Genomic DNA, 60948 nt, shown 5'->3' on the forward strand with positions numbered 1-60948 from the left:
ACTTCCAGATCCAAGATGATCCCCTCCCAGTGTGCACATGGCCAAGTACCAACCTTTATCATTTTCCCATCTTTACATTTGTTGGGGGTAATCAGACATCTCAGAAAAGATGACACATAAGGATAAAAGGACATAGCAGATCCAATGCTTCCTAACCAGTCCCCCTGCTCCCAGTGGGGTCCCCCCAGGCTCCTTTCCTGTCTGCAGCCTTTTTAATCTTTCTAAAAAGCACAAATCAAAAATCCTCCCAGTGTTCTCCAGGAACCAAAGACTCTAGCATTCTCTCTCACCATATTCCTTCTAGAAATCTGCTTTCTGGTCTCCAAAAGGCCCTTGATCTTGGATGGTGCTGGACCTTTGCACAAACCCTTCCACTCCCTAGGATGTGTTTTCCCTTGTCTTTCTGTCTGTGTAACTCCTACTGGTTCTTAAATCTGTGTGTAGACATCATTTCTTCCAGGAAAGCTTTCTTCACATCCATTACCATATCCCCTAAGACTGGATTAGAGGCTGTCCCACTGCCTTACTGCTGCACCCGGAACTCCCCCCATCTCAGCACTTATTCCTCTATATCATAATTGCTTGTTTACTTGTCTGCATATCTCTCATTAAGGGGGTTACATGTTGTATGTATCTGGCAAAGGCCTGGCATGGATATCAAATAAATATTTTCTGAATGATCAACTCACTAATGAAAAGAATGAATGACTCCACTAGAGTCAGGTATTTAAAATTAGGCCACGTCCAATCACTAATACCCTAAAAGAGAAAGGTCTTACAAGGTGAGTGGGGACTTGCCAAGAGGACATGACAGGTAGGGCACTCCAGAAAGAGGGAACAATACAGCCAAAGCCACAGAGATGTGAACATGCTTTTCATTCTGTGTTTCACCAAAGTATAGGCAAGTTGGTCAACACATGAAGACTTGTTCTGAGAATTATTAATCTGTATTGATCAGGATGCTTTCGCTTGCAGGAACATAAAGCTCTAATTCAAACTGGCATAAACCATGGGGAACTGTATTCGTTCACATGATTGGGAAGCCCAGGGGTAGGGAAGCTTCAGGTTTGGTTGATCTAACAACTTAATGACCTTTTCAAGAGCCACTTCTTTTCTGTTCCTGTGCTCTCTTGTCTATGGTGCCTAATGGTTTCATACCAAGGCAAGCTCCTGTCCCAGTTGAAGAAGGGCCACTTACCGCAACTGGGGCCATGCAGACCTTCTCTTTCACATCCAGTAAGAGACACAAAGTGCATCTTCCTCCCCATCTTCCCAAACAAAATCTCTGAGGTTCACTCTGATTGGCCAGTGGCCTGAGAAATGGAATGTGCCGATTGGCTTATACCAGTCAGGGTGCACTCCTGGACAAGATGTGAAGCCAGCCTCTGCCACACACGTGGACCGTGTGGGCGGGGAATGAATATCTGAGTGGAAGGAAAGATTCTTGGGGCTTTGACAAGAGCACCTGGAAGGATGGAGATGCCATTGACTGAAATGGGGAATGCACTGGGAGGAACAGATTTGAGGAGGGAGGACAGGGTTTAGCCATGTCAGATTTCAGATGCTCATCAGACATCCAACTTGGATGTCAGGTGAGCTGCTAAATATATGAGCACAGAGTTGAGGGTGGATGTCATGGTTACAATGTAAACTTTGGTGTCTTCATTGTATGCATGGATTTTTTTTAAACCCTGCATTTCCAGTAAAGAGATTAACACCCTGCTTAAATTGTGTTGAATGCTTAATAAGTGTTTTTAATTATAATTACTATGGATGCCTCCTGGACTTTTTCTATAACACACTGATAATGATGAATAATGAATAATAAAAGAAATGAATGAAAACATTGTCTGCAAATTTGCTCAAGTAACAAGATGGAACAAAGGATTTTAAAAGAATTTAATCTTAAAAAATACATCTGTTAAAAACCCTCTTATTAAGAAGGATATCCATTTTCATCATAATGAAACAGTTTGCAAGTCACTTTAATTGTTTTAAAAGAAACGTTTACTCAAATCATTTACCTATTTCTGGTCTCAGTAAATTTTTAGGAAATATTCCTATTTCTAGAGCCCCAAATCAAATTTTTTTTCTTCCCTTTAGGTAAGAGTTCTATATCCATTTGAAAGGATGAGCCAGCCATGTATAAATGGTTCACTTTGAGCATGTGATTTTTAGCCTGTTTCTTGCTGGACTTTATTTCTTGGATGTTAAGAGCTAACTGCATCAACTCTGGTTCCGCTTGCTCCTCTGAAATGTTCTTTCAGAAGGCAATGGACTGCCCTTTCCATTTCTTTTTTGTTTTTCCTAACACATGCATTATGCTTGCAGTGTGTCAGGCACTATTCCAAGTGCTTTATGCATATTTACTCATTTAATTCTGACAATACACTATAAGTTGGGTGCTTTTATCCCCATTTTCAGGAGAAGCAGCTGAAGCACAGAGAGTTTATCATACAACTCGCCTGAGGTAGCAAGCTATTTACTAGTGGATTTAGGTTTTCCCAAGGTCATTGTGATGTGAAATTTTTCATGCGTCTCTTTTGGTCTGCTGGACTATTGGTGGCCTTTGGCCAGCTCATTATTCCTGCTCCAGGATGCCAGGATTTGTCGCTGTTTTGTGTAACAGCTGCTGAGATTCAAGACTCTGCAAAGGTATTTCTTCTTGTCCCAAATCCCTCTAGCACTCTTGTGTACATATGCACGTGTATGCATGCACACACACACACACACACACACACACACACACAAACACACTACAGCCAAAGGAAAGGTGGGAGAAATATAAAAAGTAGATTCCCTAAATCTAGCAAGTAAAAAATTAACATGTTTTTGCCTACTATCTATGTGGCTGTAAGTATCCACTGCCTTGAACTTCCCAAATACCTTGAAGCTAATATATGGTACCATGATAAGGGTTTATAGGAACATTCAGTGCAAATAATAGGATGAATGTTTGCCTAAATGGCGACAGACTATGGGAGGGTGCTGCATGGTGAGGAAAATACCTGGTACTTCCTGAACGGGTATAGTCACCCCAAATAAAAATTTATTTTCTAACCCTTGGGCAGATCCAACTCGTCCCCCTGTCCATAGTGGTGCTATCTCAAGAGCTCTGAGAATTCAGTTTCTGACTTCATGGCGACTGCAGATTTGACCTCTCGCTCCTCTGGGACCCTCACGGGGGCTCATCTCCTAGGGCTGTTACATGGTCTCTGCTCTCACCTTGATTTTTCTCTCCCCTAATTTATACAAGCCACTTGTATAAATGGTGGTAAGTTCTGGAAGTTTGGGGGAGATACAGGAGTGTTGCTTTTGAAGCAACGTGAGCAACCTGCCCCTGGGAACCCCTCACTAGTCACATTTCCTCAGGCTCCACAACCACTGTGCCACCTAAAAATACCCCCTCAACTTCTCTAGACCCGTCTTTGACTTTTATCCCTCTCCCAAACTCCTGATCCTACCTTGTGCAGAGGGACTTACCAGCGTTTTCAAGTATTGGAGACCATGCCTTTGGAAACTCATCTTCTCCAGCCAAAGTGGATCATGGAATATTTTCTAAATAAAGGCCATCCTGCCCTAAAAGGAACTTGGACTCCCAACTGTTAAAATAATTATTTCCTGCCTCTACTATTTAGACATCATTTGAATCCAAGCGAATTCATGCATCCCTCTTCAAAGACTCAAAATGATTCTTTTTATCTTGAGCCACAAAGATAGCAGCAATAAAAATTAGCTGAGAAGAAGGGAATCCACATTAATTACATAAATTTACACCCAACAAACAGTTTGCTTCAGCACATATGCACATACATACGTGCACACACATGTGTCACATACACAACTCTAAGTAATAAATCATATTCAAGCCTCATGTAGGTTACATATAAGGTTTATTACCAACTTCTCTGCTCTAAGGTACAGATGAGACTTTAGCCAGAGGTGGATGAACATTGTCTCTGGTTCTAGCTTGAACTTTTCTCTTTCAACTGCTTTTCCTGATCTGTTTCTATGCTTATGTCAGTGGGGTCCTCTTCTCTTTTTAATGTTTTTATTTATTTTTGAGAGAGAGAGAGAATGAGTGGGGAAGAGGAAGAGAGAGGAAAAGAGAGGATCTAAAGTAGGCTTTGCACTGACCGCAGTGAGCCCAACGTGGGGCCTGAACTCACAAATCATAAGATCAGGACCTAAGCTGAAGTCAGACGCTTAACCAACTGAGTCACCCAGGTGACCCCCCCATCCGTGGGGTCTTCTGAGAAGCAGACCCCAAGATGGGATCAGAGATACAAAAGATTTATTCAGGGAAATGTCTATGAAGAAGAAAAAAAAGACAAAATGAGAGCAGGCAGGGAGAACCATCATATTGCAATGCAGGTCTGACACCCATGAGAGGAGAGAGGGAAGGAAAGATTGGGTTGAAAGAGTCTCAGTCCTCAGCAAAGTTCTGAGAAAATCTTGGCCAGGTTCATGAAGAGTCCCCGAATGAAGGCGGCCCTTTGCAGGAATTGTACTTCAGGTAGGAGTGGATGGTCTCTGGTACCTGTGTCATACTCAGTCATTGGCTGGGGACAGTTGGCAGAGCGTAGCCTCTGTTTCTGTGCCACGGTGGGTCCAATGGGTGGCATCTGGGCTCCTGCAGCAGATTCTCCTAAAAGGATCTGAGTGGCACACTCTGTGGCTACCACAGCATCCCACCTTGTTCCTGTTCAGGTTTCTCTGGAAGTGATGCCAGCTTGGTCATTTCCTCATTAGAACTAAAATTAAGTACATTATTTAATTTAACAAACAGTCATGGAATCTCCATTACCATATTTCAGACATTGGTCTTGGCACTAAGGATGTGAAATAAATAACACATTCCTCACCTTGCCAGGAGCTTATAGTCTGGTGAGGGAACTGGACAGGGAAAGAGTTATAAAGCAGTGTCAGAAAGTATGAGGTGCTTTGGGAAGACAGAGAAGTTGGAGAGAGAGGCTGAGGGAAGGGGTAGGAAGGAGAAAGCCTTCATAAAGTAGGTAAGACAGGGGGTTCAGACTTTGGGGCATAATGCTCTCCAAGGGACACCAGGATCTGTGTGGCCACAGACTTTTTCTTGTTAGCCCACATGAACTGATGGGACCTACCGATGGGTTTGGGAAGGACTGGGGAAGTCTGGGCTACACTCAGCAGCTGAGTTCACATCCCACAGACAAGGCATCTCTGATTTAAAAAAATAAAAAGAAGTCAAGAGTTGACTGATGATAAGGCAAAACCTTACATCCAGTTCCATTACAACAACACACAAGGACAAATTCTTCCAGTACAAGGAATGTTTAGCAATGTGGTTCAGTTGATGTGTGTGAGTGTCCAGACTATAGAAAAGACTTAGAAAACAGCTTTCTCAGGACCAAAACCTCTTTGGACTTAAAGGGTTCTGAAAACCCAGTTTGACCCAACCCTTCTCTTCAGAAGATTATTCCCTTACAAGATGACAAGGTATCAGTACATTCTGAATTTGAGATTGAAGGAGAAAATAAGGACAGAGCTTAGTGGCTGGAGAAAAACAGCTATTTGGCTCCACTTGGACATGTGGACATGGCAGATGATAGCTGGCAACTTCAGTCTTTACTTTGTGACCTTCAAAGACCATACACAATGAAGACAAGAAAACTGTCTGGTAAAAATGAAGTCATAGTTTCCAAAGGTATCTCTAGATTTGTGCACATATGAACCCTGCCTAATTCCCTCAAGATCTAAGTTCATTCGGTATACATGATTTCAGTTGTCAATGTTGTTTAAAGAAATCTTTCTATCGGCTTCAGAATGGATTAATTAGTCAAAGAGACTTTAAAGGCTTAGACCTTCATCTTGCCAGGGGATTAGTCCAATTTAATCCACCAGGGCATTTAATAGGAGCCAGTGCATTAGGGCACAGTGTCTATTGATGATGTGGGAGTTTCCTCACTGTATTAAGAAAGAGTACACCCTCATGTGATGCTGTGTACCCAAGAATGGAGATGGTCAGGCAATGAGAACTGCTCTCTCTCTGAATCATTGGCCTGACTGGGCTGGGTTGCTGTACTGGTTAGCTACTGGCTTGTTAAACAGGAGGCATATATTTAAACCCAAATCTCCAGGTTAGCTGGGTACTTCTTCTGTTCTTGGCTGGAATCACTCGTGTGTCTTTGGTCAAAGTAGGTTGAGTCATCAGTGCTGCTAATCTTGGCTAGATCTCTCCCATACTTGGGGTTGGGTGGCTTTGAGCTATTCCAAGATGTTGCTGCCATGACATTTAATGACAAATCAAGTCACACATCTTGCCCAGATACGAATGTGGGGAAATAGACTCCAGATGTTGATGGAAAGAGCTGTAAGGTCACCTGCAAAAGGCATGAGTGCGGGAGGGGGAGGGGCCGAAGAATTGTGACCATTCACAATCCATCTATCGCCATCTCCAACCTGTTTGTCAACCTTGCAGAAGTCTGGAGGCAGGTCAGGTGTCAGAAGGGTTTTCCTAACAATGGGTCAGGCTGACCTTGTCTCTGGACTTCTTATACTGCCTTGTCCTCACTGCTGTTGTCAGAATTGAGGGCGCCTTTTTAGTTCACGCGCTTTGACTTTTGCAGAAAGCAAAGTGCTCCGATGCAGTACGCCTCATCTTAACCAATGCTGATGAACACAGGGTTGCTTCTCCTTATCCCTAAAACCAAGACAACAGCCCTGATACGATTTTCTGCTCAGCCCTGATACGATGATGACTCCACAGTCATCACTCACTCTCGGTAGTTCATAAAGATCATGACTTTAAGGTTGGACAAATACAAAAAATACTTTTAAAGAAATCTCCCAGCTACCTTCACTGAGCCACGGACTGCACTTTTGTACGCACTGAGTAGAGTCAGCTGATTCAGGATGGTTATTTTACTACTGTGGGACCACACACCTCTTGCAGCGGCTGCCCAGCTCACAACCACGCCTCCACGTCTGGGAGCACAGGGATGGGTCCCCTTGGCCGGGAACACCCAACAGGATCCAGTTCCCATTGCTAATTAATCGAGAGACAGCGTCTGACCTAACCAGGCCAATTGTCTGGTAAATAGAAATTCTTGGCTGAGAAGCACACAGCCTGAAGCTCTATCAGGTCCAAAGCAGAAGGGATCTGAGAACAACCGGCTGAGGTCTCTAGGGTGGTCCCATTTGGGGGACTTCCCTAGGTCTCATGGTTTAACAACTTCATGGATTCCATGAGATGCCCCCAATATTTTTCCAATAAATCCCTCCTTTAAAAAAATTTTTAGGGGCGCCTGGGTGGCATAGTCGGTTAAGCGTCCGACTTCAGCCAGGTCACGATCTCGCGGTCTGTGAGTTCGAGCCCCGCGTCGGGCTCTGGGCTGATGGCTCAGAGCCTGGAGCCTGTTTCGGATTCTGTGTCTCCTTCTCTCTGCCCCTCCCCGTTCATGCTCTGTCTCTGTCCCAAAAATAAATAAACGTTAAAAAAAAAAATTTTTTTTAAGAAAAAAGAAAAAAGAAAAAAAAATTTTTTTTAGCTAGCCAGAATTGATTTCTGTTGCTTGCAACCAAAAGAATAATTAGCATACCCCTAAAAGTTGCCTGTTGAAATAGCTCATGGTCTGTACTTCACTATTGTTTCAGGATTGGGGTGGGGAGTGTAGCCAAGACACACAGGGATTCCGGATAACAGGGCTATCAGAGCATAGAAACCTGGGGCAGCAACCTCTAGCAACATGTGAAATGCATGTATCTTTTAACCCTTAAATTCCACCTGTAGGAATTTATCCCACAGCTACACCATCCATCCAGGTGACTAATGTATAAGAATACTCACTGAGGCATTGTGCTCAGTAAAGACTGAAAACAACCAAATGTTCATCAGAAGAGGACTGATTAAGGACATATCCAAATATTAGAATAGTGTGCAGCTGGAAAAAAGATTGGAGTACATCTAGATGCACTGATAAGGAATGATTTTTAAGACTACAGAAAATTTTTCAGAATCAGGTTGCAAAATAGTGTGTAGTATTATATTAACCATTTATATATATTTTTTAAATTTTTTAATGTTTATTTTTGAGGAAGAGAGAGAGACAGACAGAGCATGAGCAGGGTAGGGGCAGAGGGAGAGAGGGAGGCACAGAATCCAAAGCAGGCTCCAGGCTCCGAGCTGTCAGCACAGAGCCCGACACGGGGCTCGAACTCACAAACCGTGAGATCACATCCTGAGCTGAAGTCGGGCACTCAACTGACTGAACCACCCAGGTGCCCCTCATTTTATCATTTTTTTAAATGTTTCTATTTATTTTTGAGACAGAGAGAGACAGATCGTGAGCAGGGGAGGGGCAAAGAGAGAGGGAGACACAGAATCCAAAGCAGGCTCCAGGCTCCGAGCTGTCAGCACTGAGCCCGATGCAGGGCTCAAACCCACAAACCGCGAGATCGTGACCTGAGCCAAAGTCAGACGCTTAACCGACTCAGCCACCCAGGTGCCCCATTCATTTATATTTTTAAAAATATATATAATATGTATATACATAATACATGGAATATCTCTGGAATGACACAAAGATCTGGTAAAGGAAACATTTTTAACTTTGTGCCATATCAGATGTGTAGAAGCATATATTACCTGTATACAAACAGGAGTGAAATAAAGTTTTTTTAAGAAGGAAACCCCCCTGCCCCCGAATGCCCGTGCCCCTATCGTCCAGTGCTGGAGAGTCCGCACTCACTGCCACCACCAGACTCACGTGGCTGCCGCAGACGAAACCCTCCAGTCCTGCCTGGAAGACTCCTAAGTCAACCCTGATCACCCTGAGGCGGTCTCAACCCTCGAACTCTGAAGCAGGGGCCTTTCCCTTGGGGTGAGCATGGCACCCACAGGGGAACTTCCAGTGAGGTAAGCTCAGGTGGGAATGGGCTTGGGGGCCCGACCCCCAGGGAAATCGTGGCAGATCATGTGATGGCTGTTGTTCCTAAATCTAAGCAGATACATCTTTTCTCCCTGCTTCTCTGAAGAGCAACATGTCTGTCTTTCCGCCTCCTTTAAGCAGGGCCCTATCACCTTTCTCCAGCCCTGAAATTCACTCTCAGAATAAGGTAAAATGCCAACCAAGTCCATTCATATGTATATTGGTTCTTTCGTTAATGCATAACCACTTCAGTGGCAGGCATGGTTCTAGAGGCTAGAGGGATAGCAGTGGCCAAAACCGATGAGGTCTCTGTCCTCACAGAATTGCATTCCAAGGTGGGAAAAGTATGATTGCAAAAATAAATAAATAGATAGATAAATAAACAAACAGATAAATAAGATGATTATAACTTGTGATAAGTGATCTAAAGGAAAACACATAAGGTGCTAGGGAACTGGGGTCTGGGGTTGGGTAGGAGGCTGGCAGTGGAGGGGCTCAGGGCTGTTCAACAGTGGCCTCACTGATGAGGTGACATTTAAACTAATTGTTGGTTGACAAGAAGAAGCCAGCCCAGTGGAGGTCTAGGGAGGAGAGTTTCAGGGCATGGGAAAAGTAAGTGTGAAGACCTTAAGGTAGGAGAGGCTTTGGCATGTTCAATGGAGGCCAGTGTGGCCACGTGTGGAGGTTAAAGTGAACAGCTGCAAGAGAAGAGGTCCAGGAAGCAGACAAGGTCACCTGACATCCACCAACTAATGTACCTATTCATCCACCTTTAGATTCTCACAAATCTTTTCACCGCAGTGTCAAAGAAAAGCATAAATGCCTTTGACTTCACCACAGTCTGTAAATTGCATCTTTCCAGACCATATGAGCAGACTTCCAAAGTTTAAACATCTCATCACTTAGGCCAGTCGTACAACTCAAGTCTGACATTTTGGGGGACAGTTTATTTTCTATTTCAACTTATTCTCTGTAAGTGTTTCCCTTAGTCTATGTGAATGATGCTCAACAGATTGACAGACAACTTGCTCAGATTCACCAAATATTCAACAACTCCTTATTTTGCTTTGTATGGTCTGAATCCGAATTCCATCTCATCACTCATTTCCTGTGTGGCTTTATCAGAATGAAGCAATTCATTTATCGCTCCATGCCTCAGTTTCCACACTCATAAAGGCGGGGCGGGGGGTGGGCAAATAATGGTTCCCACTTCATGAGGTTGTTGTAAGGCTTAAATGAGGTAATACACGTAAAAGGCTCTGACTACACGTAGCAAGCCTCAGTAACTATTGGCTCCTATTCTTTATGACCCCAGAGAAAGTCTTTTACATTTCACGTTTATTTATTTTTGGGACAGAGAGAGACAGAGCATGAATGGGGGAGGGGCAGAGAGAGAGGGAGACACAGAATCGGAAACAGGCTCCAGGCTCTGAGCCATCAGCCCAGAGCCTGACGCGGGGCTCGAACTCACGGACCGTGAGATCGTGACCTGGCTGAAGTCGGACGCTTAACCGACTGCGCCACCCAGGCGCCCCAAAAGTCTTTTACATTTCAACAGGAAGGCCCTTCAACCTGTCTTCCAGCATTTTGGCTATTCACAAAGAGCATGAATTTTGACATTGAGGCATATTCGACTTGGGAGTAGAGTAGGGCACCAGTGGTGTTTGCGCTGTGAAGGCTTATCTGCCTGTTGTGTGAACTGGCGGGGCTGTTCACAGATGCACGGGTCTGTGGGTCATTCATGATGGCCTCACAGGGGCCTAGTCTCATAGGACAGGTGTGCAAACTTCGGAGAGTCTGGGGAAACTCTGTAGACATGACACGGTCTGATGACGTGGGCTTTTAGAGGCTCCTGAACCTAGCTCTTCAAAATTTTGTAATAAACTTCTGTTGTTTGAAACCATTATATTTTGCGTTGATTCATTACCTAGGACTTGATAACTGGAACAGGCAGTTAATGCGGGACTGCGTTCATAGGCTACTGTGGAGGGTGCTGAATCCGTCTCCAAAACTCATGCACTCGGGTATTAGACTGCCAGAGACAGAGAGATCAGTAGAGAGAGACAAAGAGACAGGGAGACAGAAAGGGAGTTCTTGATCAGAATTTCCCTTTATTTCAGCTATATGAGGGCGGGAGCGGGGGGAGCATTTCCATTTATTCTAATTGACGAATACTACCCTCCATTATTAGAGTTTGCTGCTGTGTCCTTCCTGGGACTTGTAAACTACTTGGTGATAAAATAGAAAATTGGAAAGTGGGGCCCACTAGGCTCATAATTACATGCACAGGTACGCGGGTACAAAGTGAGGGGAATTTTCACCCCCTTGTAATCAAGCATTCCTTCATCTTCCCAGACTTGTAGGAAGGTTGGACTACTATAATTAATCTTGTTTTGTGTATTTGTGCAGATTAAAATATTAAGTGCACACAGCATGTTCTATTATCACCTGCCGTTTCCTTGAAGCAGGGTCCAAATGATAAGGCTCCGGTATAAAAAAAAAAAACCAGCCTGGGTACTAGATGAAGAGGGAGGGACGCCTGGAACATCCCACAGGGTAAGTTACCTTGGCCTTCCTCCCGCCGGCTGTTGAAGCAGCCAGACCTGACTTCCTCCAAGTCTGTGCTCGTTGCTCTGGTTAGGTTTGATGAGGCTGAGAATGTCTGGATTTATTGTAGATGGTGAACATGTGGACAGTCGCACTTTTGCTGCTGGGAGCAGTCACAGGTAGGAAACCATCACACCTGCCCCACGGGAAGGGCTTAAATGCAGCATCTCAGCACCGGCCAGAGAAAGCCTTACCCACGGCAGTGAGTGGTTCCAGACAACTCTGAGGGTCCAGAGAGCTGTGGGGTCGGGGGTGGGGGCGGGGTGGGGGTGGAGGTGGTCAACACTCTGCCTGGGAGACAAGGCAGTTTGAGGGGACCCCACTTCAGAGCATCTCTCCACCGGCCTGTCTTCACATCCAGGTACTTTAGACTAGACTCTCGTAGGTAAAGCATTAAACACCTGCCTGGGTTAACAGATTGACTTATCAGTGCGTGTTATCACGTTAGTCGAATAAGTGTATCTGAAGAGCTGGGGATGGGACACAGAACTTCTAAGTTTTGATGGTGGTTCTAAGCGGCGGCATAGCTGGTGACTCTATGGCTGACCAGAAGGTGGCACTGGGGGTAAGGAGAGAGTGGGTGGGGAGAGGCAGGGTGTCTCCATTCTTCAGACTGTCTCCGGGCAGAGCAGTGAGGACCTGAGAAGCTGAAACACCACACCCCCCACCCTCCCACCCCGGAGCCCAGCCTGGGGAGCTAAGCCGTGAGCACATTCGTCCTTTCTCTACAGCAAAGGAAATTTGCTATGAACATATCGGGTGCTTCTCCGACTCGGAGCCCTGGGCCGGGACTGCAGCCAGGCCCCTGAAAGTTCTCCCCTGGAGCCCCGAGAAAATCGGCACCCGCTTCCTGCTCTACACCAATGAGAACCCAAACAGCTTTCAGGTGAGACTTTGTCGTTTCAACATCATTGTGACTGGGAGAGGGGTTGTGCCCACCCCGCAGACTAGAAGGTTCTTGTGTCTGTCCCCTCCCCCTCCACCATGCTCTGTCCCACTTTATCCCTCCAGCTGCCCCCGCCCTCCAGGCCTAGCCAGACCCACACAGAGTAGGTTTTCTGTAAAATGTTGGCTCCAATGAATGAATGGTTCACATTTGCCGGAACCTCTAACTGGTTATGTGATTCTGGTCTGGGGCAAAGCTTCCCATCTACCAAGAACCCTGTGGAGGTAAGATTGTGGGCTACGATTCAGCCCCAGTGGAGACAGTAATTCCTGACTGGCCGGGGTCGGAGTGATCAGTGCAGGCAGGAAAATGAGAGTCAGGGTGGGCTTCCTGGAAGAGGTGGCTTTTGTGCTAAGGTTTGAAAGATTAAGGCATCAGAACAAGCAGAAATGGAGAAGGAGAGGCAGGCCTGAATGGCCAGGCTACAAAAACATGCAACCCCTTTCTGCTTTTGTCACAGACTCTCCTTCCCTCTGACCCGTCAACAATTGAAGCATCAAATTTTCAAACAAACAGGAAGACCCGGTTCATCATCCACGGCTTCATAGACAAGGGAGAAGAGAACTGGCTTCTGGAGATGTGCAAGGTAGGGCCGGCTCCCAGCCCCATGGTCTGCCCTGTCCCCGGCAGCAAGCCTTCCAGAAAGCACAGTAGATAAGCTTGGAGACAGGAAATCCCTACACACAAGTTAACTTCAGGCAAGTAAAATGATTCTGTTTACGATAGTAAGAATTCACGTCCACATTTCCGGACGACATCTGTAGCCTGGAGCAGTGGCCTTGGCTATGTGGGCAAACACCTGCACCATCTTATTTCTGGCTAAATCAAAGCCAAAGGTCTGCTTCCGTTTTGAGTGAGGGCACTTTGTGTTCCTGCGCATGAGGGATTGTGTTCTTTTTGTCCAAGTCTCTCCCACGTCCCTGCGATGATGTGTTGCTACAACCATTTATTTGGGAAATGGAGAACTAAGGTGCACCAGGAGACCGAATTACAGAATAGAAAGTGTCAAAACTATATGTAACATAGCGTCTATTGGCTAGAAGGACAGACAACAGAAGAACACGCACGTGCACACACACGCACACACACGTGCACAGGCATACACACACAAACACATAATAATACACCGTCACCCTTTCTTTTTACATAGACACTGATTCCATCCATTTTTCTGATGCCTAAGAGTTTACCCGAGCAGCCTGTCCTCCACACACACATTAATAATTCTGACTTATCTTGTCAACGGGAGAAGTTACAAACCTAGAAAATTAAAGTCATTCTGCATTTGGCCTTGATTTGCCAGGCATTTAACTCTTCTGTCCCATCAGAACAACTATAAACTGTATCTTACAGTGTAAGATACAGTTTATACTCCAAATTCCTCAGGGCTGTAAGAGATTCCTCAGGGTTGTTTTAAAAATAAAGGTCCTGAGAAAAAACTCTTGGTATCTCTGTGTGCGTGATCACACATATTAGTATCATAGATGTGACAAATTTGAAGTGGGCTTTAAATTTATAGAACCGTTTTCAACTCAAGCTGGCCTATGTACTACCTGGCAGAATGTCTAAGGCGCCATCCATTTCCTTGACCTCCTAGAAGTTTTCAGAATTCTTCAATCTCTTTTTAAGTCAGCTGCAGTTTTATTTTTCAAATATCTGCGGTGTGTGTTTCCTCCATGAAATACTGTGCTGTCCTGACTGTAGACGCTTAGTAAATACCCAGCAGGCAGGGGTGAAGGCAAGTCCGGTTATTGGCAGGGATGTCAAGAGGCCAAGAGGAGGGCTGGAGGTCAAATCCACAAGGTCATTTGGACACTGGCCATCAGAGAGGGCACTGGAGACCTTTCCTCTTCAAAACAGGGCTCTTCTAAGGATGCAGTTGCTCCCCCACATACCTAATCAACTTTACCGAATTTGGTCAAAGAAAACCAGAGAGTGGCCAGCTTTGAATTAACCTGCAAGCTAGAGAGGGAATAGGTTTGCCTTGCCCATCGCCTTTACCCTGAGGGATGACTCCTAATCGACAACAAGGTTCCTAACAAAGCCCAGTTTGTCTCAGCGCCCCAGCGAGGAAAACACAGAACGACCAGTAGTAACTGTGAGTGACCATTGCGGAGCCCTGGCTAGACGGGGTTTTGCGCGCCCCGATGATAACATCCTGGTGTCTTTCCAACACCAGAACATGTTCGCGGTGGAGGAGGTGAACTGCATCTGCGTGGACTGGAAGAAAGGCTCCCAGACCACGTACACACAGGCCGCCAACAACGTGCGGGTGGTGGGTGCCCAGGTGGCCCAGATGATCAACATGCTCTCGGTGAGTCCGCCGGCCGGGCTGCTGGGGAGGCAGGCGGCGCCCCCGGGTCTCTGTCGGCTAAAGATGCAGCTGAGAGTTATAGCTTTTGACAAGAAATAGAATTGTATTTGTCTCGGAATCTCACTTCTAAAACGCTGAAATTTGCCTTAATAAGGACACGGCAGTGGAAGAAAAATCAGTAAGAGCTAACACTTAGGAGGCATCTTCCGTTGACAGATGTGAAAACTAAGGATGTTTATGAACATCTTCCATTGACAGATGTGAAAACTAAGGCCCAGAGAGGTCAAGGAGTTTGTCCCCCAGAATCATAGCACAGGGGAATACAAGAGCTGTCTAGTGCCAGGGGCCCCCCACTACACCGGGTGGTCTCTGTGTGGGGCAAACAAGGCATTCGCAAGGAGCACCAAATGGAACCCGAGGGCAGCAGGTGCGATTGGCAGGTACCAACGCCACGGCCCTGTTGGTGGCCCTGTTGATGGCAGAGAATTTCGTTTGCCACCGTCAATTCAGCTGTTTCTTCCTACCCGGGTCTTTCATTCTGGCTAACTTGGAGTCTTGAATTCTTTCGGTGAAGTCGCTAACTCTTCATGACCCTATATTCTATCCCAGATAAAGGCCCGAGCTGTTTCTGTCTTATAGTGAAAGGGTCCACAAAAGAACCGATCGGTTCTAACTACTTCTGCACCCCTGCAGAAATTAAAACCTGTGATGTTTGTCCTAGAGGTTCTGAAGATCAACGAGTATACATGGGCGAACGTCTCTGAGACCTACACGTGCAAACACTCATAGCTGTATGCCATTTATTCATCCAATATTTGGGGGGCACAGTGTCAGGAACTCTGCTAAGAGGTCAAGAGGACGGTGAGGTCCCAGGCCCTGGAGGAGCTCATGGTGAACACTTGAAACGAGAGTAGAGGATGGTCAGGGTTCTAATGGGGGGACTATAGGGCTTAATTGGGAGCACATGCGGGGGCACCGTTTAATCCGGGCTGGGGGACTGGGGGCGTGATGAAGGATGTCTCCCGGGGAGAGACATCTAAGTTGAGAGCTGGTGGCTAGGCTGTGTCATGTGAGCTGGACAAGTGGTTGGGGAGTGGACAGCAACATCATCAGACCCACAGATGAGGGAATATGATGTATCCGAGGGCCCGGAAATCCTGCATAGGGTTTGGCTAGAGAAGAATCTAGAAAAATGGGTGTTGAGTCAGGAAAGTTCTGAAACCCTCGTAATGAATTTGGGCTTGATCCTGAGGGCAGTGGGAGCCACAGAAGGTTTTCAACAGAGGGGTAACGACATTAGGTTTACGTGTTACAAAAACCACACATGTAAAACAAAACAAAACAAAACAAAACACCACCGCACAAAAATGTCCTGAAAATGCACTCTTCCCTCTCCAGACAAACTATAGCTACTCTCCTTCCCAAGTCCACCTCATCGGCCACAGCCTGGGAGCCCACGTGGCGGGAGAGGCTGGGAGCAGGACTCCAGGCCTGGGCAGAATTACAGGTAAGGCCCAAGGGGCAGGGCCCCGGGTTTTGTCCCCAGAGACCCCAGAACGTGGTGCAAGCCTGCCGACCAGCCAGAAGCTGGCCCGAAGTAGTCTGTCCCCAAAATGCTCTGCACAGAACATTTTAGGAAGCCCCCAGGAAGCCCCTAGGAAGCCCCCAGGAACCCCATCTTTCTGGAAGGGGAGGTGATGCTTTTGTTCACCCCCCTTTGCTTCCCCTTGCTTCTCCTGTCTGTCTCCATTCCTCCTCCTTAGATCCATGTTTCTTGGCAGTGTGGGTCGTTCAGCAGGACTGGGCAGCCAGGAAAATGGAGACGAAGGCCCATGTGAGCGTGTGCAAATGTAATTAAGAATGCACACTGTTATTCCCTTCCCCCTTCTCTTTGAACTCAAAGGCAGAGTGGAACATGAAAATCATGCTTCCAGAGCCTCTATTGGTAGGAGAAACCCAGCCACCAGTGGTGCAGATCACTCTTGCAAGCCAAGCAAAGCCTTCACTTTGTAACAACAACAACGACAACAACATACATTATATAACAGAATCATAATAATGTAATGCTATGATTATTATTATAGTAAGCATAGATTAAGTGCTTGCTTAGCCCAAATACTATGTAAAGTGCCTTACATTTCTTCACTGAATCCCCAGAACTGAAGAAACAGGCTCAGGAAACTGGATAACTTGCCCTAAATCACGCAATAAATGAGTGGTGGGGCTGAGATTCTAACCCAGTTCGACTGCCGCGTGGCTCGAGAAGGCCTCTGTTGTCTAAGAGCTCTCCCTTTCATTTTCAACAGACAGTTATGCCCGGGGCTTTTCTGGCCAGCTGCTCTGCCCAAACCTTCAAAGAACTATTGACAAATTCAGGAGCCCTGCCAGGAAGGAAGTATAGTCAGGAGGAAATAATAGTAATCAATATTTTACTGATACACTCATGATGGTATGCCAGCCACTGTGCTAAAAGCTATATCTCATTTCATCTTATTGTAACCATATCATTACCCAGATTTTATAAACGGGGGAACTGAGGCACAAGAAATAGGTTGAGCAACTCGCCCAAGGTCATGCAACTTGCCCAAGAAATAGCTGAGTAGGAATTTAGAGTCAGGCTGCCTAGTTCCAGAATCTGTGTTCATAAATATGATATCATGCTACTCTATCCCTTTTTTCTTCAAACTTGAGAAGAGGAAAAAGAATGTTAAAGAAGAAAGATCTGCCAAGTACATAGGAGAAAATAATGTGAAAAAGAATCCTTGGTCAGACAAATTTAAATCTCTTAGCTTACCTACCCTTCTTTATCCACGCCACTGGAGCCCTTCTCTAATGAGCAACGTTGAAACTCTAGGTCCCCGTATTCAATATGCAGGGCCATGGCACTGCATGACTTCAGAGTATGGCACCCCTCGAGTTGAGCAATGCACAGCCTGAGCAACTGTACGCCTTGGTCCTGCTGGCACCTACAGCCAGGCCTACTATTCTGCAGCACTGATCATCTCTTTTAGGGTTGGATCCTGTAGAAGCAAGCTTCCAGGGTACTCCTGAAGAGGTTCGGCTCGATCCCTCTGATGCTGACTTTGTCGATGTGATCCATACAGATGCAGCACCCCTGATCCCATTCCTGGGTGAGCCCAGTGACGCTTTAGCTGCAAGCATGCGCAGTTGTGTTGTAACCAAGATGCATAACCCTGCATTATGAAGAACTCATTGCTATTCCAAACGTTTCAGGTTTTGGAACAAAACAGCTGTTAGGTCACCTCGACTTCTTCCCCAACGGAGGGGAGGAAATGCCAGGATGCAAGAAGAATGCCCTGTCACAGATCGTGGACCTCGATGGCATCTGGGAAGGTAAAGCCAGAGCAGAGCGAGGCATCACTTCCCTGGGGGGAGCAGTATCTTCCCAGAGCAAATCTCAAAAATGAAACTGCTCTTTAAAACAATTTCTCCTTCTAGACCTTATTTCTGAAAAAATATAGCTACAGACTACTTGTGGTATCTCCGCTCTACTGGTTTTGCACTTCCTTAAAACACCGTCGTGGGTGTCCTGGACTGTGCAAGCCACAAAGAACGACAAAATTGCTCAAAGCCGTAACTCCACCAGTCAGTTGGCAGCTACCTAACAAAGACAAGACATGCCATGAAAGTAAACATCCTAAGAGAATTTTTCTGCCAGTCCCCCCTTGGGAGTCAATGATACGGCTCCAGTTCACGTACAGTATTGCTCAATACCGTAGCCAAAATGACAATGCTCCCCGATCATTTCCACGGCAGAGCCATTTGCCCAATGAGAGTCACCACCCCTGTATGTTGGGTCAGGATGAGAAACAGTCACTGGTAGGAAAGGTAAAGCAGAGAGAGTCTATTTGGGGTTCTTCTTCACCATTGATGGAGCACACCTGGGCTGAAGGTCATCCTTCAGCGACAGATTTTGGGTCTGATGAGGTGAAAAGGACAACGTAGAAGTGAATTTTTCAGCCCAGCTCATCACTTGGAACCACACAGGTTTAAACTGTTAGTGGTCTGACCAAATCTAACGAGTAAAGATTCTTACTGAATTCGATCAAAATGGCAGGGATGTATGACATCGAAGCAAACATTAAGAATGCAGATGTATGTGTTTGTCTCTTATGAGAGTTTCCATGGAAAGGGTAGCCCAAACTCTCTCTCAGTCATAGCCAAGCAAGTTTGGGTCATATCTAGAAGGTATACTGTGACCTCTGTCACCTGGCAGGAGCTGTGGGGGCCAAGGAAAGTTATTAAGAAAGAAAAAAAAAGAGCCAACTCAAGCGACCCGAGCCTCCGTGTTATTTGCCTAAACACAGCATGAAAATGTCCGTGCTCTGGTTTCATCATGTCTAGGAGGTCACCTCACATCTGGCTGTGTCTTCAAGGACCTCTAGCCTAGTGCCTGGGACACAGGAAGGCACAATGGTTAGCAGCATAGGCTCAAGCACCAGACGGGCTTGGGTTTAATTACCAGTTCTGCCACTTACTGGCTGCAATCCGTACATCTGAGGCTGTAATCTGTGTATCGCCCGTACTTAGAAATGGTCTGGTACCTACCACCTAGAAAGGCATTGTTCACAGGAACAACGCACGTAAAGGACTCGGAACACTGCCTCGCTCACAGAAAGCAGCCTCTCTGTGTTCACTGGCATTTATTTTGGACTTACCTTAAGTTGGCCCGATCTTACCTGTCTCCAAGTATGGCCCCACTTTGGAACCTCTCCCCTTGGAGAGACAGAAGCCGTCAGCTCCCCAGACCACGTATGTAGACGTCCTCATTTGTTTCCCCAGGGACTCGGGATTTTGTGGCTTGCAATCACCTGAGAAGTTACAAGTATTACTCGGAGAGCATCCTCAACCCTGATGGGTTCGCTTCCTACCCCTGCGCTTCCTACAAGGCCTTTGAGTCTGTAAGCTATTATCCCTTGAGTCCCTCGGTGGGACGGTTGTCCGCTATGTTTGGGATTTGCAGCACCCTCTCACCAGTTTCTGACCATCTCTTGCTCGTTTTGCATGGGCCCTCAGAGTTTATGATCCTGTGAAGCAGAGGGGGAGAAAAGGTTAGGCAGGAGGTGACTAAAATTCTAGATGAGTCATGTGGGTGAGGAAGACGCTGGGAAATCAGAATAATCCTTTCAATGATCTAGAAAACTTTCCTGCAGAAGGTATTGTTTGAATCTGCATAGCATTTAGGAGGAAGAACAGGGCAGAGCAAGGGCGGCAGAACGTAGGAGAGAAGAAGTCCTATGCCAGAGAGAAGGAAAGGCGCACGCTGGAGTTCTAGATGCCAGGCTGGGGGGTTGGGCCTCTGGAATTGGGCACAGCCAGATTTATACCACAGGCAGTGGCAAATGCTACATACAGTCAGGGCTTTTTGTCCCAGAGTTTGGCTGTTAACCACGTAGCAGCACACCACGTGATGGAAGGTGTAATTGACCTATCCTGGAGCCCAGGAATCAGTATTTTCCATCGTGATGTGCAAGAGGCTTGGGAGTCCCAGCCTTGGTGAAGGAAATTTGGAAATCCTCTTTCCCAATCTCCTTCCTGTTACAAGCGAGGAAACTCAGACGGTAGGAGAAGTGCTCCCCCAGATGTGTGGGTCATAAAAAGGCAAATTCACACCTTATGGCTTGATCTGTCTCTTCTTAGAACAAGTGCTTCCCCTGCCCGGATGAAGGCTGCCCACAGATGGGCCACTATGCTGATAAATTTGCTGGCAGGACGAGCGGCGAGCCACAGAAATTCTTCCTGAACACAGGAGACTCCAGCAATTTTGCTCGTGAGTTGTAATTTGACCCTTCTCACCCACGTCGAGAAAGTTTAGCTTCCATTACACAAGAAAGACTTATCTCTCCCCTGGAGTATTTGTGAGCACATCCTGACCATCTTAGCAGAGGGCCACATCTACCAAACTATCCCATTTAAGACTCAGCTGAGGATTTACAAAGAGCCTGCATTTCTTCCTTTCTGTGTCTATGCCATGAAATGAGTGGAATGAATGGGAGCACAATTCATGAGAAATCGTGACTTGCACATCTCTGTGGCAATTTTTACCACTGAATTCTTTCCACTCCACAGTGCACTGTTCTTTTCTTTTTTTAAGGCTGTGTCATGCACACGACTTCTTCTATTCCTTTATCAAACATTTATTTGGTACCAGCTCTTTGCTGGTCTGGGCCCTTTAAGAAGTCCAGTTCCTATCTCCCCACTTCTCCTTCTCTGTGCCTGTGTCCCCGAAGCCCCATGTAGGGGTCCGTCTCTGGTGGAGGGTGGGCGGGAATCAGGAAGGAGTGATTTCTTTCAAAAATCTGCTGACTCGTCTAGGTCATAGGGTAGAGATAGGGCACATTTGGGCCACTCTGTGCCAACCTTCCCTGTGATTGTTCCCTAAGAAGTTGCACTTTAAAAAAAGGCCCTGTGTTGGGGCGGCTGGGCGGCCCAGTCAGTTGGGCATTTGACTTCGGCTCAGGTCACAATCTCATGGTCTGTGGGTTCGAGTCCTGCATCAGGCTCTGTACTGACAGCTCAGAGCCTGGAGCCTGTTTCAGATTCTGTGTCTCCCTCTCTCTCTGGCCCTCCCCTGCTCATGTTCTGCCTCTCTCTCCCTCTCAAAAATAAGTAAACATTAAAAAAAATTTTTTTACAAAGTCACTGCTTTTATATAAAGACATAAATACAATATATGCCTTATCTAGTTTTTAAAGTCAGGTTTATTGAGGTACAATTGATAGACAGCAAAATCCACCCTTTGTAGTATATATAGTTCTATGAGTTTTGATAGATGAATTGTCATGTAACCACCTCCACAATCCAGATATAGAACACCTTCATCACCATATATATATATATATATACACTCGCATACATATTTTAAGACAATGGTTAATCAAGCCTTCCAGTGTTGTGATGCATGAAATGCTGGCCCATATTTTAAAACGACAAATTAAACATTTGAAAGCCACATACTCCTCAACTGACACTTCTGTAGGAACCACAGACTATGCGGACACTAGGGATGCAGGGATGAGCAAGACGCTCTGTGCAGGAAATGCATCGCCCAGGGGAGAAGGCGGAAACCGAGCGCGCAGCCCCAGTGTGCTGGGCGTGGCGACTTGCTGCTTGGCAACCTGGGACCGAGGACCTGGCCCTGCCCAGAGTAGCTACATTATAAAGAAGGGAAGATCATTGAATTTCAGGATAATAAGGAACAGGGACAGCATCCCCGGGGATGTGAAGGACGAGTGGGAGCTAGGCAAATGACGTGTGTGTGTTTCAGTACATGCGTGTGTACATGTGTGCGTGCGTGTGGGTGTAGATGTGGATCTGCGCATGTGTGTGTGTGAGTGAGCGTGTGGGTGTAGGTGTGCAGGATGTCCTCACGGGCACTGACACGGCACTGCAGGGGTAGATCTGGGTAACAGCTGAGCCCCGCTCTATGACGGACACGGCCCGGGGCGCTGGGGATGTGCAGGTACAGCACAGTCCCTGCTCTTGAGGTTCTCACAGGACTACTTTCTTGAGCTACTTTTCCTACCATGGGAACAAGCCCTTGTCCCTTCTCTTTTCACCTTATCTCATAGTGCGGTCCCTCTCGAGCGGAGTTATACAACACAACTTTCTGCAATGATGGAAATGCTCCCTGTTGCCCAAAACGGTAGCCAGTGGCCACGTGTGGCAATTTAACACTAGAAATGTGGCTAGTAAGACTCAGGAATTAATTTTTGATCTTCTTTAGTGTGAACTTAAAGCAGCACCTATGGGTAATGTCCCTTTACTGGGCAGTGTAGCTCTGGAGAGGGAATACCGCTAGGTACGTACCCCTCCTTATAGCCTATTTGAGTTGTAGATTAGTAGGATTTCTTATACTTTGATGCCTCGGTGTAAGGGATGACAGGATTCTGAAATTTGGGTCAACTATTTTACGCATGAATAAATTGAAATCTTTTCTATCCCCTGTGCAGGCTGGAGATACGGAGTTTCTATAACACTGTCTGGAAAAATAGCCACTGGTCAGGTCAAAGTTGCTTTGTTTGGAAATAAGGGAAACACTCACCAATTCGATGTCATCAGGTAAGTTTCCTTTTTTAGCACCGCATCTCACTTGATGATATACACGGACTTCAAATCCACACACTGAAATGTTTATCTTCTCTTTATCAAGTAATTTTAAATTATTTGCTGTATATATTAAAGTGACTTTCAGACTTCTGCTGACAATTTTCTTTTCTCAATTATAAATCCAGGCAATAGTTTTTTTCTCTTTTGATAGGTTTGTTTTAAAAAATAGATTAAATATATATATATATTTAATATATATACACACACACACACATATATATATATATATATATATATATATATATAATATTACCCCCAGGTGTCATGTTTCCTTATTAGCATAGTAACACATGCATGTTGTGTTAAACTAAGTGGATAACTTATTACTGTACAAATAACTCTTCCAGAAAAAAAATATGAAGGAATTATATAGTTTTCTATGAGAACATTGTGAGCAGAAACTAACTTGAGTTTGAGAAAACAACATTCAAGCAATAGTTTGAGGCTGCTGGCTTCTCCATTTCTCCATCCTTTATTTGAGAACTAATTTAAAAAAAAATAATTTCATTAATCTCAAGTAGAAAAGAGTGGCATGGTCTTATCTGGTGATTAGAACTTGTTTCTATGCATGGAATGTTTCTATTTCTTTATTTCAAGGGGGATTCTCACACCAGGCTCTACCCATTCTAATCAGTTTGATGCAAAGCTTGATATTGGAACCATTGAGAAAGTCAAGTTTCTTTGGAACAACAACGTGATAAACCCAACCTTCCCCAAAGTGGGTGCAGCCAAGATCACCGTCCAAAAGGGAGAGGAGAAAACAGTGTATGTATATGTTTGCTGGCTTGTGCCTCAGGGTGTTGGTAGAGATTGGTGTTCGTAACGGAAACTCACTCCAGAAAGTCAGTCACCGTTCAGCTAGAAAAGCCAAGACAATCTACCCACCTGAGGCCTTTTCTTTGTAGGCAAACAACTGACAGACGAGGTAAAGCATTTCTGTTGGGTGTTCTCAGTCCTATCTGAGAAGAAGAACACAGATGCAGGTCACTGCCTTCGAGAAAAACTAAGGGGGCAAAATGAGAAAGAGAAGAAAGAAATAGTTTCTGAAAGTATCAGGTTATAAGTATGGGCTAGAGAGTAGCTACATTATAAAGAAGGGAAGATCATTGAATTTCAGGATAATAAACAAAAACTAAAGTAGTTTCAGCAAAAGTTATAAAATCTGAGTAAGACAAGAGAGAGCTGGGCTAACAATACTTGCGGAATCTTTATCCTGACTTTCGGCGTCACTTGCTGTGGCGGCCAGAGGATGTGGGGGTAGTGACCTGAGTGGGGCAGAGCTAAGGCCAGGACCCTAATTCCGGTCAGCAGAACCCTCCTGCAGTGGTTTTGTGGAAGGGGATCGTGGGAGCTTGGTCACTGATGGTGTTGAGGCTTGGGAGGTTAAGTGAGGTTGCTAAACTCGGGCCTCAGGGAATGTGACTCCCCCAGGCCGGGAGGGCGGGTTGGCAGAGTTCACAGCTGCATCTCAGGCTGGCTGACCCCTGTGAGGTCCTCCATATCCCTGTGAGGGGCTGGCCCAGCCAGGCGGTCAGCAGAATAAGACAGATCTGTCAGCGAGAGCACAGCACTGAGGAAGCCGGCGGGGAGAAACTTCCGCAGGCCACAGGTGCGGCCAGCACTTCCCTGCCCACCTCCTTCGGAGGACAGTGAGCCTCTAAAGTCAGTTCCCAGAGGGGCACCTGGATGGCTCAGTCGGTTAAGCGTCCTGCTTTGGCTCAGGTCATTATGTCACAGTCCGTGAGTTCGAGCCCCGCGTCAGGCTCTGTGCTGATAGCTCGGAGCCTGAAGCCTGCTTTGGATTCTGTCTCCCTCTCTCTCTGCCCCTCCCCTGCTCATGCTCTGTCTCTGTCTCAAAAATAATTAAAAACATTAAAAAAAATTTAAAGTCAGTTCCCAGGGCCCCATCAGGAAATGGACCTGGGGCCTGGCTCCTGGGACTGTGTGGTTAAAAATGTGTCAGAAGAAGATGCTATTGCTAGAACCTTAAAAATGAGGAGTGGTCCAGGGAGATGAGACACTCACAGGTAGATTTGAAGAAGGAAAGCACACACAAGACCGAATCAGCCAGAACATTGTGCCTTCCAGGTTTTCTGAGGAAAGGCTGTGACTTTCTGCACTTTCTAGAAATGGAACAGATTGTATTCAAGGCCCCCCCTGAGGCCCCGAGGCCATTAGCTGCCTTCTGAACCCTCCAGTGGCTTGCGTGTCCCTTCTTCCCCTGCGTGTCCCTTCTTCCCCTGTCTGTTGACCCCAGAGGAAATCCACCTTAAGAGAAGCGAGATGTTGGGACATCAGATTTTTAAAAATACAAGAAGATCAAAACCAGCATGGGCGATGGGCTTGGTGTGTGAGGGGCAGGCGATCCCAGACTGCAGGTGGCAGGCAGGGCTCGAGGGGCAGAGAACAGGAAATATGATTGCAGATAGAGCTAGGGCAGCAAGACAGGTGAAATACAAAAGAGACCACAGTGAAGACGACAGGTAAAACCAGGCAAAGCCTCAGAGCTCAAAGGCAGCGAGATCCAAGAAGCACTTGGTTCTTGGAACAACAGTAATGATAGTCACTTATATCTACAATTTTTTTTTTATCAATTATAAAGCTTTTTCACATTTATGGTCATAAGATGTTGCATTATTAACATGGGATTCTCAGCGATCATGGGAGGGAACTGTGCCTTCTTCAACAAATGAAGATCCCAACACTCAGAGACTCAAGTAACGAGCCCCGTGTCCCCCCCTAGAAAGGAGGGAGTGGGGAGCCCAAAGGGAAAGAGCCACTGACCGACTTCAGGCGCAGAAGGCAAGTCAAGGGAGATTTGAACTGTGACTCTGCCATGGACAACGTGGGCTATGGCATCAGAGATACCTGTATGTGCCTCGTGGTTCTTCCACTTACTGAGAGCGCTCTGTGCCTCAGTTTCCTCTCCCATAACGCAGGACTCATAGTAATACTTCCTCACACATGTGTTGTGAGGGTGAAGTTTGCACAAGCGAATCAGTCAGTGTCATTGTCTGTAGTAAGAGCTCAGTTTACTGGAGCTGTTACAAGGTTGAATCCAGTCTACAGAGTGGCTCAGTCAAGAGTGAGCCCATCTGGACACCAATGGGCTGTGCTCAAGGAGGACCCATGCTGACTTGTGGAGAAAGAGGCCAGTTAGAGTTCTAGCTGCTGCCTCAATGCCCCCACAGTCCTGTCGGACTGAGGACCCAGAGACCAGGGCCACTCTGAGCAACAGCTGACAGGGGACCTTGTCACAGACACCAGCCACCTGTCTCACGGGAAACCCAAGTTCTCCAGTAACCGGTTGAAGCTACGACCCTAGTGTTTTCCTCATTCCGTGTGAATCCTAAATCGGCAATCATCTTTTCTTAACAACTTAAAACTCCATGTAAAGCTACCCGATGCTTACAAAGCTTTCATTTCTGTCGGCAGGCACAACTTCTGCAGCGAAAGCACTGTGAGAGAAGACGTTCTCCTCACCCTCACGCCCTGTTAAAGTCCAGGCACAGTCCGGTCACTGCGTTAACACCAATAAAAACCACTGATGCATCTATCTGCTCAGAACGTCTGTCACTGATGTCAGCTGGCGCCGCTGGGGACACTTGGGAATAGGCCATTTAAATAAGCCCTGAGCATTTCCATACATTTGGGTTTCTTGCCACTGACTTCTGACCACACACCCCCCCCGCCCCGTTTCCCAGCTTCCTTGGTCCTCACATTCATTCTCTTCTCCTCACCTAAGGGGACGGCATAGAACAGCTGGAGTATGAGGTACAGGGGTCTCAGCAGAGCCTTTAGCTCTGCCCCTCGTCTTACAGATGAGGAAACTGAGGCCTAGAGAGGGGAGGTAGCTGTTTAAGCAAGGAATGAATCCCTTTAGGGACTGGGGGTCCATTCCCCTGATTTTGGTTCCAGAGCTCATCCCTGACTCCGTCATCACCTTGAAGGAGCGTGGAAAGACCATGCTATGACGTGGCCTCTTTGTGGTAACAGGCAATAGAGCCCTGTCTCCTGGTGAGGTGCCCCAGCAGCCAGAGACACTGGTGGCATATTTACTGAGCACTGACAGGCTCCCGGCCCCCACTCTTCCTGGACCTCAGCGGGCATCATCTCAGGGCAGAGCTCAGCACTGAGGAGGCATGGCTCCTGAGAGGAGCGCCTGGTGCAGGCCCCCGCTGAGGAAGGACTTTCCGGTCATCCAATCAGCTAGGGCCACCAGGGAGCCCTCAGCCAATCAGGCCTTGCCTCGAATCCCACCCACACAGGTGTTGGTCACCTGGAAGGACAGGGTGTCCTACCCCAATATCATTCCCTGAGGACTTTGCGGGACCAGGAAAGCCACCACCTCCCCTGACTGGCTCTCCTCTTGGCCACCAGGCCTCACATTCCACCATGACAGTTTCTGTGCCTTGGCCTCTGTTCCTAACCATTGGCGGCACGTCAAGCTGTGACTGAGCTTCAAACTTGAATGTGACTGGACCGCAGATTGTTCCTTGAGAGTAGATGTTGGAGTGACTGTAGTCAGGGTCTCACAGGGGAGGGCACAAGGTGAGCGGTCAAGCCACGGTGGTAATGAGGGGGGTGTTAAAGATGACTCCAGTGGTAGGAGGACCCCCAGGACCTCGGGTGGGGGCACCGAGCACGAGACAACGAAGCCTGGGGCTGAGACCCCTTCGTCACAGTTCTGCCCAGCACTGGCCACAAACCCACGCCCTGAGCAAGGCAGCACCATGTTGGTGGAAGAGTTCAATCTGTGGGATGCAGACTCTACAAATACTCCCAAACGCCAGCTCTGCACCGGGTTCTAGAGCCACAGGAAGCGGAAGACTTTGATTCAGCCTTGGAGGGGTGCACAGTAGCAGGGAGCCCGGCGCCTAAATAAACACCACCATGCCACCTGATAGATTAAAAAGTCGGCACGTCCCAGGACAGGGTGGTCGAGGAGACAGAGGACCAAGATAGGGAGGGCTCCAGAGAGTTGTTGGTTCTAGGCCCAGGCTTGCAGGAAGACGACCCCCTGAGACTGCAGGCTCAACTAGGAGGAGGCAGTCCTGCAGCCATGCAACAGGAAGTGATGAGGACTTTAGGAGGGTGGCGAGTGAAACTCAGGTATAACACAGTGGGTGGGCTTTGTGGTTGGCCACCAAAGCCCTGCTCCCAGGTCAAGGACAGCCTGCTTCACCTGCTCCCCAGACGGACAGAAATGGCCAAAGACTTGGGGCAAGTAATTTTAAAAACAAAGAGGAAACAGAGGAGTTTGCAGCACAGAGGGAGGAAGCCAGCTCGGGAGAATCCCAACGCTGTGGGCCACATGGTGAGCTCTCAGCCCAGGCACTGCCCTGAGCCACAGGTGTCCCAGGGTGACCTGGGGTAACCTGGATCCCAACTGCAGGTGCAGTGGTGGCCACATGCTCCAGGGGCCGGGGGGCAGCTAATGGAGACCTGGGCTGGCGTGGGGCCGGGCCCCTGCTCTCTCCTCAATGTCCCTTTGTTGTCAGATACGCAGCTGGAGGAAACTCCCAGGAAGGCAGAGAACAGCGGGTCCCAAGATCACTGCTGTGTATTTTGGCCACTTAATCAGTGTGGCTATGGAGCATCCACTTCCTGACACCATGGGAGAGGCCAAGTTCAGCCCCATAGATCCACAACCCAAACGCTCCACCCTGGGAAGATGAGGAGTTTGGGGCTCTCTGTAGTTACCCGGGGGGGGGGTACACCTGCAGGGTCCACGCGGCCTGGCCAAATCTGGTCCACTCCCCAGATGTCAGGGACTACATGGAACCAGTATGATGGGGGTTTATTTTTGTTTTATTTTTTAAATAACAAAGGTGGTGCACTGGGGGCAATGAAAACATGCCATATTCACAGTCAGCTTATTAGCATAAAGCTCGGAGGGGCAATCAGTCTGGTTGGAAGCAAGGGAAAAGGCCCCGAGCTAGCACTCAGGATCCCAGTCAAGCCAGGCGACCTTGAAAAAGCGGTTTCTGTAGAGACCCCTTTTAGGCAACAGGCTTCAGCAATGGAAATTAAATCCAGGCAAAAGGGCCCACGGTGACAGCCAAGCTGAATGCAAACAGGCTCATTAAGGGACCCACCCGGAAACAGCCACAGGCCCTCGCTGACCAGTTACAAGCAGACATAGTTCCTGAGATCACCAGAGAAGGGAAAATTCCATAGATCCCCATCATCCCTCACTCTGCCCTATAACCATGGCCCCTCCCCACCACCTCGTGGCAGACAGTCTCTCCCTTGCAATGTATTCGATAAACTTCTCTTTTGTTCTGCCTTGGGTGAATTCTTTCACCGCCTGTGACCCCCGACGGGGATGCCCCACATTTGGTGCCTCCCCACAACCGACCAGAGCGCCCCACGGTTTCTACCTCTCTGGGTCTCAGCTTCCTCATCTGTAAAATGGAGGCCACAGCCCAGCCCTGCCTTCCTCCGATTGTTGTCTTAGGGATCTAACGAGAGAATCCACTGCACCGCGGGAATGAAGGCTCTGACCTGAAGTCAGTGTGATACGAAGTGAGCCAGGCAACCTGCGGAATGTCTGGCCCCGGACTCAGAGCTACCAGAAGGCTGCAGGCACACAGCACTGTCCATTACGCAGGCTCTGTGCCCACACACCGGGCCCTGCATGCACACGCCAAGGTGGGAAGGCTGGCTCTGTCCCCTGGAGCCTCTGAGGACTCCAGGGGTGCCAAGGCCCCCGCCCTCCTGGCTGCAAACCAGACTCACTGGCTTACTCGGGAGCTTAAAAAAAAAGGAGGGTATGGGGCGCCTGGGTGGCTCTGTCGGTTGGGCGTCCGACTTCGGCTCATGATCTCACGGTGCGTGGGTTCGAGCCCCGCTTCGGGCTCTGTGCTGACAGCTCAGAGCCTGGAGCCTGTTTCAAATTCTGTGTCTCCCTCTGTCTCTGCCCCTCCCCTGCTCCTGCTCAAGCTCTGTCTCTCTCAAGAATAAACATTAAAAAAAATACAAAAAAGGAGCGGGGAGGGTGGTGATCCCAGGCCCTGCCCTAACCGAGAATAATCTCAGGTACAGACCTGTTTTTCAAGCCCTCGGGTGATCCCGGTGCAGCTCCACCCCAGGAGCCCCAGGATAAACAGGAGTCTTTGGCTCCCAAGCTTCCAGGTATATACTCTTCCCTGAGAATTGATTAATTTTGTATTTTCATTTTGATGATATTCTAGTTTTTTTTTTTAAATTTTTTTTTCAACGTTTATTTATTTTTGGGACAGAGAGAGACAGAGCATGAACGGGGGAGGCGCAGAGAGAGAGGGAGACACAGAATCGGAAACAGGCTCCAGGCTCTGAGCCATCAGCCCAGAGCCCGACGCGGGGCTCGAACTCACGGACCGCGAGATCGTGACCTGGCTGAAGTCGGACGCTTAACCGACTGCGCCACCCAGGCGCCCCGATATTCTAGTTTTTAAAGCAGTTACAGAAACAAAGTTGTCTCTTCGTTGTGGTATTTTGCGGCAAGACCTTGGCTTCCTGAGTTGACGTGCAGTAAAATGAGGTTAAGGGACTATTCCGGGGGTGTGTGAAGATTTCTAGAGAGGATGGCACCCGTGTATTTATCAACTCCGGTCTGAGAAACGCTGCAGGGTGGTATGATTTGGGTCTGAAAATGTGGGCGAGACATCCAGCTTTGTCCTCAGGCTTCGAGGGCAGAGTTTGTTCTGGTACCTGAGGTGGAACAGCATCTGAGCCCGGAGAGGAGGAGGGAGGGATGGAGGGGGACGGCCCAGGGAGGGGTGCAGAGGGTCTCAGGGAGCCGGGGATGTAGAGCCGTCCCTGACAGGGGTATGGTGGGTGCAGAAGGTCAGAAGAGGAAACAAGCGGGTCCATTCCAGAACTGTGAGGGTGGGAAGGCTCTGGGGGAGCGGCCGAGGCCAAGCTGGGCAGAGGCCGCGTGGCGGCCATATTAGCTCAGGTTGCCCTCACAAAGTGCCGCATGGATACACGACAGAAGCGTCCTCTCTCATGGTTCTGGAGGCTACAGGTCCAACCAAGGTGTTGCAGGGTCAGTTCCTGCCAAGAGCTGTGAGGGGAGATTCTCTCCTATTGCTGGTCGCTGGCGGTCTTCGTGTTTCTTGGCTTGCCAAAGCTTCACCCCTATCTCTTCATGTTCACGCAGTGTGCTTCCCAGGTGTCCGTGTCTTTTTGTCCTAATTTCCCCTTTTTTATAAGGACAGCAGTCATATTGGGTTAGGACTCACCCTAATGACCTCATTTATCTCTATAAAGATTCTGTTTCCAAATAAGATCATATTCCGAGGTCCCAGGGGTTAGGACCCTAACATATCTTTTGGTGGGAGGCACAGTTCAACCCATAACAGTGGCCAACCGTGTATACCAGGCTTTGGAGTCTGGACTCTGCTAAATTCTGACTGCTGTGCACCAAATACCCTCAAGTTATTCTCTTTACATGAAGCCCAAATTACATAACCCGCATACAAGCTCTCCTCAATGTGCTCGTTCTTCTAGGAGTGCCTTTGATCATTTGTAATTATGTATTTATTTGTAGGCGACCGTCAGTCCCATGAGGGCAGGGAAGGAGCTTGTTCTGTCCACCCTGTTGTACCCTCAAGGCTGGATGAGCATTCAGCACCTCGTAGCCACATAAACATGAGAGTGAGCGAGAGAGAGAACACATGAAGCGTGCACTGCCGGCAACAAGGAGCCACCCACAGAATCAGAGCTGGGAGGCAGCTGGGGGAGGTGACCTGCAGGGGAGAGGCACTGGCCTAGAGGGAGGCAAGGTCAGGTGCGGCAGGCAGCAGGGGGAATGGAGGGCAGGGACCAAATAAAAGTGGTGTTGAAGGAGAGGAACAAATGAGTTTCAGCAGACCTCAGGGTGTAGGAGAAAGAGGACCCAAGCCATCCCCTTCCCTGGGCAGTCACTGTGCCAGCTGGAGGGCACCCCGCCCCCCACCCGACCCTGCTGCCCACAACCATGTGGCCGGTAAATGTCTTTTCCCACAGGTGCTGGCCTTCCCTTCCTTCCCAGGACACACAGCTGGCAGAACTTCAGAGCCTCAGAACCTCAGGCCCCCCAGAGAGGAGAGGGGTGGCTGAGCTGGCCCTGCCATGTGGACGCAAATGGGAGACAGCCTGGGGCTACGCGCGCCTGCCTTGGGCCACCCTCCCGAAGAGACCAGGCTCTTCAATGCTTGGGAGCACCCACTAAGTTCTGCCCTCAGCCCCTGGTGACTGTGGCAGGGCTGCCTACCCTCCTTCGGGGGCAGCCTGGTGCAGGGACAGTGTCCCTAAATTAAGAGATAAGTGCAGATATTGTCCAACAAGGAGCCTGGGAAGAAATACTCCAACCTCTGTCTCCCCTACCCTCCCATCTCCCAATGGTGCCTCCCATTGGCTCAACCCAACCAGGAGGCCATGGGCATGAGCCTAGGGGAGCAGTCCATGGAGCAGGGCACAGAGCAGGGAGGAGATGGCAGGAGAGATCTGGAAGTTATCCAGCTCAACAACCCAATGAGTCATTAGCCTTCAGTGTCCCATTCTTTCAACCAAGCAATTGTTTATTCATTACCTAGTATCTCCCAGGTAATGTGCTGGACTCTGGAGACAGAAATGACTGTTCAGAACTTGACCCTGCCATCAAGGCAAGGTCCAAATAAATAATCATGGAAAAATAATCACCAACTGAGATACGTTCTATGAAAGAAAAAGTAAGGACAGCGATAGGTATAAAGAATGGTCTGGTTCTGCTTTGGACACTGAAGAGGGCATCTTTAAGGATGTGACATTGAGGTGGAGCCCTGAGGGATAACTTTGACTTAGGCAGGGAAAGGGTGAGGGTCATGTGTTGCAGGAAGAGGAAACAGAATATGCAAAGACCCCAAGATGGTCACTTTCAAGAGACAACACACAACCGGTGTGCCTGGAGTTCAGTGAGCAGGACTCAAGATCTTGTCTTGAAGAAGGGGAGGGGAGAAACGTCCACATACTCTAAGGGTAAGGAGTTTGAGTTTTGCCAAGAGCAATGGGCAGCCACTGGCCCCATATCACGGGTCTAGGGTTTCCATTCCGCCTAATGTCATTTCAGGCTCCTCAGTGGGGTCCTTTATGAGCCTTTGACCTGAACTCCTCTCTCAGCTACTGGGCACCTCCAGGGGCAACACTAGGCTTTGGGGTCACTAAGGCACAGGCAACACTTTCAGGCTTCATCACCACTTTACTTGTTCCAAAAAGTTTGACTTTTCTTAAGCCCACTCGAGACTAAGCCCGCTCGAGACAGGGAAGTTTATTCCTCGGCTCCCCTCAGCTGGGCACTGCCCACCTCCCATCTCAAGTGTTCTCAGAAGGGGGTGTCACCAAAAAAAAAGAAGCCATTTTTCTACACTCGAAACCGTCAGGAAACTGCTGGCAACATCATTGCCTCTGGGATTGGTCCAAGGGCAGGAGTAGAATGTGGAGTAATGAGAAGTCTCACCCAATGCCAGTGGGACTTTACAGGTGCAGTCACTTTGGGAGAGCATCTCCTAGAGCTAAGCATTCATGCGTGGCAGGACTCGGCAGTTCTATTCCTGGATGTAAACCTTAGAGAAATGAGTGTATGTGTCCACCTAAGAACTTGTACCAAACTAGAACGTTCCTAGCAGCATAATATTTCATAATCGTCCCAAACTAGAAAGAACCCACACGTCCACCAATGCAGAAAGGATAAACCAACGGCGATATATTCACACAGAGATAAATCAATATGACACAGTAATAAAAAGCTAATAAAAAATAATAAAGTAAGCAATTATTACATATGTAACAATTGTGGGAAAGAAGCAAGACCTTAAGGTGCCCATACTGTATTAATCTATTTATATGCAATTCTAGAACAGCCCAAACGAATCCATGGTGATAGAAATCAAAGCATTGCTTGGGTGGGATGGTAAAAGATCATGAGAGAAACTTCTGGCTGCTGGAAATGTCTTATATGTTGATCTGGGGCACACACATTTGTCAAAACTCATTACACTGTGCTTGAAACCTAAGATTTACTCACTTTGGCATATCTAAGTTATACATCAATTTCAAAATCGGCAGGGTGGCACCTGGCTGTTCACCCAGGTCCTCCTCTCAGCAGTGAAAGGGAGAAAACACCTTCGCCTTCTTATCTCCAGGACAAGGTACAGGTGCTATAGTTCAGAAATGCTCTTAAAATAGACTATGTGGATTCCACCCCCCCCCCCCCCCCCGCCAAACAAAGCTATAGTGGAACAGTGTTCATTTTATTCTTTTGAGCTTCTTGGTCAGCAGAATTGCCTGCATTTTTATTCTCTATCCAGGTTCTCTGGAGGGCTGCTCCCCGCCTACCCTAGCCCCGAGTAAATGAGACTGTGTCTTCATAAACAGACATTTCCACGGAACAGCAAGGGTTCAGTCCGCCCGTCCACACCGCTCGGCAAGAACTGCAGAGCCACAAGATGGGCTTGGGGTTTGTGGTTCCAAGCTTGGTGTTTCTCTGTGGCTTGGGGAACGCAGATGTTGGCAACTGAATCTGTCAAGTGAGATCACAGAGTCCTTTCCTGCCCCCAGTTCTGGTCTTCCTTTCCTCAAATCCCACGTCATTATTTTTTTTTAATGTTTTCTTTTTGAGAGAGAGAGAGAGAGAGAGCACGCACAGCTTGGAAAGGGCAGAGAGAGCCAGGAGAACAGAGGATCTGACGTGGGCTCCAGGCTGACAGCAGAGAGCCTGATGCGGGGCTCGAACTCACAGATCATGAGATCGTGACAGGAGCTGAAGTCGGACACTTAACTGACTGAGCCACCCAGGTGCCCCCCTCCTTGAATCCCACTTTATAAACAGGCCTGCGCTCTGGGCAGGGTGGCGGTATGTGTTTACGATAACCTGAGTTCCAAGCACGCATGTGCGGAGCACTATCTCCGGCGGAGCACTATCTCGCCTCCCCCATTCTCTCCTCTGAGGAGTCCAAAGGATACAACCTGGGTATAAAAGCCACCGGCCGACCTGTTGGGCTGTAAGAGGAAGCTCTGGTTGCCGCATAGTAAGTCACGGCCCCTGCGTGGGCAGGGGGCTCGGGGGGCTGGGGCTGCCAGAGGGACATGGCCCAGAAGGGGGGACAGTCGCTGCGGTGGGAACACCCTGAGACGCGGACTTAGAGCATTGCTGCCCAACGCCCTGGGTGCGGGGAGGCGTCAGCCTCAGGGTGAGAGTCATGGGCCCCGGCTGTGCCCCAGGCTTCCTCCCCTGTCCGGGCTCTGGGACTGCCAGCCTCATCCCTGGGCACAGGGGTGTCTCTGCGTGTCTATGTTTTTGTCTACCTAGATGCTGCCTTCTTGGACCATCGGACTTCTCCTGCTGGCCACAGTCAGAGGTGAGGATGCTGTCACCGTCCCTTTGGGGAGAAAGCGACTGTGGCTGGGTTGGCCTCTGGGGTGAGGCTGCTGGAGACATTGCCATCATTGTTACCATCGCTGTAAATAATAGCATTATCATTATTGCAAGACAAGCAACATGGCCATCATTCGGGGAGTGTTGACTCTGTGGCCATGTGCCTGACACAGATGACCCCGGGCAGTCAGGCCGCTTGGTCCTGTTCCCTGCAAAGGCTCCAGTGGCTGAGAGGCGTGCGGCAGAGGGAGCAGGTGGAGGGTGAGACGATATCGGCTGGCCTCTCACACCCTCGGTTCCTCGAGTGGACAAGTGCATGTCTGCAGACGAAAGCTACATGGATGTGTCCCCCTGAGAGCTTCTGTGCTGCCAGGCCTACCCCGATGAGCCCGTCTTCTTGCCCAGGGCCCCCACGTTCTCTCCTTACTGGGTCTCTGTCGCCCCAGCTCCGATCAGCCCCTCTCCTGTGGCCTCTGTCCAGATTCAGATACGGATTCCAGGATCCACGCCTCCTAAAACAGAAACAACCTCCCTGGCCACCAGAGCCCCGGGGACCTCCAGCCTGCTTACTGCCCATCACCCCCACCTCCTCACAGGTGTGCCTCACAGGTGCACTCCGGGGCCTCCCTCTCTGCCTCACTTCCTCCCATCAGGCAGAACCCCTCACTGCCTGGCGTGGCCCCTCGAGCATGCTTCTCGCAAGAGCCGTCTCCTGGCATCCCTGCTGAGGTTTTCTTCTGCATCCAGACTCCTCCCCCTTGCCCCCAGCCCCCCACTCTGGGACTTCCCTTCCATCCTAGCCTTGGAGTGAGACCGGGCTCCCGACAACAGAGTCTGGGGTCGGTGGGGCTGCTCCTCTGATCTCCTTTGCTGATCTGTTGCCTCCTCCTGCCCCAGACTTGGGCATCCCCCAAAAGTCACTCCCAGGCACCCCCCTTTGTTCTTGGCCTCGGAGCTTCCCCTTTGCCCAGCCTCTGGTTCCCCACCCTCCTGAGCTCCAGGGCCTCCCACCATGCCTCAAACTCACTTGTCCCAAACCAGGCTCAGACACGACCTCCTACTCCCATCTTCCCACCTTTGCCTTAATTTCCACCCCTCCCTCAGGCTCTCCCTCCTCAGAGCCGCCTACACTAGTCCCCGCCAAACACCTTCATGAAGCGTAGCCCCCAAGCCACTCACCAGCTCAGTGCCCCCCAGCACTTCCCCACCCTGCCCCTAACAGCCCCAGTGTCCTAACCTGGCCCCCACGCTCTTGCATTTACCACCTGCGGCCAGGCCAGCGTTAGTCTCCTGCCACCCTTCCTCCAGGGCTGTTTCGGCTTCCCAGAGTGAACTCCACTCCATCATTAATTACTCCTTCTCCGTTAGATTTCCTCTCTCTCAGGGCAGGGTTTGAACCTGATCTGTCTCTGTCTCCTCAGAGACATTTAATTCCCAATTAAACTTCGCAGGTTCAAACCCTGGCTCCACCGCCGGCTGTGACCTTGGGCAGCTTACTCTGTCTCTCTGTGCTCTGGTTTCCTCGTCTGTAAAATGGATGTAATAATACAAATTCCCTAACTCACAGAGCTGTCTTGAGTCTTAAATGGGATAATACTGGTAAAGTGCTAGTGTGGTCTCTGGCACCCAAGAGGGAGACCCACTGTAGTCCTCTGGGTTTCATTAGGTCACCCTCAGTGACAATTTCTTGGGGAAGTGTTTGTGTTGTAGGCTGGAGAATGGACCCTCAGATTTTGATGTGGTTATCTGGGTCATCAGTTGCATGTATTAAGCCTCTACTGTGTACACGATGATGCAAAAAGCTACCTTTCCAAGGATCAATAGGGAAAATCTGAAATGGCAGAGAATAATTTGGGGCAAAGGTGTGTGTAAAAGGATAGCATGAAGTCACGTGAATTGGACAAGTACCCACAAATGTCTACCGTATGCACGGGCTGGTGCTGGATGTAATGGAGACGTCCAGGTGAATTAAGAAGCATTAACAGCTTCACACTTGAGAAATAGCTGATGCTTGATGCATACATGTCAAGGGCCATCTGGGAGTTTCCTGGAAGAAGTAGTTTTAAGGCAGAAGGTTCCTGGGAATTCTCAGTGATTCCCCAACTGGCCTCATGATAAGGGTTAAATAGCATTAAACATGTTGTTTCCAGCAGCCCACCCCAGACCCTCTAAATCAGAATCTCTGAGGGAGGGGCCTGGGATTGTGTATATGTGACACACATAGTCACTCCCGGTTCCCCGGTGATTCTTATCACCACAAAAGTTTGGGCAACAATGACTGGCAAAGATAAAGACCAACACTGGCCATAACCAGGCCTGGGTTCTCCCTGAAGAGTCCTCTTGTGTAGCTGAGATGACATTGCTACTGCTCACTGCTCTTCCTGCCCCAGGAAAAGAGATCTGTTATGGACATCTTGGCTGCTTTTCTGATGGAAAACCATGGACGGGGATCCTTCAGAGGCCTTTAAAGTTATTTCCCTGGGCTCCCAAGGACATTGACACCCGCTTTCTTCTGTACACCAATGAAAATCCGAACAACTTCCAAGTAAGAGTGGGCGTGGAAACACTGCCCGGTGGGTGGATTTGGGTGCCCACAGTGGAGCCTTCACATGGTGGTCTAAGGAAAAATGCACCGCTTTGGAACTTTCCAGATGATGTTTCCGCACCAATGTTTGACCTAGAGCCATCTCAGCTCTCAGGATCATAACCCCCTATGCATATCTAATGACATCTACGGACACCCAGTCTGGAAACTAACATATTCACAAACATTTGTGCATAGGGCTTGAGGGGCTTCCTGGCATCAGCAGCCTGTCCCTGGGAGGGAATGAGCGGCATTTGTAGAGAAGCCCAGGCCCGGTGTACCCGTGGGAGAGTCTGTCTTCCTCCTGCACCAGGCAGTGGCGGGAGAGAGGCCCCTCAATGGAGTACAAGTAGGGAAGTATAAATCCTTCCTGAGGAGCTGGAAGACCGATGGGGAAAAAGGGATACTTAACCACAAAGGACAAAAGGTGGGGACCCTCAGAGCACCCGTTAGTTCCCAGGAGGCCTGCCAGGTGGAAGCAGGACAGGCTTCCTTCGGGTGATTACCAGTGATCAGGAAGAACCTGCTGACAATCCAAGCGGCTGACAGCCCCAGTCCCTGGCAGAGTTTAAAGAGCCAGGTGTCTATCTATAGGTCCCTGAGGTCACCCACTGTGAGAATCTAGGGGACTCAGCGCTCCCAGCTGGGAGTCTGCTTGCACGTGGCTATTGTGCTGTTTTTATTTTGGGATCCTTCTTCAGGCCTCTTGCCTATGGGGTCCGGTAGAAAGGGGCTTGAGGGCATTTGGAAATCTGTTCTTAAGTCTCAGGACCTTGAGATGCCCCCGAAGGCTCCATTTGAGCTGAATCTCCCCCTTTAAGCCTGGTATTTCTGGCCCACGAGTTTTTCATCTTTTCCAGGCCAGAGATCTCTTCCGTATCTGGGGAAGCCTAAGGGCCCCTTCTCAGGATGATGTTTTTAAATGCATAAAGTGAAATGCATTGGATTACAAAAGACACCAACTCTATTGAAAAACAGTTACCAGAACATGCTCGATAAATATGTGCTGCTTTATTATCTCACTAAATAACAAGATCTAGCAGCTCATCTAATAACTACTGTAATTTAAAATAGTAATGAGTCTAGGGGCGCCTGGGTGGCTCAATTAAGCGTCTGACTTTGGCTCTGGTCACGATCTCACAGTTTGTGGGTTCGAGCCCCACATCAGGCTCTGGGCTGACAGCTCACAGCCTGGAGCCCGCTTCAGATTCTGTGTCCCCCTCTCTCTCCGCTCCTCCCCTGCTTGCACTCTGGCTCTCAAAGGTGAATAAATAATAAATAAAAAGTAAAAAAAATAGCAATGAGGATAAATTATTTTAAGGTACCTGTAACGATTGTAAATGTGACATGAAAATATCTATGACTTCTACTGGGGACAGAGTACGTCAATACTACTACAGTTTGTTGCCTGACTTCGTAATGAACACAAATGCTAGATGTCAATTAGGGGTTAATGAAAACAGAAAGTCCATGAACTTGGACTTTCTGAATTCCGTACTCCAACCCCAGGTCAGGAAGACCTGTTCTAGCCTGACCCAACCTCATGGGAGTGGAACCCATGACCTCAGTCTTATTGGAACTGACTCTAACAGCTCCGTGGGTTGGAAAGGCCAACATTCAAACTCCTCTTCTGTAATTAAACCAGCTGATCACTGCCACTGATCTAGACACTGTCGAGGCTTCAAACTTCCAACTGGAACGCAAGACACGCTTCATCATCCATGGCTTCATAGACAAGGGGGAAGAGAGCTGGCTGCTGGACATGTGCAAGGTAGGTGCCCACCCTCCTCACCTGGCCACTCCATAAGGAGATGAGCACCCAGCAGCTAGGTTCAAACACTGCAGCTCCAACATCCCTGAGACTGGGAAAGGAAATACTCAGGGAGAGAATTGTCCTTTCTAAAACCACCAAGGAAAATCTGGGTTCTCAGGACATCCATTGTCAAGTTCTCCCAACTCAACAACTTCTAGACAACCAGCTCCTCTTGAGGCTGAAAAGAGCCACAGTCTAATCAGAAAGTACCAGAGGTAGAGACTACAGCAAATTACCTGACATTTGTCTCTGATGGTTTATAGAAAATCCCTGTGTGACATAAAACCACTTAACTTTACCTTCTAGAGCTTTGCTATTCAATAGAACATTCTGTGCTGATGGAAATATCCAAATCAAGAGCCACTAGCTACCTGTGCTTATGGAGCATTTGAAATGTGGCTCGTAGGACCACAGAGCTGAATTTTAAAGTCATTGGATTTCAATTAATTTGGGGGGGATTTTAATGGATTTTAAATAGCCACATGTGGCTAGTGGCTATTATACTAGACAGCACAGCTCTAAAGTTATCATGAATATTAATAATGAATTATTATTCATAACATCCATTTCCTGAGCATTTACTATGAGCCTGACACTGTGCAGGTATAATCATTTCACAGTGCTTGTCCCATTTAATCCTCCCAGCAACACTGTGAGGAAGATATAATTATTGTTCCCATTTTGTAGATGAGCAAATTAAGGCACAAAGAAGTTCAATACTTGCCCAAAGTTGAATCCAGACTTGGAAAAGCAAAACCAGATCTCCTGTCCTTAAAACACCAAAATCCTGTGTATCTAGAGATTTAGCCCGCAGAAGGTGCCCAGGGCCATGGTTCTCTGGGGCTTAGTCTACACTGAGACCAACTTCACCAGCTTCTGTCCAAGGGCTCTCTTCTTCTCTTGGAATTGGGGTGGTTCACACATGCCCCTGGAGTCCCAGAAGGAAATTGTGTAGACCTGGAGATGGAAGAGTCAGGTAGACGCAATCTGTGGGGGATCAGCTTAGGAATCCCCAGGGTCTACACCAATGGGTTAACAAGGCACAAAGAAACACAAAGTCATAAAATGCTCACACCCGACTTTGGGTAACCAGATTGGCACTCCAAGAAAAGGGAGGCACAAAGGTGCCAAGAATAGTGAGGCACAAAGGTGCCAAGAATAGGGAGATGCAAAGGTGCCAAGAATAGGGAGGTACAAAGGCACCCCCATATAGGGAGGGGGTGCTGAAACCTCCAAAATATTTGGAGAGAGGCAAAGGCCTGAAATAGAAACGGCGCAAAGGTGCCCAATACATAGGAGTGACAAGATTAGATATTCAGGGTGAAAGCACCCCAAGTTTAGTACTACAGCAGAAAGCCGCTTTCAGAGGAGAATAGAGCCAGGGCAGGTAGATTGGTGAACTGGACTTTGGATGACTGCGCTTCAGGCAAAGCAGCCCAGAGCGGAGATGGTTAACAAAAGAAAAGGTGTCTTGTTAACCCTGAGGTTATTCGCCCCCCCCCCCCCCCCGTCTGTCTCATCCCCTAGGCTGGCAAAGATTAAACAGGCAGGGTGCCTCCTGTCTGCTGTTAACAACCATCTACCCATCTGCCCGGCGCCTGCAATTTGTTTTATATTGACCCAAACCCCAAACACTGTATATCTTCAAAATCCCCTTTTCCCCCTCACATCCTCAAATTAATGTTCACAGTTTCTTTGCCTCGTTGTGCAGGCCCATCACGTTTGTAAGCCTTCTGATCTGAATAAATATGAGGCAAGGACCCTTATTTGTGGCTCTTGTCTTTTTCCCGGACATTAGCCTTCTCTCTTTTTAATCCTGTGTCCGCTCTTTTGCTAAGACAAAAGAGAACATTAGACTTAGAGTCTACGACAGCAATCCACCATGATGCCCCTGTCTCCAGCCAACTCCTCCCCACCTCAAACCAAGTTCCAGTCCAGGGCACCCCAAAATGAACAAAGTATATGGAGTGGCCCTTTCTGACATTTATTTTTCCCCCTCAAGGGACCAGTATCCGTGCTTGGGCCAATAGACTGTGGTCATAGCACATGATATAAAAGATGCATATATCCGAGACAGCTGTATCCTACCTCAGTCTAAATTTTCTTATTAAACTTGTCCTTCAGTACCTTAGATCTCCCATCAAAGCATTGTCGGGAACATACAAGCCATCACACCCATGGCTTCAACTCTCTGGTGTAGGGGTCCACAAACTTCCTGTGGAGAACTAGGGAGCAATTACTTTTGCATTTGTGTTCAATTTGGGTTATATGGTTTTAACTCACCTCTTTTAGCTCAGAAGCATAGATAAACAATAAGTAAACAAAGTATGTGGCTGTGTTCCAATAAAACTTTATTTATAAAAGCAGGTGAATTTGGCCCTGGGGTAATAGTTCACTAATCCCTGATCTAGAAAGTGATCTTTTTGATCTGGCTGTGTCACTAAGTATCTATGAGACCTTAAAAGTCATTTAATCCATTCCAGGCCTCAGTTTCCACATCTGTTAAAGTGGGGATAAGTATACCCATTTGATAGCGATGTGGTGAAAAGACAAGTGTCAGGAATATTAAGGCTCTGGCACAAGTAGGTACTTGACGGGTATGAATTCCTATCTCTGGAGTGTACAACTGGTGGCTGTTAATAAACTGGTTTCTCCTTCTTGTCTTCCCCAGAAAATGTTTCAAGTGGAGAAGGTGAACTGCATCTGCATGGACTGGAGACGTGGGGCAAAGACACAATATACCCAAGCGGTGCACAACATTCGGGTTGTGGGAGCAGAGATAGCTTTCTTAATACAACGGCTGTCGGTAAAACCCTGCCTGGGCCACATCCCGTGGGTGGCGGGCAGAGAGGGGACAGGCTAGCACCGCCTTGACCTAAGAGGCAGCCTAAGGACCCCTGGGCCGGGGGCAGGCCTGGAAGCCCAAAAAGGGCGTTTTCTAAGGTGAAGCTACAGCTTTCCTCTCTCCTGGATTGTCCTGAAGACTCCTACTTAGGGGGCCCGAGGCAAACTAACCTCTCTGAGCCTCAGTTTCCCCTTCGGAAATAAAGCCTGTTTATTTCACGCAGGCTGTTCTGGGAATTCCCAGCGCACACTGGGTCGCCCAGCGACTCTCAGCTTAGATGTGTGTTCAAAATCACCCCAGGAGGGAAGGCCTCTTACAGCCTTTTGGAAAGTGTATTCCGGAGAATCCCAGAGCCAGGCCCACCAGCCACGCTCTCCCAGACAGGCCGATCGCCTGCAGGAGACCAGGGGAGGGCGCCCAGCGGTGGGGCCTGGGTGGGAGCAGCCCCCCCCTCCCCCCCCCCCCCCCCGCACCTCCGGTCCCCGCCAGGGCCGCCTGCAGTTAACGCGGTGGCCACTGGTCAGCACTGTTGCACCGCTGGGGCCGAATCGCGCGGGGGTGGCTCCTCCGGAGTTTCCAGCCCGGGTCCTGCCCCCCCCCCCGCCCCGCCCCGCCCCGTCCCGGTGCCGGGCGCCGGCGCGCATCCCCACCCGCCGGCGGGACGTGACTCCGTCCGCAGACCGAGCTGGGCTACGGCCCCGAGGACGTGCACCTGATCGGCCACAGCCTGGGCGCGCACGCGGCGGCCGAAGCGGGCAGGAGGCTCGGCGGCCGCGTGGGCAGGATCACAGGTGCGGAGCGCGCGGCCCCGACGGGGTGCGGGCGGCGGGGGCGAGACCAGAGCGCGTTCACGCACGGCCCCGCGCGCCCCGACTGGCCGAACCCGAACGGACTGTCGGTGGAGCCCCGACTTGAATCAAAAAATAACTGACCATGTTTTCACGTGTATTAGAAAACACCCGATTGTAAATAAAAATACACTTATGTTTTTTAAAAAGAAAAAGGAATTCGCATATTGAACCCATGACTTCAAGGTTATTATTGCTAGAATAATATAATAATAATAAGTGATTTTTTAAACGTTGACTCAGCAGTTCCACAAGTATGTATGCTGTGCCATGCACTGGCAAAAAATGAAAGGGGCTATCTGAAACTTGCCATGTTGGAGGTGCTCAGTAAATACTGAATGAATGAATGAATGAATGAATCATTTAGCAAAAGTAATGCACACAAGACAGACACAGCCGGCTATTTATTTTGTGCGAGCAAATCAGCGTGTGACTTTGGCAAACAGTTGCATTCAACATTTAATGAATGGCTCCTTAGCTCAGGACGCTGCTGGCATCGGATAAGAAATAAGGGGATTATATAGTTTGTGTTTCTGTAGAATTTTTCAGTTTGCAAAGTCCTTTCTCTTACATCATTTCAAGGGGTTTTCACAATAACCCTGTAAGAGATGTTGTTGTGATTCCTGCTTTCCAGATGAGGAAACTGAAGTTCAGAGAGGACAGGTATTTGCTCTTGAGCAGAACCAGGGCTAAAGACGGGTCACTGAGTCCTGGGTGCCCAGCAGCTTCCACCCTGCCTCTCTTCAAAGATGAACTGGGCACAGCCTACTTCAGGAAACCCACAGTCTAGTCCGAGAGGCAGACGATTCAGTAGGCAAGTAAAATTCAGAGCAGAATTAAAGAACACAAAATAATCCTACACAATGTGGATGGTGTGTGCTGAGAAACGAGGGGCTAAGTTTTCAGAGCGGAGGTGGTATTTGAGCCTGGTCTTGAAGAGAACAGATTTATCAGGGGAGAATGGGGCGGGGGGAGGGTGAGCAGTAGGCTGGGGCTAGTGTAGGCAGCCACAGAGGACTAGACAGTGTGGGGCTGGGGGACCCCGGCCTGGGTGGAGGTGGGCAAGGCCAGGAGCTTGCAGTCTTGCAGAGCAGTGACCAAACAGTAACAAGTGAGGGTAAAAAGGGTAAAGGTGATGAGGGAACAAGGGGGCCACCTAGATCCTGCTTGGAGCCGGGCACCAGAGACTTCTGGATGTTCTTTGATGGTCAGTGACCCCACTGTTAGCCTTTCTGTCTCAACTTCTCTCTCCTAAGCAGACCAAGAGCTACAGACCCAATTGCCCACATCATGGCTACTGAGGTCTGGGACTCTGCCCAGGAATCCCCATGGATTTTGTGGGTACAGGATTTAGATCTTGGTTTGTCCTAGAGTGTGGCCTCACTGCCCACCTCCCCCATTTCAGGACTGGATCCAGCAGAGCCATGCTTCCAGAGCACGCCTGAGGAGGTTCGGCTGGACGCATCGGATGCCATGTTTGTGGATGTGATTCACACGGACTCTGCTCCCATGATCCCTTTCCTAGGTGAGTTCCTCATTGAACCTCTTGGTGACCAGCCATCCCTGATGAGAGTAAGTCCAGGCGCCCCCGCATACACATACCGCAGGGGTGGCATTCAAAATGGTTAACTGCAGGAACGTCTCGGGCACGAGCTGTCGAAATGGGTGCCAGCCACGAGTAAACAGCCAGTACATTGCCAGTGGGTTCAGCTTGCCACCCCAGGTCAAACAAAAGATACTTCTGCAGCCTAGAAGGCTATCACTTAGCCTTCAAACCTTGTGTCCTTTCCGATCTGCCACTATGCAGAGTGACAGATGTATTTCCTATTGACGTTTGACCTGTACCTGCAACATGCAAAGGTTGTTTGTTTTTTTTTATTTTTTCACTTCTTTTGTCAAAGCTTTGGTTGCAGTGTGTTTTGTTAGAGATTAAATATATCCTTTTATCTAATCCTTCACAAGTCCTTGTTCTTTTTTCATTACTTTCGTATGTAACCGCTTATGAAACGTGCCAACAGAAGTATGTTTTCAAGGATAACTGTATCGCTTATTGAGTACCATATACTGCATTGAGCATTTTATACACATTAGCTCATTAATCATAACAACCTAAAAAGTGAGTCTTACTATTTATAATTTCATTGCTGAGGAAACTGAGGTTCGACACAGTCAGGTAATTGCCCAACCTTACAGAGTCTAGAAGTACAATCAGGCTGTGATCGCAGGTCTGCGTGCTTCAAAAACCAAAACTCCTAGCCATTGGGCTGGGCTCTCAAGATGGCAATATAATGTCATGTGGTCTCAATAGAACAATATAACATAGAAGTCAAAAGTTTTAAATGAATATAGTAATAAAAATGCACCAGTCTTGATATGTATCTGCTGGTACATAGTGGTGCCAGGGCATGTCAGTATTGTTCAGGGTCTCCCCAAGACAGACAGACAGACAGACACACGCACACACACACGCGCACACACACACACACACACGTGAGCACGCTCACCCAGAGCCTAGCTTCCCTCTCATCTCTCTTCCCATATGCTCTCCTCCCTTCTTGTCTTACCAAGTGCCCATCTCTGAGCACTTTCTGGAGAGCCACAGACAGGATGGCTACACCCGGGAGAGAATTATCCAAGAAGGTTCTGGCTGCAGTTGGAAGGAATTGAACCCTGTCTGTGTCCACAGCCTAACGTTGGGGCCACTTACCTCCCTGGTCACCTCTGCTTCCAACATTTCAGGTTTTGGAATGAGCCAAAAGGTGGGCCATCTGGATTTCTATCCAAATGGAGGAAAGCAAATGCCTGGATGTCAGAAAAATGCCCTTTCAACCATCGTTGACATAAATGGACTATGGGAAGGTACGTGAGTGAGGAAAGCAAGACAGCAGCTGTTCCTGGTGGGGAGAAACGGTGCGTGGTCTGGGCCGGGCATTTGCACAACCATGTCATGAGGTCTTTACTCTGATTAGCCCCATTTTACAGACAAGGAAACTGAGTCAGTAAAGTTATAAAGCTTGCCCAAGACCACCCTGGATTTAAGCCCAATTTCTGGCTGCAAAGCCCGGACCTCCTGCCCCGTCCTGGACCATCTCCCCCTTGTCAGGATGCTGAGACTTGGAGGGTACCCGCATGCTGCCTAATACCCAGCTCGGGCTCTGGCCTCCGTGCCTGTTCCTTGAAGAAGCTGGGTGTACGCAAAGGTCTGAAGGGCTTAGGCTTCCTTGCCATGTGCTGTGGTCAGGTTCTAGGCCCAGAAAAGAGCTAGCAGGAAGACAAAGCAGGGGCGTGCTCTGAGGGTTCGGGGAGCAGGGGCTTGTAGCGTGAGGCCCAGGGCCTGGGGGAAGAGCCTTGCGTGGGTTTCCGTTCATCTGAGAGGACAGGCTCAGGACCCTTAACGTTAGGTGGCCTAAGGCATCATCTGTGTTAGCTGCCCTTGTTCTGGCCTTTGGCTATTCCTGTCACCCACCCCTGAGGCCAGGCTTTACTGGCCTCCTGAGACTGGAGGCTCTGAGTCTGTGGTCACTTCATTTTAGTATCTGTTTGTCTGAGCTGGGAGTTCCTGGGGCCAGGACGCCAGGGACTGTGTCAGGGGCATCCCTGACCCACCAGGATGTAGCCGAAAGCAAGCACCCAGCGCTGTCTGTTCTGCTGAGCTCAGTGACCTTCGGTGGCGTTTTTATAATCCTCGACCTGATTGCTGAAGCCACAGCCAGCATCCACTGCCAGTAAACGGTGCTTTAACTCCCTCTCGGCTCTGCACCGGCCAACTCTAGGGACAGCTTCCCGGAGAGTCACAGTAAGGGCTGCCCCCTCCCAGAAGTGACTAAGGGCTGCTCGCTCCCAGAAGTGACCAGCAGGCCACACATAATAGGAGCCCAGGCTTAATGAAAGAGGCAATTTCGAGTGAATAAGGCCAGGAACACTGGAGCGTGTGTCTATTGTATGGAACCCTGAGTCCCCCAGGCGCAGGGCGGAGGAACAGTTAAGTCTGCTTGTTCCCCTCTGATGGGATCCCAGGGCAACAGTTTGGGGTGAAAGAAGCAATGAAGTCTGAAACAGGGTCTGTTGTCTGGTAATGAGTGTTGTGGGCCACACTGAACCAGCTTCTGCAGAAAGTTTCTGGGCATGGAGAGCCCAGAGCTGTTGGGGGGCTAACCCCGTCACTGCTTCCCAGACACAAAGGGGAGATGTGCCTTTCTCCAGGAGCGGTGGGGGAAGCCCCACCAGACCCCCCCCCCAAAGTGACCCCCAGCTATGTCTGGTGTCTCTGTTCATCAAAAGTTTTGGAGAAGTGAAAAAACGATTTTCCAAACAAGAAGACTTTGGTTGAAAGGAAAAGATGATAAATAAAACGCAGTGAGGGGCGCCTGGGTGGCTCTGTCGGTTAAGCATCTGACTCTTGATTTCAGCTCAGGTCATGATCTTAGGGTCATGAGAGTGAGCCCCACGTTGGGCCTGCTTAAAATATTCTCTCTCTCTCTCTCTTTCTCCCTCTACTGCTTGCTCTCTCTCTAATAAAATAAAATAAAATAAAATAAAATAGGTAGAAGAGTGGCCAGAGGCCCCAATAATCTTACTGTCCACTGCTTTTACCTTGTGCCTGGAATTGTAAGAAAGAAGAATTTCTCAACCTGGGACCAAAGGCACAAATAAGCTTGCTTCACACGAGAGGCCTGCCCAGGGTGTCCAGAGTTCAAAAATTACAGCCTGGCCAGCGGGCAGAATGCAACCCACAGCAGTATGTGATTGGTCCTCACAGTGACTATTTAAAATTTTTTTTAACGTTTGTCTATTTTTGAGAGAGACAGAGTGCGAGCAGGGAAGGGGCAGAGAGAGAGGGAGACACAGAATCCGAAGCAGGCTCCAGGCCCTGAGCTGTCAGCCCAGGGCCCAACGCAGGGCTCGAACTCCCCGACTATGAGATCGTGACCTGAGCTGAAGTCGGACGCTTAACCCACCGTTGAGCCACCCAGGTGCCCCCACAGTGACGATTTTAAAACTGGGAATATACTGCTATCATTTAAGCATAGAAACGTTTCCATGTAAAAGTCAGGATGCTGGCTTCTCATGAAAAATCGGAACAAGTAGTCTGGGCCTTTACCATACAACTGGCCGGGCTGTGTAGGATCCCTTTAAAGACCGTTGCTATTCTCTCTGTCTCTGTCTCTGTCTCTGTCTCTGTCTCTGCATATACATTTCTCACTGCCCCCTGCATGACCCCCAGCCCTCATCATTTCTTTATGTTCCCTGCCCAGGCCCCCAGAAGATTTAACAAATGTGCTCATTAGCACCTGTCACTCCCCAACACTTGCTGGCCCTTGAGTAGGACCTTCTTGGCAAATGGACACAGGGGTGAGGAGAGGAAAGCCACTCTGGCCAACCACCATTCCTAAACAAGTCCCCAGATTTCCTACTTGCCCCTAAGTATGGCAAAGTCAGTGATAAAAACTTCACAAAGTCAGGGCGCCCTGACACCCATCTGTGAAATGTGGAAGGAGGGGTTTCTGCTCAGTCGGAACAGTTCAGGCTTCAAAAGTGAAATGTCTCCTGTGGGCTCCCATGGCCTTTGCTTCCTCAGGAACCCGAGACTTTGTGGCGTGCAATCACCTAAGAAGCTATAAGTATTACTCAAGCAGCATCACCAGCCCCGACGGCTTCCTGGGCTACCCATGTGCCTCCTACAATGACTTTCAGGAGGTAGGTCATCCCCGGGGCTGGGGGGAGGACAGGTTTTGTCCCTGTGACTTGGAACAGAGCGGAACTGTAACCTCATGACTAATGGGAGGAGGTTCTGGAATGCTGAACCTCACAGAATCTTCCTCTCCCGGGGACAGGGTGGGCAGGAGGGGACCTGCCTGCTGGGTCTTCCCTAGATCCCAGCTTTTTATTCTGGAAAATTCCCAAACTACACAGAAGTCAAAAGAAGAGTACATGAATACCCGTACACCCATCACCTACATGCACTGATTGTTAACTCTTTCTATGTGTATATACGTATACTTTTTTTTCTAAATTATGTAAGAGCAAACTCAAGACATTAGGACTCTGCTCAGAAATACTTCAACATCCATCTCCTGAGAACAAGATCATTCTCCTACAGAACAACATTCAAGAAATTGTTAAATTGATACACTAATATTTTCTAAAATATGGCCCATATTCGAATTCCAAATATCCAAATCATGTCCTCCAGAGCTGTCTTTTTCTTTCTTTCACTCTCCCCCCTGCCCTGCCTCCCTCACTTTCTTCTCCTCCCTGCCCCCCTCCTTCCCTTCCTTTCTTCCCTTCTTTTTCTTCCATTGCATTTATTTATTTATTTTTGAGTCTCCTTTAATCCAGAAAAGCTCTACATCTTTCACTGGTCTTTCAAGACATTGACCGTCATGAAGATTCCAGGCTGAGTGTTCGGGAGAATATCCCACAATCTCGACTCATCTGGTTATGTCTTCGTGCTTCACTGAGTGCTCTCGACTCCTCAGTGTGTCACAACCGGAGGCACTGGCATTTATTTAGTGGCACTTCGTCTCATTATTTGAGGACTGACAGTTTGATTACTTGTTTAAGGTTTAAAAAAAAAAAATCTGCCAGATTTCCCCATTATAGAAGTACCGTGTCCCCAAGTGCTCTGTGAGGTGATATTAATTCTGCAGCAGCAAGCCGGCGTGAAGGCGTGCGCTGCTTCCCTGAATCAGTTAGTATTCTGCGGTTGCAAAAGTTTGAAGTTTCAAGATGCTTTTTTCTCCCAAGTAAATGTAAAAATATACTTACACTCACATGCATTCCTGTCAAAGTTAATGTTGAAAAATCAACCGTCTTGGGTTGAACTAACGTCAGAAGGACTGTGTGAGGATCTACTATGCAGCTCTGGCTGTGCTGGTTCTTGTTAGGACATGGGTAATAGTATCCACCCCCTCCAGCACTTGTCTTAATGCTTTCCAAAGTGCGGGATAGCTCTGCACACCATGGACGATGGATGTGGCGAGGGCAAAGAACAAGGACCGGTGACACTGTAGCAGAAAACGTTAGTCTGACCTGAACAGGGCAAACCACCTCCTCCAGGCCCAACTGATGAGCTACCATGTGGGGAACGTCAAACAGGGATCAGTTAACGTAACGCGCATTCGAATGAAGATGGTCACAGATCTTCTCTTCCTCTGCTCTTTTGAATAACTTATTTGTCCCGTTTACTCCTCCTGGAAGATGTCTTGCAGTTCCCGTCCATATTTTAACATTATTGCTTCATGGATATGACTTGTCTTCCCAACTCTACTCCGGGTTTTCTGGGTACTTGTTTGGGTGCACAGCAGGGCTTCACACAGTTCTGTGCGTGGCTCGGAGGATGAATGCATGGATGTAGGAGTAGATGGATGCATGCGTGTTGGTGGAGGAGTGGAAGGATGGGCGGATGGGTAGGTGAATGGGTGGATAGATGAGAGGATGGAGGGGAAATGAATGGGTAGATGGATGGTTGGATGGGTAGGTGAGAGGATGGATGGGGGATGGATGTGTGCGTGTAGATAAATACAAGGATGGATTGGAAGATGGATTACTTGCTTGCTAGAGGGAGTGAGTGAGTGAGTCAAAGCCCAGCATGAACAAACAAATTATGTCTTTTCACTAGGGTAACTGTTTCCCTTGTCCACCTGAAGGATGCCCCCAAATGGGGTACTATGCTGACCAATTTCAGGGGAAAACCAGAGCTGTGGGACAGACCTTTTTCCTGAACACAGGAGACAGTGGTAACTTTACGCGTAAGTTTCCATTTTACTCTTTTAAAACTCTTGCAAATAATTTGGAAAGGTGGAGTAGCCTAATTAGTCAGGACCCCTGCTAGCAACGGCCAGAAACTCAACTCCCGCCAGCTTAGCTGTAACAGAAGGACAGTAGTATGGCATTGTCTCTCCTCATGTTTATCCCCATAGCCAATAATTCTGATCAATGGAATGAAGTACAATGATTGGCACAGGCTGGTCATGTGCTCACCCACCCTGGTGGCAAAAAGCATGAATCAATTAACAGAAGATGATCGTGTGGGGCAAAATCACTGTAAGTCAAGAGGTCACGCCAGTGATGATCTGTCATAGGAGTACCCGACACAATCATGCATGCATATGCACACACACACACACACACACACATGCTGTGTTTGTGTTGTTATTTTGCCCAGCTTCTCACCAAAAAAAAAGTACAAGATGGTGAAATCGTCAAGATTCATTTGTTATAAGTAATAACACAAGGTGGCTGAATAGCAGTTGCTTTCCAAGGGAGTTATAAATTAAAAAATAATTATACAGCACTTTACAAAACACTTTCCACATGTAGCATCTCATGTAATCCTCACAAAACTTAGGAAAGATAACAGCTTGGCAGTATCTATAAAGGCTCATGTGCATATTCCTGCAACCCAGTCATTCTCCTTCTCAGGCATACCTTAGGAAAACGCTTGCATAAGAAGGTGTGCTCAGAGATGTTCACTGCAGCATTGTATTTAATGCTAAAAGTTTAGTGATGAGAAACCTAGATGCCCACCAACTGGTAAACAACCAAGTACTATATTTAACCATGAGAAGCAAAAAGAGGGGCGCCTGAGTAGATCAGTCATTTGAGCGTCCAACTCTTGATATCCGCTCAGGTCATGGTCTCATGGTTCATGAGATGGAACCCCAAGTTGGGTTCTCTGCGCTGACCGCATGGAGCCCGCTTGAGATTCTTCTGTCTTTCTTTCTGCTCTTCCCCTGCCCATGCTCTCTCTCTCTCTCTCTCAAAATGAATTAAAAATAAACATTTAAAATAAATAAATAAAAGCAAGGAGAGAGCTCTATGTACCGAAGAGAGAGATCCTCTAAAGCATAGTAAGTGAAAAATGCGAGTGGCAAACGACACGTATCAATACAACAAATGCAATACAACATGAGTCAGCCAGGGTCCTGACAGGAGAGAGAACTCATTGAAGTGGTTTAGATGAAGAGACTTGTTTGAAGGACCCACTCTGAGAGGTGTGGGCGGGGTTAAAGGAACAAACAAGGGGTGCTGAGGCGCCCAGAATCTGGTGGCTGTGGGGTCCTGGAATCGGGCTATCACAGAGACAGGGAGTTACCACCGGACATCTGGTATACAGTAGGAGGCCGCAGGGGAGCATGAGAGATGGTTCCACCCTTTCCTCCTGCTTCCTGATCTCCTGAACAAGTCTCTTATTGGCTGAACTCAATAGAAAGCCAGTAGCAGAGATCCCTGGTAGGGGTGGCCTTCCAGAACACAGAGCAGGACAGAAGAGGGTGGTAAATCTGTCTGGGGTGAAGACGGGTGGAGACAATAGAGAATAACTGTGCATCCTATTTGTGGAAGGGGAAAAAAGCCTAGATATTCTTTTATAAACTTACCCATGTATGTATGAATGCTCAGGGAAAGCTCCAGATTAGGGTTTGTCTACCTCAGCAGTACTGACATTTTGGGCTGGATCATTTGTCGGTGTGGGGGTGGGGGCTGTAATGCATTACAAGATATTTAGCAGATCCTTGGCCGCTAGATGCCATCAGCAGCCCCCTCTCCCGGTGTGACAACTCATAGTGTGTCCAGACATTGCCAAACGTCCCCAGAGGTGCAAAATCACCCCTGATTGAGAACCCCTGGACTTGATTAAGTATAGACATCAAAATGGTTATCTCAAGGACAAACTTGAGATGGAGGGCAGGTAGATGGGGTCCTGATGAAGATTTGGGGATTTTTGTTAAATTTTCAAAAAATTAAAATAGTTCATTGCGTGTGAAAATAGTGAATAACTAGAGGAGAGGAGCCGGTGATTTATCCCAATGGTGCAAACATCTCCCTGTCCGGATGGCCTTTCTGTGTGATGATGTGAACTTCGGGCACACACGTGCAGTAAGAGGCTGTCTCTCATCCATCAGGGCGTGTGCCTTGCTGTATTGGCAGGAGATTGTGCTGAACAATAATATTTTCTTCCCCCTGCATCGCTCACCTCCACCTAGAATCTGAGTTTCTGGGACTCCAACTTCAATGAAAGAAACCACTGTCACCTTCCGCCCCTTACCTCGCATCCTGGGGGAGATTCAGAGCTTGGAGCAAGAAGGCTTCCATGGGGTGATTTTTTTCCTAACAAGATGAATTCATTGAACTGATTGTATGTTTTTGGACAGGTTGGAGACATAGGGTGTCGGTCACACTGGCTGGAAAACGGAAAACAAGCGGGTACTTCAGGATTGCTTTGTATGGAAGTAACGGGAACTCAAAACAATATGAAATTTTCAAGTAAGTTCGACAGTAAAGTGAAGTGGTCCTACTTTTCATAAAAGACTATTCCTAAGATATTGGGTATAAACTTTGTAAATCTGGCCATCTATTATACAGAACCAGTGAATCCTAGAGTGTCGTTACTGGAGGAAAATATTAGCATCTAATCCAATCATCCCATTTTACAGATGAGAAAAGTGAGGCCCAGAGAGAGGGAATTCACTCTTTAAAAGGAGATATGTGCTAACTACTTTTGCAGTGTCAGTCATTGCTTTCTGACTTAGGTCTAATGGATATCAAATTCTTCAAAGGCCCGTTTATGTGGCGACTCCTCCCAACACATACCCTCTCCACCCCCCACACATACATACATATCAAGCTTCTTGTTGCTGTGGTAACCTCAGCACCTAGCTTCTGCTGGGCATAGGAGGTGCTTGGTAACTAGGTGTTGTATGAATGCGTAACTGTGCTACAAAATCACGTTCTGGTTTTTGTACTGACTTTTACATAACACTTTTCATGTGAAGTGAAAGTTCTTCGACAACTTTCTCTGCTCCATATGAAATCCTAACAGAAGACCTCTGTGGAACCACGTACATCTTTAAACATATGACGTTGGATTAGTTAGTCCTGTAGTGTAATCATAGGGTAAATGTGCTTCCCCAAATGCTTGATTTCCCCTAAGGACAAATTAAGACAGTACAAATCTCTGGTCCTGTATTTTCTGAAGATGTGTTTGTCACAAATACAGTTGTGTTTTAGCAGCCGCTGGATGTACACGAAGTCATTCAAGGTATTCGCAGAAAACCAACAACAGCAGCCATCGTTTGGAGAAATGAGAGATTGCCATCATCCTATGTATTCGTATATCCAGCTGATGCAACGTTTTATGTCTGTGCTTTCAGAGGATCCCTCCAACCACATGCAAGTCATATGCGTGACATTGACGTGGACATCAATGTTGGAAAAATCCAGAAGGTTAAGTTCCTCTGGAACAACCATGTGATCAATCTGATCCGGCCCAAGCTGGGGGCTTCGCAAATCACGGTGCAAAGCGGTGAAAATGGGACTGAGTGCGTATCTCTTATTCCACATACATTGTATTATCTATATTTACTTGTCAATCTATCCATCCATCCATCCAGTGACCCACCTACCCATCTAAATCACCATCTACCTATCTGTTCATCCCTTTCTGTCCATCTGCTTAACCATTCACCCATCCATGTATCCAACGGCCACGTATCCAGTCATCTGTTTCTTTATCCTTCTGACAAGCCATCCAGCCATCCATCCATTATCTACCCAACTATTCATCTCAACTCCCCCATCTATCCATCTGATTCGCTTTGAAAAATCAAATATCATTTTCCTCAGGCCAAATTCAACTTGGCAGGGGCAAGGCATCAGTTAGGTATAAGGCATAGATTTGAGAAACAGGCCAATATGAAACTGTTTTATCTCAAACAAGGAGAAAAACGCCTGGGCAGAACTTGTAAGAAATCACTAAGTTAATTCCAGTTGGGGTGCTGTTCACAACGTGAATTGGTTTGCTTGGAGACTGTGGCATGGAAAGGATAGGGAGTGGGTTAGGATCTAGATCACAGTAGCAATCTCTCCATATTCAAGGGAACAGAATCTTATTTGGTATGGGGTGCTGGGAGAGGACCTAACTGTGTTTAAAATATCGAAAGGGGCGCCTGAGTAGCTCAGTCGGTTAAGCGATGTACTCTTGATTTCAGCTCGGGTCATGATCTCACAATCCATCCATGCATTGGGCTCCACACGGACAGTCCACACAGAGCCTAATTTAGATTCTCTCTCTCCTGCTCTCTCTGCCCCTCCCCCACTCATGCTCACTCTCAAAACAAATAAACTTAAAAATATTTTTAAAAATTTTTTATGTTTATTTTTGAGAGAGAGAGAGACAGAGAGAGAGAGCGCGCGCAAGACAGAGACAGAGAATCTGAACAGGCTCCAGGCTCTGAGCTGTCAGCACAGAGCCCGACACGGGGCTCAAACTCACAAACCGTGAGATCATGACTCGAGCCAAAGTCCAATGCTCTACCGACTGAGCCACCCAGGCACCCCTAAAAAACATTTAAATACAGAATGAAAGAAAGCCATCTTCAGAGAAAAGCATCGTAAAATAGTAGGATGTTAGAGTCTGAAGGAAGCTTAGATACCACCTCTCAACTGCTCTCATTTTGAGATGAGGAGAGTAGATACAGAGATTCACAGAACTCGTTTGAGACCATACAGGGAAGCTGGAGGGAAGAATGCTGGACCACAAAATGTTTCCAAAAACACACACCAAGACCTTACTCAGCTGCACCACTTAACTGTGCTAGCCGTAAACCTTAGTATTCTAGATTCCTCCACGTGTTGTTGGAAGGACCAGCTGTCACTGTGGCTGTGCCAGTATTTTCTATGCTCCAGAGCAGAGCAAGACCATCAAGCACAGCACAGACTTAGACCCAGGTCTTCTGACAGCGGGTCCCGTCCGGCTCACACAGCCAGACGTGGCACTGAGGATCTGTCAGGCCAGGTGTTAGAATGCATGGTGGAACTGTCTGGATTTCACCGTAGTGAGGTGGGGGGTGGGTGGAGTTACTGTTGTCAGGTACGCTACAGCCCACACACTATATATTGCAAGTACCAAAGTCACCACCTCACACAAGGGATCCCTTGTCGAAGAGCTACATTCTGAAGGTGAGCCCTGAGGGAAGGCTGGTGTGGTCAGCCATCCTACGTTAGCCAGAGACACCTCAAGGGCCAGAGGACCCACGGAGTGCCCTGCATCTCATGGCTGCGTGGCTGCCCCAACTTGACCAGGCTTCACCCCTCAGGAGTGACAACCCTTCACGATCATTTTTTTTAATATCTTTATTGAGATACCATTCCCATACCGTACAATTCACCCTTGAGAAGTATATAATTTAATGACTTAAAAAAAATTTTTTTAATGTTTATTTATTTTTGAGACAGAGACAGAGCATGAGCAGGGAAGGGGCAGAGAGAGAGGGAGACACAGAATGTGAAGCAGGCTCCAGGCTCTGAGCTGTCAGCACAGAGCCAGACGCGGGGCTTGAACTCACGAACTGTGAGATCATGACCTGAGCCGAAGTCGGACGCTTAACCGATGGAGCCACCCAGGCGCCCCTTTAATGACTTTTTTGACATATTCACAGAGTTGTACAATCATCATGTGACCAATTTTAGAATATTTCATTAACCCAAAAGGAAACCCCATACCCATTAGCCGCCACCCGCTAATCTCCCTGTCCCTTTGCCTGGCCCTAGGCAGCCACCAGTCTCCTTTCTATCTCTATTGATTTTCCTGCTCTGGACATTTCGTAGAAATAGAATCATATAATACGTAGTCCTTTGTGACTGGCTTCTTTCACTCAGCATCATGTTTTCAAGACCCATCTATGTTGTCACATGTGTCTGTACTTCATTCCTTTTTATTTCTAAATAATATTATATCACCACATTTTGTTTCTCCATTAATCAGTTGATGGACATTTGGGTTATTTCCACCTTGGGGCTATTATGAATAATGCTGCTTGTATACTAGTTTTCATGTGGACACACGCTTTCATTTCTCTTGGGTATATAGGAGCGGAATTGCTAGGTCAGGTGATAACTTTAGGTTTCACTTTTAGAGAAACTGCCAGACCCTTTTTCTGGAGAGGCTGCCACATTTTATATTCCCAGAAGCCGCATATGAAGAACCTCCGTGATCTTGACTTTACAGGGAAAGTCCTCTCTGGGCAGGCTAGGGTGCCCCTGGGAATGCATTGCCAGGCCCGTCAGAGACTCTCTTGATTTCAACAAAAAAAGAAAAAAAAAATCCTGGGTCTGATGCAGCTGATTCACTCTCAGCTCAAGAAGCCACAGGGGTGGAGGATGTTCTCTGAGAGGTTTTGCTTAGAAAGAATCCCCTGAACTCACCTTGGTAGAGCAGACCCTTCCAGTCAAGGGATCTGAATTTCAGGGGGCTGGCTAGCTGCTGTTTACTCATCTGGGGTCACGTTTCCACCAGCAAATGACCCTCATGCTGAAAATGTTTTCCTCCGCAGGTATAATTTTTGTAGCAACGACACAGTGTCAGAAGACGTTTTACAGTCTCTTTACGCTTGTTAAAAACGTGGTACTCTCTTATATCTTTGCGGAAATAAATTCTTTAACGCCCTCGGTTTGGTGTTGAGGTGTTCATTTGACACCCGCCGTATTCCGGGGTCATATTTCGGAAATGATTTGTGGGACGGGAGGGAACGCCTGAAAAGTCCCCCCTGGCCCCCCTCTGCCACCATCTCTGTCTTTCAGGGCACTTTGTGTGGCCTGTTCTAATGTATTTCCTTTGCTTCGACAATGAATTTCTGTCCCATTTGATAAGGTCATCATTGTTCCCACGTGGTGCCCACCCAGCTTTTAACATCCCAGGGTAGGAAGCAGACCCCAGGCAGGAGTGGCTATAGCAGGAGTAACTCAGGGCAATTATTATCTAGATTAAAGCCTGGTGGGAAAGGGGCTTAAAATAAATACGTGCACATGGTACAAAATGCAAAAGATCTAGAAGAGTATTCTTTTTTTTTTTTAATTTTTTTTTAACGTTTATTTATTTTTGAGACAGAGAGAGACAGAGCATGAACGGGGGAGGGGCAGAGAGAGAGGGAGACACAGAATCGGAAGCAGGCTCCAGGCTCTGGGCCATCAGCCCAGAGCCCGACGTGGGGCTCGAACCCACGGACCGCGAGATCGTGACCTGAGCTGAAGTTGGACGCTTAACCGACTGAGCCACCCAGGCACCCCTAGAAGAGTATTCTTACACAAGCTATGTCTCTGTCCACCCTCACCCGCCAAATCTCTGGTTCCCCTTCCCAGAGACAAGCACAGTCTTCTTCCAGAAATATTCTACATGTACCCACGTGTGCCTCCCTTCACATAGGCAGCCCCAGCCCCACCCCCACCCTTTGTGTTTCAAACAACTGGTTGGATACAATAGACACCATTCTAACTTTGCTTTTTGCATTATCAATAAATTAGATATTATTCTCTAATGATGCAGAAAGAACCTCTTCATTCTTACAGCTTCCTAGATTCCACTGAGGGGTGCGTGTGGTGTGATTGTCTCTGCTAATGGACATAGGAGTGTTTTCCAAAAATTTCCCAGGATGGATATTCATGCAATCACTATCCTCTGTGGTTGCTTTACATTACAAAAATCTGTTCAGCAAATATTTAGGATGGATTTCTTTTGGTCAGGATTGCCAAATTGCCCAATGTTAGCAAATGTACCAGCTCACAGTCCGGTCAACACCGCAGTCGGCTGAACCATATGAAATTGCCACCCTTCTGGGCCAAGAAGGTCAAATATTGGTCATTTCATTCGGTTCCTTCTAACGGGAGGGCGCTTCGCACCCTTACCAACGTGGTGAATCGTCCAACCTTTTCTGCATTCGGTAGGTTGAAGTGCTTTTCCTTAAATTGCAATTGGTGTTTGTTTTATTATGAACCAGGGTGAACATCTTGTTCCTGTTGAATGGCCCTTTGCGTTTCTTTCTCTGTAAACTGTCCAAGGTGTTTGCCAATTCTAGGCATCTTTTTCATATCATTTTTACTTTTAATTTTTTTAATGTTTATTTATTTTTGAGAGAGAAAGAGAGAGAGAGCGTGCGCGCAAGTCGGGGAGGGGCAGAGAGAGGAAGACACAGAATCTGAAGCAGGCTCCAGGCTCTGAGCTGTCAGCCCAGACAGAGCCTGATGTGGGGCTTGAACTCATGGACCACAAGATCTTGACCTGAGCCAAAGGCAGACGCTTAACTGACTGAGCCACCCAGGCGACCCCATATCATTTTTACTTTAAAGAGCACTTTAAAATGAAGAAAATTGGAATATTCTGTGAAATGCAAATATTTCCCCCAAGTTATCCTTCTCCCTGGGAGGAAAGGGTAAGTCAGTTGAAGGGCCTGGGCGTCTCCTCACAGGGCTAGCACCCAGCCAGCCGGGACGCAGCTCCTACACGGAAGGTTCTGCAGGTGCCGTAATCCAAGGGGCTGCCCATTGAGCAGGCAGAGCCTGTGCCTAGATCTTGGGGGACTCAATGCCACCCCAGGCACAGCAGTGGGGGCCTTTGTGGACTGCGGCCCTTCCAGCCTGGCCTTCTGCCCACACACGGCCTCCCACACCCCCCGGCCAGCCTGCCCACTTGTTCCTGGAACCCCGGTGAGTGGAAGGCCGGTGACACATAGTGGATGTTACTTTTGAGGCATAGGATGCGGTGGTATGGGGTGCACCAGCTGGGCCAGAGTTGGGGTATTTCCTGTTCAATTCTTAGAATCCAGAAACAGCTTCATTTAGCAATTCTGGGAAGGGCATCGTGACAGAGCATTTCAGGTGATTCATCCCGAGATTCCAAGAACAAGAGCCTAGGAGCTCCCGCGCCCCTTCACGGGGATGCCTGGGATTTGTAGCAGAGCAGAAGTGCTTGAGCTCAACACCCTGGGGTTTTTCTTTTATTAGCCTTGTTCTCTTTGTATTTTCTATATTATTTTCTTGAAACCCAATAGAGCATTTAAAATCTGGGCCTGGAGCAGTGAAATCGGTCCATATCTGAGACCTACGAGACTCCCCAGATCTCAGTAAAACTACAAATGATAGAACGGAGGTTCTCAGCCCTGGCCACACATCAGAATCAACTGGGTAACTTTATTTATTTTTTTAAGTTAATTTATTTTGAGGGAGAGAGAGAGAGAGAGAGAGAACATGTGCGTGCGCGGGGGAGAGGCAAAGAGGGAAGGAGAGAGAATCTCAAGCAGGCTCCGTTCTGTCAGCACAAGCCCGACGTGGGGGTCTCGATCCCATGAACCATGCATGACCTGAGCTGAAATCAAGAGCCTGACGCCCAACCGACTGAGCCACTCAGGTGCCTCTAAATTGGGTAGCTTTAAAAGAAAATTCCATGTCCCAACCACACCCTGGCCCAGTCAGAATTTCTGGGTTGGAGCCCAGCACCAGTGTTGTTAAAGTTCCCTGCCAGGGTTGAGAACTACGTATGTTTCCTTCTAAGAGTTTGTTAGGACATTTGCTAATCTTTTACCTCTTCTCACCCTGTGAGATTTGGTTCTCCAGGAGGGCGGAGCTGGCTTTGAATCTCAGCATCCTTTCTGCCTGAACTACCTGGGCTGGTTACGTCACATCTCCAACCTCAACGCCTTCCCGGGAATGACAGTAATCCTCCCGCACACGGTGGCTCTGACAAGAAAAAAACATGCAGGGCACCTAGGTGGCTCAGTTAAGTGTCCAACTTCGGCTCAGGTCAT

General features: G+C 48.1%; 2 protein-coding genes across 2 annotated transcripts; both read left to right on the plus strand.

Moving 5' to 3' along the window:
* Positions 1–11583: 11583 nt before the first annotated feature.
* Positions 11584–26402, plus strand: PNLIPRP1 (pancreatic lipase related protein 1). The gene is made up of 12 exons (XM_047072734.1): positions 11584–11632; positions 12245–12399; positions 12920–13045; positions 14639–14773; positions 16172–16280; positions 17785–17904; positions 18008–18127; positions 19577–19695; positions 20435–20564; positions 22747–22855; positions 23501–23668; positions 26339–26402. Exons 1-12 carry the CDS (start codon positions 11584–11586, stop codon positions 26400–26402), a joined length of 1404 nt encoding a protein of 467 aa, XP_046928690.1.
* Positions 26403–35216: 8814 nt separating this feature from the next.
* On the plus strand, positions 35217–57769 carry LOC124506749 (pancreatic lipase-related protein 2-like). Its single transcript, XM_047072735.1, has 12 exons — positions 35217–35265; positions 37673–37827; positions 39512–39637; positions 42351–42485; positions 43204–43315; positions 44778–44897; positions 46112–46231; positions 48951–49069; positions 50994–51123; positions 53527–53638; positions 54526–54693; positions 57706–57769. Exons 1-12 carry the CDS (start codon positions 35217–35219, stop codon positions 57767–57769), a joined length of 1410 nt encoding a protein of 469 aa, XP_046928691.1.
* Positions 57770–60948: the final 3179 nt, after the last annotated feature.

Source organism: Lynx rufus, unplaced genomic scaffold, assembly GCF_022079265.1.
Source record: "Lynx rufus isolate CCGP_SWC_20201006 ecotype Redwood Valley unplaced genomic scaffold, mLynRuf1.p SCAF_11, whole genome shotgun sequence".
Lineage (NCBI taxonomy): Eukaryota > Metazoa > Chordata > Mammalia > Carnivora > Felidae > Lynx > Lynx rufus.

Bases quoted from the DNA above. Each gene is read 5' to 3' on its own strand.
- PNLIPRP1 (XM_047072734.1), top strand. From the start codon at position 11,584: ATGGTGAACATGTGGACAGTCGCACTTTTGCTGCTGGGAGCAGTCACA. The intron at 17,905-18,007 runs GTGAGCCCAGTG...CAAACGTTTCAG, and splicing joins ACCCCTGATCCCATTCCTGG to GTTTTGGAACAAAACAGCTG. The intron at 23,669-26,338 runs GTATGTATATGT...TTCTGTCGGCAG, and splicing joins AAGGGAGAGGAGAAAACAGT to GCACAACTTCTGCAGCGAAA.
- LOC124506749 (XM_047072735.1), top strand. From the start codon at position 35,217: ATGCTGCCTTCTTGGACCATCGGACTTCTCCTGCTGGCCACAGTCAGA. The intron at 44,898-46,111 runs GTGAGTTCCTCA...CCAACATTTCAG, and splicing joins TCCCATGATCCCTTTCCTAG to GTTTTGGAATGAGCCAAAAG. The intron at 46,232-48,950 runs GTACGTGAGTGA...TTGCTTCCTCAG, and splicing joins CATAAATGGACTATGGGAAG to GAACCCGAGACTTTGTGGCG.